This window comes from Triticum urartu, chromosome 3A (assembly GCF_056163025.1).
Source record: "Triticum urartu cultivar PI428250 chromosome 3A, HENAU_Tu73, whole genome shotgun sequence".
NCBI lineage: Eukaryota > Viridiplantae > Streptophyta > Magnoliopsida > Poales > Poaceae > Triticum > Triticum urartu.
In genome coordinates, this window is record NC_141875.1 from 649,175,049 (window position 1) to 649,247,137 (window position 72,089).

Below are 72,089 nucleotides of genomic sequence, written 5' to 3' on the forward strand. Positions count from 1 at the left end.
AGAGGCAATAATAAATTGGTTATTATCGTATTTCCTTGTTCATGATAATCATTTATTATCCATGCTAGAATTGTATTGATAGGAAACTCAGATACATGCGTGGATACATAGACAACAACATGTACCTAGTAAGCCTCTACCTGACTAGCTCATTGATCAAAGATGGCTATGGTTTCCTAGCCATGGACATGAGTTATCATTTGATAATGGGATCACATCATCAGGAGAATGATGTGATGGACAAGACCCAAACTATAAACATAGCATATGATCATATCAAGTTTATTGCTATCGTTTTCTACATGTCAAGTATATTTTCCTATGACCATGAGATCATGAAACTCACTGACACCGGAGGAGTACCCTGTGTGTACCAAATGTCGCAACATAACTGGGTGACTATAAAGGTGCTCTACAGGTATCTCCGAGGGTGTCTGTTGAGTTGGCATGGATCAAGACTGGGATTTGTCACTCCGTATGATGGAGAGGTATCTCAGGGCCCACTCGGTAATACAACATCACAAGAAGCTTGCAAGCAATGTGACTAATGGTTTAGCCATGGGATCTTGTATTACAGAACGAGTAAAGAGACTTGCCGGTAAGGAGATTGAACTAGGTATGGAGATACTGACGATCGAATCTCGGGCAAGTAACATACCGATAGACAAAGGGAACTGCAGACGGGATTAGCTGAATCCTTGACATCGAGGTTCAACTGATAAGATCTTCGTGGAATATGTAGAAACCAATATGAGCATCCAGGTCCGCTATTAGTTATTGATCATAGAGGTGTCTCGGTCATGTCTGCATAGTTCTCAAACATGCAGGGTCTACACACTTAACGTTTGGTGACAATATAAGTATAATTGAGTCATTATGGTGGTTACCGAAGGTTGTTCGGAGTCCCGGATGAGATTCTGGACGTGACGAGGAACTCCGGAATGGTCCGGAGGTGAAGATTAATATATTGGACGAAGGGTATTGGAGTCTGGAAGTGTTCCGGGGGTACCGGGTGATGACCAGCGTCACCGGAAGGGGCTTCGAGGGGCCCCTACAAGTATTGGGGGACCCCATGGGCCAAGGGGAGGGGGCAAACCAGCCCACTAAGGGGCTGAGCGCCCCTCTCACCCCATCTCACGTAACCAGGAGTGTTGGGGCGCCCCCTAGGGCTTCCCACCTCCCGGCTTGGGGGGCAAGTCACCCTAGGGGAGATCCCATCTGCCCTGGCCGCCAACCCCTAGGGGAAACCCTAGGGGCGCCACCCCCTCCTCCCTTCCCCTATATATAGAGAGGTAGAGAGAGGGCAGCCACACCCGTTGAGCACATCTCCACGCCACGACACTGCCTCTCCTCTCCCTCGTAGTCCTCTTCCTCTCTGTAGCTGACGGTGTCCTGGACTAGGGGGTACTCACCACATCGTCTCCCGATCTGTTATATTGGGCTGAGGACCCCCATGGCCGTATACTCATGGGCCAGTTCGGACAACTGCCGCATACATGGAAGATTCCATAAGACTTGGTGATCAAGACAAGGACTCCTCCCCACCGGCGTATTCGGCTAGAACTCTTGTTATCCTAGGTCTCGGGTGCATTATATAAACCGAGGCCGGGCTAGTCGATAGATCATATACAACAATAATACCATAGGCTAGCTTCTAGGGTTCTAGCCTCTACGATCTCGTGGTAGATCAACTCTTGTAATACTCATATCATCAATATCAATCAAGCAGGACGTAGGGTATTACCTCCATCAAGAGGGCCCGAACTTGGGTAAACATCATGTCCCCTGCCTCCTGTTACAATCGATCCTAGACACACAATTCGGGATCCCCTACCCGAGATCCGCCGGTTTTGACACCGACATTGGTGCTTTCATTGAGAGTTCCGCTGTGTGATCGGCAAAAGGATCAATGGCTCGCCCGCAGGTTAACTACGACGCCGGCATCTTCATCGCCGGCTCGACTGGTCACCTTGGCTCGACCGAGGACCATGCTCCATCTCCGATCGTCATGTTCGGACGGGGGCCTTCTTCAACATCAACTCCGATCTCTATCATGATCATAGAGGAGTCATCCATGGAGCTCGAGGGCTCAACGTCAACACTGCCCTCGGGCGGCCGTGCTGTTTTTATGGACAGCGAACTCGTATTCACTGTCACCACCTCCTTGAGCGTCGGTTTGACGATTGCTTCGGTGGAATAGTGTGTAATTACGTCTAAAACAGCCATGAAAAATTTCGTCGAGTTCCGATGGAGGAATTTCCGACAATCTACAATATACCGGAGCCATGTCAAATCCGGACGGGAATCTGGACGAGTTTAGGGCGTGGTCTCCAGATCCCAGCTCGGAGGTCCTTTGGAAGATCCAACCGTTCATCTACTGAGGAATTCCCATGTCTACCACCCTTCCAAATTTCAGCTCGATCTGACGGTTCAAACTCAGGGAACCTTCCGACGAGTGGACCAATTTTCGGAACCGTTTTCTGCGCGAATACGGATCCGACCCGAATTCATGTTTCTTTATGAACGTGATATTGGACAACCTTTTTAGAGGAATTCTCTTCTCGGGTATTGTGCGTTGTTTTTAAACACGTGCCCGTAAATTTTTAAGCCTCCTCTGAGGTCATCTTCATCATCATGTTGGTGTCAAACCAGTCCGGCAATATTGCTCCAAGCCTGCCGACCTGCGCTAGACACATCGTCACTTTGTTGAGCCGAGCTCAACTTCTTTGGATCATCATCTCGGAAAGCCGAACAAGAGTCCGGCATCATGAAGGATAAATCATCACCAACATCGCCTCCCCATGGATTACACGGAGCGGGCATACCGGCATCGCCGCACGGTCACTTCATCAAGCCGGCATTGACCATGTCACGACCTGCATCGGCTAGGCCGCACTATTGCTTCTTCAAGCTGGTGTCCATCACGCCGACCTATTTCGACTCATCGGCTGACATCGAGGCTTCGACATCTCGGCTGGACCGGGGGCTTTGCCATCTCTTCATCAACCTACTCCAGAGACTTCGGCGTCACTAGCCGACCAGCTCCGTCACGTTAGCTGGACCGAGGGCTTTGCCTCGGCGAACCAACCTTTGCCAGCATCACCATACCATCGCTTTATCGTCCATCAGGTAATGGGTGTGCTGATCGAGTCCCAATTTTCGGAATCACCTTTCTTCGGATTGCTACAACAAATAAACCAGGTGCTATTAATCCTAGTATTTTTTGCTTGTTCGGGTTCATTTCCCCAAGGAATTATTACTCTGGTTTGTTCATCATATGTACACAGGTCTGTCAAATGATGGCCGCATTAACGATCGTCGCATGGTGGTTCGGCCAGTTTCCGTACATGGTTCGGCGAACGCCGCATCCGGAACTCGGACCGACCTATGAATTCAGGCTTTGCCACGCCTTTACCGCATCACGCCGACGCCCTGCATCGACATTGACTTCGGCGCCAGGCCATATTTCTTTTATTACTCACTTTGCATAAATTATTCATTATGCAACGATTTTTTTTAAAATTATTATTATTACTATTATCTCCGGTTTGCACTATTTTTTGTGCACAGGAAAATGATCCGGGTTGGGCAGTATCGTCAACTCGGCATACTTACATACCACGTCACCTCGGCTGGACGGGGGGCTTCGTCAACACTTCATTACCCCATGCCGGGGACTTCGGCATCACTCTGCCGGCCTGCATTGACCGTGCTATGTCATCACTTTGGAGTGCCGAGCTCTTTGCTCCGCCACCTCGGGACCGTCTTGGGGGATGGAACCTTGTCCCGCATCAAGCTCGGACCGCGTCGTCAATACCGAACACATTAACCAGCTAAGTTGCCTTCATGCTCCAAATTTTAAATTTTTAACTTGTGTTCGGTTCGACCAAGTATTATCCCTTTTTGGAAAAAAAATTGCTTGTAAAAAATTTCCTTGTCCAAACTTTGTTTGTGACGCAAAAATTCAAATACCCCATTTACTTGGGGGCTTCCTTTATGAAGCTTTTCCTCTTGCATATGATTATACTTGTACGACTTTGTTCCTTGTTCGTGTATTATGCCACAATATGCACCATATTGACTTAAGCGATTTGCAAGCTGGGCTGCCTCGCTCCTGTGCTTACCCCTACGTTCCCGTTTGTTCGGCTAGGGAGTAAAGGGAGCACCTCTGCGATTGTCACGACCGGTTCATCCGAGCTCTGACCTCAGACTGGCTGAAGCCGAAAGCTAGCGCTCTTATTGTTTTCAAGCATGGTCGACACACAATGGAACTCATGAGCACAAAAAATCTATTGCACAAGTCTCATAGTAATAATGAGCACCGAAGAAAGGTATCGGTGGGGTACTATTTTCTTTGAAGATGCTTCTTACACTTCGTTAGTAATATAGCATAATTCCCTGAGAGAGCTTTGTCTGTTACAGCCTTATGGCCTAATTGCCTGGTCATCAAAAACACCATCGATACTCTCGACAGGTGGAGTACATGACACTTTTCGGCCCTTGGCCAAAGAGGGAGAAGCCGACGGTCGGTTAAGACGCGTTTAAAGTTCGGGTGAACACAGATATGATATAAGTACTTCGGTATATACAATCATTATACATAAAATTCTTTTACCCAAGTCACTTGGGAGCTCTTAAAATCTATAGGAGTTATTTTATAGTAAATGTGTTTTCTCCCTAGTCATTGCAAAAAAAATTCTATCACTCCTTTTTCGACGCGAGTGTGTGGTCAATAGCCAGATAACCCATTTTCTCTCTAGTGACTGCTCGAGTTTAGTTCGCTAAACTGGTCTAACGAGCAGCACTCCGCCTTCTGGATAGGAGGCTGCAGCCGTAGGCTGACCCGCTTGAAGTCTTGAGATCGGATGTGTCATATTAATGCACGACAGAAGCACAAAAGTAAGACCAATTTTCGGATTGGCACCGAACACTTGATCTTGTTCGGACGTCAAGTTTTTACTGACGTTTTTTGGTTTCCAAGCTTATGGAACTTTTAAAATATTTGTGTGTTTTCAGCACAAGTCTCACAGTGCAACGCCGGACACCTTTTGAGATTTGGCAAAAACATTCTCGGACATTGCTAAATATGCATCGGTTTCGAATTGTGTCTTCGGTCAATAGTTGGGTTGCCCGGCTCCTGCGCTTGCCTCCTACGTTCCGCTTTGTTCAGCTAGGTGTGCAAAGGGAGAACCACTGCGACTGTACTTCCAGCTCACATGGTTAAGCACCATAGTGGAGAAAGCCGAAAACTGACTGTCACAATAAGCGTAAACTGGTCAGCGATCCGATGACTGTGTTAAATGACGGGCCATTCATAACATTGGCCGAAGTGTTTACGGCTTGACCTCGACTGTCGCCGAACACTACCGGGGGCTAGTAACTGGCCTCCCAAATAAAATCCTCAATATTTTGCTCTTACATTAGAGCTGAGGTTTCATGATCATGCTTAGCATGACAACTCAAAGAAAGGAACCGATAGAGGGACTATTTTCTTTGGAAGACATTTATTATGTTAAACAGTAGTATAACATATCTCTCTGCGTACCTTTGTTTATAAAACCGTATAGCCAGATAGCCTTGCTTGTCATAAATCTTTGCCCTCATAGAGGCTTTATAAAGTAGGATAAACACTCCTCGGCTACTAGCCGAGGAGGTGGAAGCCGATGGTCGGTCAACAAAGTTTTGTACAATGCGGATACGAGCATTAATGATGTAAAGTACTTGGATACATAGAGTCATTACACATAATTTGTGATTTTACTATGGATATCGATCCTTAATTCGGCCACCCATGCCCGCATTAAGGCTCGGGGCTACTGGGCTTCGGGCTTATCATTTGCTAATATTAAAAGGGCGTATCGATCCCCTGATCTGGTGTTGCCACCCGACCAGTGTCTCGGGGGCTACTACATTGGCAATCCAGTGGAGAAAATCTAAGTGCAATATAGTTTTCGAGGAGATTATGATCCTCAGGTTGGTCGGCCGCACCCAACCTGAGTCTCGAGGACTCTGCACAAAGCTTTTTGTGTAACGAAGTATTCTGCCGAGCTAGGAGTTGATCCTCAGACCGATTTTGCAAATCAACCTGAGTCTCAGCGGCTACTGGGATCAGTAGTCTTACATCATCCTTCAAGTGCATCTCGGGTTTTAAACCGATACACACGTTGAAGGTTACTGGCTATATATCTCGGCAGAGAATAAATTGCACCAATCAAAAATATTGACAAAAAATTGGCCCACAGTCGGGGTGGTGCACCACCTCGGAAGCAGTCTGGCATAAAGCTCGGGCGCTAGTGGCTGGCTCCATAGAGGGCATTTCCAGCATTAAGCTCGGCTAAACTCCTTTAACTTTTTTGGACGAAGATGATCTATGACATCTTGGATATAGTCCGGCATTGGAGCTTGGACACAGTCCGACGTTGGAGCTCGGATACATTTCAGCGTTGGAGCTCGGAAGCAGTCCGGCATTGGTGCTCGGCTGCAAAAGATACCTCGAATGCAGTCCGGTGTTAGACGTCAGACGCAAGAGGACACTGCCTCCCGGGAACAACTTCAAACCCGAGGTGTGGCATAAAAATAACAAGGCATTGATAAATACCGAAAACTTAAAGGGGCTCATCGGATACCCGACATGTAAACTCGTCGAATGCATTTCGGCAAACCTCAAGATCGAAGATGAGAAGATTTGTTGAACTAGTTTTCAAGACCGACAACCGAAGATGAAGAACAGTTCGGAAGAATCGAGGAGCGTCCCTAACTTGAAGATCGGTTCATGGGGCTACTGACGGTGTCCTGGACTAGGGGGTACTCACCACGTCGTCTCCTGATCTGTTAGATTGGGACGAGGACCCCCATGGCCGTATACTCATGGCCAGTTCGGACAGCTGCCGCATACATGGAAGATTCCACAAGACTTGGTGATCAAGACAAGGACTCCTCCCCACCGGCGTATTCGGCTAGAACTCTTGTTATCCTAGGTCTCGGGTGCATTATATAAACCGAGGCCGAGCTAGTCGATAGATCATATACAACAATCATACCATAGGCTAGCTTCTAGGGTTTTAGCCTCTACGATCTCGTGGTAGATCAACTCTTGTAATACTTATATCATCAATATCAATCAAGCAGGACGTAGGGTATTACCTCCATCAAGAGGGCCCAAACCTGGGTAAACATCATGTCCCCTGCCTCCTATTACCATCGATCCTAGACACACAGTTCGGGATCCCCTACCCGAGATCCTCCGGTTTTGACACCGACAGTAGCGCTTAGCGAAGCTCTGCTGAGATTCCACCGCCACCACGCTGATAACCCACAAGTATAGGGGATCGCAACATTTTTCGAGGGTAGAGTATTCAACCCAAATTTATAGATTCAACACAAGGGGAGCCAAAGAATATTTGAAGGTATTAATAGCTGAGTTGTCAATTCAACCACACCTGGAGATTAATTATCTGCAGCAAAGTGACCAGTAGCAAAGTAGTTTGATAGTTTTGATAGTAGTGACAGTAGCAATGGTAACAGTAACCATGATAGCAGTATTTTGTAGCAAGTGTAACAGTGATGATAGCAGTAGCTTAGAAGAAACAATATAAGATAAATTCGTAGGCATTGGACACTAGCTCGAGTTCATCGATATAATGTAGGCATGTATTCCGTAAATAGTCATACATGCTTTGTTAAAAGAACTTGCATGACATCTTTTGTCCTACCCTCCCGTGGCAGCGGGGTCCATATTGGAAACTAAGGGATATTAAGGCCTCCTTTTAATAGAGAACCGGGAAAAAGCATCACTACTGCAGGTTGCTGCTAACGCAACACTACGATCAGAGACCCTTCGACGAGATTGTGTGCGATGCCATAATCCCAAACGATGGTGTAAAATAACCGTCAAAAAAGGTGCAAAACATTTGCGATGGAGGATGCATCAAACATGGTTTAGATTTTAGTTGCGTGTGCGATGCAGGGCATACGGTTCAGCTCAATTAACTGTTTGCGGTGAGGAGGAACAAAAGAAACGGGCAGCCAGATGAAGGTGTGTGCAATATACATCATACAGTTCACTTGGATGAACTGTTTGTGATTAGGCAACACAAAAGAAACGGGCAGACATATGAAGGTGTGTGCGATATACAGCATGCGGTTCACTCGGATGAACTATTTGCGTTGAGACAAGAGAACAAAAACGGTTCAATATAACAATATGTGTGTGATACGCGGCAAACATGTCTGTAATCAGAAATGTGTGCGAAGACCGATAATAACACAGACGATTACTTCTAATAAGACGTATGTGATATGCTCTGTCTACACAACATCTATTGGCCATTGGGGGATAGGCGGTCATTCGCATACGCCATAAGGATGCGAAGAGGCATTCTATCAGCAAGGACTAGCTGTTCCACTAGTAGCTCATGTAAGAGAACTCTCAAGTTAAGTGTGCTCAGGCTGGAGCACCCATTAGATGGGTGACTGGATGGGAAGTTGTGTTGATGTTAAATTAACTGATAGGATGGGTCATGTCTGTCAAATTAAATGACTGATACGACCCATCCCATGAGTTAATTTAACCTCGAGGTCCTTGTTATTTATTTATTTTTGTTTTTAACACATGTTAAAGAAGGTCTACCGCATTACTTTTTTACAATGTGCGATACATGGCACATAGTTGATCCATCCCACCTGTTTGTGATGGAATAGGCCGTGTGTGCTGTGGGCAAACGCTTGCTAGTATTCAACCATTTGCGATTGATGAATTCATCACCGACGGGTTCCCTAGTGTGGTCCGTGTTCATCTGATCATCATCTACTTCTTGTGCTAACTTGATGTTCCTTCTATGCTAAGTTTCCACTAATTGATGGCGTTTTATGAACACGCCACTGTTTCCCGCCATTTCCTCACATGTTTCCCGCCACCCAACAATATTGCGCATAGGCGGCGCGCGACGCACGGAGCCGACAAGTGCAGCCTGTAGCACATCCACCTTTTCCAAGCATGCCAACCCACCAAAGCGCCGCCTCTGCCATTAACCTCGTTGACGAGGAAAACAAGAAGGCGCCATGGCCTGTTGAGGCCGAGGCACTCCCCGACAACGTGATGGACGACGCCCTGATGTGATAACCCACAAGTATAGGGGATCGCAACAGTTTTCGAGAGTAGAGAATTCAATGGAATTTATTGATTCAACACAAGGGGAGCCAAAGAATATTCTCAAGTATTAGCAATTGAGTTGTCAATACAACCACACCTGGATAACTTAGTATCTGCAGCAAAGTATTTAGTAGCAAAGTAATATGATAGTAGTGGTAACGGTAACAAAAGTAACAGAAGCAAAAGTAATATTTTTGGTGTTTTTGTAGTGATTGTAACAGTAGCAACGGAAAAGTAAATAAGCGAAGAACAATGTAGGAAAAGCTCGTACGCATTGGATCGGTGATGGAGAATTATGCCAGATGCGGTTCATCATGTAACAGTCATAACATAGGGTGACACAGAACTAGCTCCAATTCATCAATGTAATGTAGGCATGTATTCCGAATATAGTCATACGTGCTTATGGAAAAGAACTTGCATGACATCTTTTGTCGTACCCTCCCATGGCAGCGGGGTCCTAATGGAAACTAAGGGATATTAAGGCCTCCTTTTAATAGAGTACTGGAACAAAGCATTAGCACATAGTGGATACATGAACTCCTCAAACTATGGTCATCACCGGGAGTGGTCCCGATTATTGTCACTTCGGGGTTGCCGGATCATAACACATAGTAGGTGACTATAGACTTGCAAGATAGGATCAAGAACTCACATATATTCATGAAAACATAATAGGTTTAGATTTGAAATCATGGCACTCGGGCCCTAGTGACAAGCATTAAGCATAGCAAAGTCATAGCAACATCAATCTCAGAACATAGTGGATACTAGGGATCAAACCCTAACAAAACTGACTCGATTACATGATAGATCTCATCCAACCCATCACCGTCCAGCAAGCCTACGATGGAATTACTCATGCACGGCGGTGAGCATCATGAAATTGGTGATGGAGGATGGTTGATGATGACGATGGCGACGAACCCCCCTCTCCGGAGCCCCGAACGGACTCCAGATCAGCCCTCCCGAGAGGTTTTAGGGCTTGGCGGCGGCTCCGTATCGTAAAACGCGATGAATTCTTCTCTCTGATTTTTTTCTCCTCGAAAGCAAATATATAGAGTTGGAGTTGAGGTCGGTGGAGGGTCAGGGTGCCCACAAGGTAGGGGATGCGCCCTAGGGGGGAGGGCGCGCCCCCACCCTCATGGACAGGGTGTGGGCCCCCTGACATGCATTTTTCTTCCATTATTTTTCTTATTTTCCAAATAGACGTTCCGTGGAGTTTCAGGTCATTTCGAGAACTTTTGTTTCTACACATAAATAACACCATGGAAAGTCTGCTGAAAATGGCGTTAGTCCGGGTTAGTTCCATTCAAATCATGCAAGTTAGAGTCCAAAACAAGGGCAAAAGTGTTTGGAAAAGTAGATAGGACGGAGACGTATCAAGTCCCCCAAGCTTAAACCTTTGCTTGTCCTTAAGCAATTCAGTTGACAAACTGAAAGTGATAAAGAAAAAACTTTTACAAACTCTGTTTGCTCTTGTTGTTGTAAATATGTAAAGCCAGCATTCAAGTTTTCAGCAAAGATTATGACTAAGCACATTCACAATAACTCTCAGGTCTCATGTTTACTCATATCAATGGCATAATCAACTAGCGAGCCATAATAATAAATTTCGGATGACAACACTTTCTCAAAACAATCATAATATGATATAACAAGATGGTATCTCGCTAGCCCTTTCTGAGACCGCAAAACATAAATGCAGAGCACCTTTAAAGATCAAGGACTGACTAAACATTGCAATTCATGGTAAAAGAGATCCAATCATAGTCATACCCTATATAAATTAATAGTAATGAATGCAAATGACAGCTGCGCTCTCCAGCTAGTGCTTTTTAATAAGAGGGTGATGACTCAACATAAAAGTAAATAGATAGGCCCTTCGCAGAGGGAAGCAGGGATTTGTAGAGGTGCCAGAGCTTGGTTTTGAAATATAGATAAATAATATTTTAAGCGGCATACTTTCATTGTCAACATAACAACCAAGAGATGGCGATATATTCCATGCTACACACATTATAGGCGGTTCCCAAATAGAATGGTAAAGTTTATAATCCCCCTCCACCAACAAGCATCAATCCATGACTTGCTCGAAACAGCGAGTGTCTCCAACTAGCAACAGTCCCAGGGGGAGTTTTGTTTGCAATTATTTTGATTTGATTTGCATAAAGCATGGGACTAGGAATCCCGAAGACTAGCCATTTTCTCGTGAGTGAGGAGTGGAGTCCACTGCTCTTGAGAATAACCCGCCTAACATGGAAGATAAGGGCAGCCCTAGTTGATACATGAGCTATTCGAGCATACAAAATAGAATGTTTATTTGAAGGTTTAGAGTTTGGCACATACAAATTTAATTGGAACGGCAGGTAAATACCACATATAGGAAGGTATGGTGGACTCATATGGAATAACTTTGGGGTTTAAGGGATTGGATGCACAAGCAGTATTCCCGCTTAGTACAAGTGAAGGCTAGCAAAAGACTGGGAAGCGACCAACTAGAGAGCGACAACAGTCATGAACATGCATTAAAATTAATAAAGATTGAGTACAAGCATGAGTAGGATATAATCCACCATGAACATAAATATAGTGAAGGCTATGTTGATTTGTTTCAACTACATGTGTGAACATGTGCCAAGTCGAGTCACTTAATTCATTCAAAGGAGGATACCACCCCATTATACCACATCACAACCATTTTAATAGCATCTTGGCACGCAAGGTAAACCATTACAACTCATAGCTAATCAGGCATGGCACGAGCCACTATGATCTCTAATTGTCATTGCAAACATGTTTATTCATAATAAGCTGAATCAGGAACGATGAACTCATCATATTTACAAAAACAAGAGAGGTCGAGTTCATACCAGCTTGTCTCATCTCAGTCAGTCCATCATATATCGTCATAATTGCCTTTCACTTGCATGACCGAATGAAGTGAATAATAATAAGAGTGCACGTGCATTGGGCTAAGCTGGAATCTGCGAGCATTCAATAAACAGGAGAAGACAAGGCAATATGGGCTCTTGGTTAAATCAACAATAATGCATATAAGAGCTACTTCAACAATTTAATCATGGTCTTCTCCTATCGACCCTAATACGTCTCCAATGTATCTATAATTTTTGATTGCTCCATGCTATATTATCTACTGTTTTGGATGTTTATGGGCTTTATTATACACTTTTATATCATTTTTGGGACTAACCTATTAACCAAGAGCCCACTGCCAGTTTCTGTTTTTACCTTGTTTTTGGGTTTCGAAGAAAAGGAAATCAAATGGAGTCCAGTTAACCTGAAACTTCACGGAACTCATTTTTGGAAGGAAAGAAGCCCAGAAGACTTGGAGTGCACGTTAGGGGACCTTCGAGGAGGCCACGAGGTAGGGGGCGCGCCCACCCCCCTAGGGCGCGCCCTCCACCCTCGTGGGCCCCTCGTGGCCCCCCTGACGTATTTCTTCCGCGTATATATCTCCATATACCCAAAAACTTCTAGAGAGCACAATAGATCGGGAGTTCCGCCGCCAGAAGCCTTCGTAGCCACCGAAAGCCAATCTAGACTCGTTCCGGCACCCTGCCGGAGGGGGAATCCCTCTCCGGTGGCCATCTTCATCATCCCGGTGCTCTCCATGATGAGGAGGGAGTAGTTCTCCCTCGGGGATGAGGGTATGTACCAGTAGCTATGTGTTTGATCTCTCTCTCTCTAGTGTTCTTGAGGTGGTACGATCTTGATGTATCGCGAGCTTTGCTATTATATTTGGTTCCTATGATGTTTCTTCCCCCCTCTCTACTCTTTTGTAATGGATTGAGTTTCCCCTTTGAAGTTATCTTATCGGATTGAGTCTTTAAAGATTTGAGAACACTTGATGTATGTCTTGCCGTGCGTATCTGTGGTGACAATGGGATACCACGTGATTAACTTGATGTATGTTTTGGTGATCAACTTGCGGGTTCCGCCCATGAACCTATGCATAGGTGTTGGCACACGTTTTCGTCGTGATTCTCCGGTAGAAACTTTGGGGCACTCTTTGAGGTTCTATGTGTTGGTTGAATAGATGAATCTGAGATTGTGTGATGCATATCGTATAATCATACCCACGGATACTTGAGGTGACATTGGAGTATCTAGGTGACATTAGGGTTTTGGTTGATTTGTGTCTTAAGGTGTTATTCTAGTACGAACTCTAGGGATGTTTGTGACACTTATAGGAATAGCCCAACAGATTGATTGGAAAGAATAACTTTGAGGTGGTTTCATACCCTACCATAATCTCTTCGTTCGTTCTCCGCTATTAGTGACTTTGGAGTGACTCTTTGTTGCATGTTGAGGGATAGTTATGTGATCCAATTATGTTATTATTATTGAGAGGACTTGCACTAGTGAAAGTATGAACCCTAGGCCTTGTTTCCTATCATTGCAATACTGTTTATGCTCACTTTTATCATTAGTTACCTTGCTGTTTTTATAATTTCAGATTACAAATACCTTTATCTACTATCCATATACCACTTGTATCACCATCTCTTCGCTGAACTAGTGCACCTATACAATTTACCATTGTATTGGGTGTGTTGGGGACACAAGAGATTCTTTGTTATTTGGTTGCAGTGTTGCTTGAGAGAGACCATCTTCATCCTACGCTTCCTATGGATTTATAAACCTTAGGTCATCCACTTGAGGGAAATTTGCTACTGTCCTACAAACCTCTGCACTTGGAGGCCCAACAACGTCTACAAGAAGAAGGTTGTGTAGTAGACATCAAGCTCTTTTCTGGCGCCGTTGCCGGGGAGGTGAGTGCTTGAAGGTATATCTTTAGATCTTGCAATCGAGTCTTTTAGTTTCTTGTTTTATCACTAGTTTAGTTTATAAAAGTAAACTACAAAAAAATGGAATTGAGTTTATCTCATACGCTTCATCTTTTTAATATCTTTCGTGACTATGATGGAAAGGAAAATTGTGCCAAAGTGTTAGAAGAAGAATGCATTAAAATGTTTGGCACTAAATCTTTGAATGATGAGCATGATTGCAATGTTGTTAGTATGAACCCCTTGAATATCTATGGTACTAATGATGATTGCACTAGTTATGATGAAAATGTCTCCTATAAACATGTCAATTTTTGTGGAGTGCATTGGGTTTGCAAGTACACACCAAATAGGGAACATAGATATTGCAAGAGGCATAAGTACTTAGAAACTAAGTTGTTGCAAGAAAGGCTAGATGATTGTGCTGAAGATTTAAATTTTCTTGGCCGTACTTGTATACTTTGCAATGAACAAGGTCATTTAGCTATCCGATGCAAATTGTTTCACGATCTAAGCGTGTCCAAAAATTTTGATGACTTGATTTCCCTTGAACATTATAATGAACTTAGTTTGCTTATGAGATACTAAGAAATGAAACGTATAACTAAACATCTTCCAGAATTTGCCCGTTATAAACTTCTTGGTTTTGATCTAGAGGAAATTTATATGTATTGTGCGGTGAATTGCATTGAAAATCCTTATATTGCCAATTACATAAAGAAAAGAAAACAAATAGAAGATGAACAGAATACTAATGAAAGGGAAGAGACTTCCTAATACCCTCCTATTATTTCTTATGATGAATCAGGTAACGAGGAGGAGCCTCCTATTCAACTAATCTCATTAATAAGGAGCTCCAAAAAGAGGATTGAACCCACACATGATGTGGTGAAGAAGAAGAAAAGAAAAAGAAAGAGAGGTAAAACGATATATCTCCCAAATAATGCTTCTCCTATTACTATTGTGCCTCATGAAAATATAATTGTGAGATATAATGATACTTCTTATGATCTTGAAAATCTTTTTTGCACTTGCTTGGAAGAATATGATAATTGCTATACTATTGGTGCTATCCATACTATTAATGATGAGAGTTATTATGCTTATGATATGAAAAGGCCCAAGCTTGGGGATGCTATGTTTGATGAATATGATGTTTTTGACAGTATATTTGCTGCAATTAATGTTTGTCCCAAGCTTGGGGATGCTACGTTTAATGAAGATGCATGATATTTTTAGTCTCCCAAGTTTTGATATGCAAATTTATAATGATGATAGCATGCCTCCTGCTTATGATAATTATTGTGATGATACATATGCTATAAAAAGTAGTGATTATTATATTTATAAAAATTGTCACGATTATGATTATCCTTTTTCTGAACATTACTCTTTTAATGTGGAAACAATTTATAGTATTCAAGTCTCTTATGACACTCCCACTATTTCGAATGAGAAGAATTTTGCTTTTGTGGAGAGTAATAAAATTGTATGCTTGTAGATCATGAAAAGAATGATTTAGGTTCTGGTTATATCGTTGAATTCATTCATGATGCTACTGAAAATTATTATGAGGGAGGAATACATGCTTGTAGGAATTGCAATAATATCAAGTTTCCTCTCTATGTGCTTAAAATCTTGAAGTTATGCTTGTTTTGCTTTCCTATGCAAGTTGATTCTTGTTCCGACAAGTTGTTTGCTCACAAAATCCCTATGCATAGGAAGTGTTTTAGAATTAAATGTGCTAGTCATATTCTTCATGATGCTCTCTTTATGTTTTAATTCTTATCTTTTATGTGGGCATCATTGAAATCATCATGCCTAGCTAGGGGCGTTAAACGATAGCGCTTGTTGGGAGGCAATCCAATTTTATTTTTTCCTCGCCTTTTGCTCCTGTGTAGTAATAAGTAATTCATCTAGCCTCTGTTTGGTTGTGTTTTTTATGTCTTAATTAGTGTTTGTGCCAAGTAGAACCGTTGGGAAGACTTGGGGAAAGTCTTTGCGATCATGCTGTAAAAAACAGAAACTTTAGCACTCACGAGAACTGCTGCCATTTTTATTTGGAGAGTGATATTTAGTTAATTCTTTTTGAATATGATTAATAGATAAATTCCTCAGGTCCACCATTTTATTTGATAATTTTATGAGTTCGATAAGTATACGTTTGATCCACATTACTACAGACTGTTCTGTTTTTGACAGATTCTTTTTTTCGTGTGTTGTTTGCTTATTTTATTGAATCTATGGCTAGTAAAAGAGTTTATAAACCATAGAGAAGTTGTATACATTAGGTTTAACACCAATATAAATGAAGAATTAGTTCATTACAGTACCTTGAAGTGGTGTTTTGTTTTCTTTCACTAACGGAGCTTACGAGTTTTCTGTTAAGTTTTGTGTTGTGAAGTTTTCAAGTTTTGGGTAAAGATTCGATGGATTATGGAATAAGGAGTGGAAAGAGGCAAAGCTTGGGGATTCCCAAGGCACCCCAAGGTAAGATTCAAGGACAAACAAGATCCTAAGATTGGGGATGCCCCGGATGGCATCCTCTCTTTCGTCTTCGTTCATCGGTAACTTTACTTGGAGCTATATTTTTATTCGCCACATGATATGTGTTTTGCTTGGAGTGTCATTTTATTTCATTATGTTTTTCTACTGTTTGAATAAAATACCAAGATCTTAAAATCTTAAATTTTAGAGAGTCTTCACATATTTGCATAATTATTCGACTACTCATTGATCTTCACTTATATCTTTCGGAGTAGTTTGTCGTTTGCTCTAGTGCTTCCCTTATATCTTTTTAGAGCACAGTGGTGGTATTATAGAAATAGATGAACTCTCATGCTTCACTTATATCATTTTGAGAGTTTTAAATAGCATGGTAATTTTCTTAAATAATCCTAATATGCTAGGCATCCAAGAATAGTAATAACTTTCATATAGAGTATTGAATACTAAGAGAAGTTTGATGCTTGATGATTGTTTTGAGATATGGAGATGGTGATATTAGAGTCATGCTAGTTGAGTAGTTGTGAATTTGAGAAATACTTGTGTTGAAGTTTGTGATTCACATAGCATGCACATATGGTGAACCGTTATGTGATGAAGTCGGAGCATGATTTATTTATTGATTGTCCTCCTTATGAGTGGTGTTCGGGGACGAGCGATGGTCTTTTCCTACCAACCTATCCCCCTAGGAGCATGCGTGTAGTACTTTGTTTCGATAACTAATAAATTTTTGCAATAAGTATGTGAGTTCTTTATGACTAATGTTGAGTCCATGGATTATCCGCACTCTCACCCTTCCACCATTGCAAGCCTCTCTAGTACCGCGCAACTTTCACCGGTACCATAAACCCACCATATACCTTCCTCAAAACAGCCACCATACCTACCTATTATGGCATTTCCATAGCCATTCTGAGATATATTGCCATGCAACTTTCCGCCGTTCCGTTTATTATGACACGCATCATCATTGTCATATTGCTTTGCATGATCATGTAGCTGACATTGTATTTGTGGCAAAGCCACCGTTCATAATTCTGTCATACACGTCACTCATGAGTCATTGCACATCCCGGCACACCGTCGGAGGCATTCATATAGAGTCATATTTTGTTCTAAGAATCGAGTTGTAATTCTTGAGTTGTAAGTAAAAAGAAGTGTGATGATCATCATTATTAGAGCATTGTCCTAGTGAGGAAAGGATGATGGAGACCATGATTCCCCCAAAAGTTGGGATGAGACTCCAGATGAAAATAAATAAATAAAAGAGGCCAAAGAAGCCCAAATAAAAAAGAGAAAAGAGGCCATAAAAAATGAGAAGGCCCAAATAAAAAAAATAAAAAAAATGAGAGAAAAATAGAGAAGGGACAATGCTACTATCCTTTTACCACACCTGTGCTTCAAAGTAGCACCATGATCTTTATGATAGAGAGTCTCCTATGTTGTCACTTTCATATACTAGTGGGAATCTTTCATTATAGAACTTGGCTTGTATATTCCAATGATGGGCTTCCTCAAAATGCCCTAGGTCTTCGTGAGCAAGCAAGTTGGATGCACACCCACTTAGATTCTTTTTGATCTTTTATACACTTATAGCTCTAGTGCATCCGTTGCATGGCAATCCCTACTCACTCACATTGATATCTATTGATGGGCATCTCCATAGCCCGTTGATACGCCTAGTTGATGTGAGACTATCTTCTCCTTTTTGTCTTCTCCACAACCACCATTCTATTCCACCTATAGTGCTATGTCCATGGCTCACGCTCATGTATTGCGTGAAGATTGAAAAAGTTTGAGAACATCAAAAGTATGAAACAATTGCTTGGCTTGTCACCGGGGTTGTGCATGATTTAAATATTTTGGGTGGTGAAGATGGAGCATAGCCAGACTATATAATTTTGTAGGGATAGCTTTCTCTGGCCATGTTATTTTGAGAAGAAATGATTGCTTAGTTAGTATGCTTGAAATATTATTGTTTTTATGTCAATATTAAACTTTTGTCTAGAATCTTATGGATCTGAATATTCATGCCACAATTAAGAAGAATTACATTGAAATTATGCCAAGTAGCACTTCGCATCAAAAGTTCTATTTTTATCATTTACCAACTCGAGGACGAGCAGGAATTAAGCTTGGGGATGCTGATACGTCTCCAACGTATCTATAATTTTTGATTGCTCCATGCTATATTATCTACTGTTTTGGATGTTTATGGGCTTTATTATTGGGACTAACCTATTAACCCAGAGCCCAGTGCCAGTTTCTGTTTTTACCTTGTTTTAGGGTTTCGAAGAAAAGGAAAATCAAATGGAGTCCAATTGACCTGAAACTTCACGGAACTCATTTTTGGAAGGAAAGAAGCCCAGAAGACTTGGAGTGCACGTCAGGGGACCTTCGAGGAGGCCACGAGGTAGGGGGGTGCGCCCTCCACCCTCGTGGGCCCCTCATGGCCCCCCTGACGTATTTCTTCCGCCTATATATCTCCATATAGCCAAAAACTTCCAGAGAGCACAATAGATAGGGAGTTTCACCGCCAGAAGCCTCTGTAGCCACCGAAAGCCAATCTAGACCCATTTCGGCACCCTGCCGGAGGGGGAATCCCTCTCCGGTGGCCATCTTCATCATCCCGGTGCTCTCCATGACGAGGAGGGAGTAGTTCTCCCGCGGGGCTGAGGGTATGTACCAGTAGCTATGTGTTTGATCTCTCTCTCTCTTCCTCTCTCTCGTGTTCTTGAGGTGGTACGATCTTGATGTATCGCTTGCTTTGCTATTATATTTGGTTCCTATGATGTTTCTTCCCCCCTCCACTCTTTTGTAATGGATTGAATTTCCCCTTTGAAGTTATCTTATCAGATTGAGTCTTTAAAGATTTGAGAACACTTGATGTATGTCTTGCCGTGCGTATCTGTGGTGACAATGGGATACCACGTGATTCACTAGATGTATGTTTTGGTGATCAACTTGCGGGTTCCACCCATGAAACTATGCATAGGGGTTGGCACACGTTTTCGTCGTGATTCTCCGGTAGAAATGTAGCGACCCGACCTCAGAGGGCCAAGTCTCTGTGCTTCAGTGTCATCCCTGGATCGGTAGTGCTGACACACACAGTACTCGAAGGATTTATAACAGAGTAGCAATCACACACTCATTACATCGAAAAGTCTCAAGAGAGAACTTATTACAATAATATGGCTTAAGGTCATCTAATACGATAACAACGGAAGGCTTGGAAGATAAAGTGAGTCCATTAACTCCAACGGCATAGCTGAGCTGCACGGCAACGACCTAACGAACCTTACTCCTCGTCTAAAAAGTCTGCAACATAATACGTTGCAGCCCGAAAATGGGTCAGCACATGGAATATGCTGGCAAAATAACACAGTAGAGCAAGAACTGAATAATGCTATCACTACATGCATATTTGGCTGGTGGAAAGCTCTATGGTTATAGTTTTTGCGAGAAGCCAATCTTTCCCTACAACAAAGGAATAGATTTTAATTTAACTATCATGGTAGTTGAACAACATTGAGAAGGTTCCTCCAACTCAATCCCAATTAAAGTGATTAACATCCCAACAATATTAATTAAGAATGATGAGATACATGTGATAACCCAAATACTAGATACTCAAGAACTGTCCATAACCGGGGACATGACTAATCATGATTAGATTATACACTCTGCCGAGGTTTGTGCACTTTTCCCCACAAGACTTGATCGCCTCCGTTGGACTTCTCGCAATATAGGGTGTTTGAGAAACGGATGACCGAGACACAGTTGAGGGAGTCCTGGATTAGGGGGTGTCCGGATGGCCGGACTATACCTTCAGCCGGACTCATGGACTATGGAGATACAAGATTGAACACTTCGTCCCATGTCCGGAAGGGACTTTCCTTGGCGTGGAAGGCAAGCTTGGTGATACGGATATATAGATCTCCTACCATTGTAACCGACTTTGTGTAACCCTAACCCTCTCCGGTGTCTATATAAACCGGAGGGTTTTAGTCCGTAGGACAACATACAGAACAACAATCATACCATAGGCTAGCTTCTAGGGTTTAGCCTCTCCGATCTCGTGGTAGATCTACTCTTGTACTACCCATATCATCAATATTAATTAAGTAGGATGTAGGGTTTTACCTCCATCAAGAGGGCCCGAACCCGGGTAAAACTTCGTGTCACTTGCCTCCTGTTACCATCCGGCCTAGACGCACAGTTCGGGACCCCCTACCCGAGATCCGCCGGTTTTGACACCGACATTGGTGCTTTCATTGGGAGTTCCTCTGTGTCGTCGCCGTCAGGCTTGATGGCTCCTACGATCATCAATAGCAATGCAGTCCAGGGTGAGACCTTCCTCCCCGGACAGATCTTCCTCTTCGGCAGCTTCGCACTGCGGGCCAATTCACATGGCCATATGGAGCAGATCGAAAGCTATGCCCCTGGCCGTCAAGTCAGATTTGGAAGTTTAAACTACACGGCTGGCATCCGCGGGGACTTGATCTTCGACGGATTCGAGCCACTGCCGAGCGCGCCGCACTATCACGACGAGCATGATCTAGCTCTGCCGCCGAACAGTGCCCTGGAGGCCGCACCCGCATCGGCTTCGACCCTTAATTCGGAGCCAACTACGCCGATCGAGGATGGGCGGTTGGACGCCGCCTTGGGGGCTGCGATCCCAACGGCGATCGAGCCGAACACCAGCCCCGCACTCCGCGAGACTCGTGACTCCAAGGAGCCGGACTCCTCTCCGGACACCGAACCTTCCGCGCCCCTGCCGATCGAATCCGATTGGGCGCCGATCATGGAGTTTACTACCGCGGGCATCTTTCAGCACTCGCCTTTCGGCGATATTTTGAAGACACTAAAGTCTCTCTCTTTATCAGGAGAGCCCTGGCCGGACTACAGTCAGCAAGGTTGGGATGCGGACGTTGAAGAAATTCAAAGCCCACCCACCACCCACTTTGTAGCCACTATCAATGATTTAACCGACATGCTCGACTTCAACTCCGAAGACATCGACGGTATGGATGCCGATGAAGGAGACGATGAAGAACCAGCGCCTATCGGGCCCTGGAAAGCCACCTCGTCGTACGACATATACGTGGTGGACACCCCAAAAGAAGGAGATGGCGATGGAACAGCGGAGGATGACCCCTCCAAGAAACAGCCTAAGCGCCGGCGTCAGCGGCGCTGCTCAAAATCCCGCCAAAGCAAATACGGTGATTCCAGCACGGGAGATAATAATACTCCGGAGAGTGCCTAATAAAACCCCCTCTAGCAAGATTCAGCATAGGAGGATGGAGAAACCAGCCCTCATGAGAGAGTGGTAGACAGAGAGGTCGAGGATGATAACTATATGCCTCCCTCCGAAGACGAGACCAGCCTCGACGACGACGAATTCGTCGTGCCAGAGGATCCCGTCGAGCAAGAGCGTTTTCAACGCAGGCTTATGGCCACGGCAAGAGGCCTCAAGAAAAAACAGAAACATCTTAGAGCTGATCAAGATTTGCTAGTTGACAGATTGACTGAAGTCCTTGCGGCCAAAGAGCATAAACTCGAACGCCCCTCCAAGAGCTACCCAAAGCGTAGGTTGCTACCCCGATTAGAGGAGGAAGCACTTAAACCTACATCACCAGCACTCGATACGGCCGACCGGCCACCTTGTGGTCGCGACAGAGAGGCCTCTCGGCCCTCTACTCAAGCCGCACCCCGTACCAAGGCACGGGAAAATGCGCCTGACCTGCGAGATATGTTGGAGGACAAGGCAAGGCAAACAAGATCGATCTACGGATCGCGTGGGCGCCCCATGACTCGAGACGGTAACCGTCACGCCGGACACAAATCCGGCAGGGCCGAACACAGTAGACAAAGCTCATCAGAGCTACGTCGTGATATAGCCCAGTACAGAGGCGCCGCACACCCACTATGCTTCACAGACGAAGTAATGGATCATCAAATCCCCGAGGGTTTCAAACCCGTAAACATCGAATCATATGATGGCACAACAGATCCTGCGGTATGGATCGAGGATTATCTCCTTCATATCCACATGGCCCGCGGCGATGATCTCCACGCCATCAAATACCTCCCACTCAAGCTTAAAGGACCAGCTCGGCATTGGCTTAACAGCTTGCCAACATGATCAATCAATTGTTGGGAGGACCTGGAAGCCGCATTCCTCGACAATTTCCAGGGCACTTATGTCCGACCACCAGACGCCGATGACCTAAGTCACGTAATTCAGCAGCCAGAGGAATCGGCCAGGCAATTCTAGACACGGCTCCTAACAAAGAAAAATCAAATAGTCGACTGTCCGGACGTAGAGGCCCTAGCAGCCTTCAAGCACAATATCCATGACGAGTGGCTTGCCCGGCACCTTGGAAAGGAAAAGCCGAAATCTATGGCAGCACTCACGACACTCATGACCCGCTTTTGCGCGGTAGAAGACAGCTGGCTTGCTCGTAGCAACAATATGACCAAGAACCCTAGTAATTCGGATACCAGGGACAGTAGTGGCAGGTCGCGTCGCAACAAGAAGAAGCGTCACATTAACGGCGACAATGCTGAGGATACGGCAGTTAATGCCAGATTCAGAGGCTATAAATCCAGTCAGTGGAAAAAGCCATTCAAAAGAAATCCTAGGGGCCCGTCCAGTTTGGACCGAATACTTGACCGCTTGTGCCAGATACATGGCACCCCCGAAAAGCCAGCCAATCACACCAACAGGGATTTTTGGGTGTTCAAGCAGGATGGCAAGTTAAATGCCGAAAATACCGACAAGGGGCTGCATAGCGATGACTACGAAGGGCTCCGGCCGCCACAAAATAGTGGACAGAAGGGTTTTCCCCCACAAGTACGGACGGTGAACATGATATACGCAACCCACATCCCCAAGAGGGAGCGGAAGCGCGCGTTAAGGGACGTATACGCGGTAGAGCCAGTCACCCCAAAGTTCAACCCATGGTCCTCCTGCCCGATCACCTTTGATCGAAGGGACCATCCCACTAGCACCCGTCATGGCGGATTCGCCGCATTGGTTCTAGACCCAATTATTGACGGATTTCATCTCACTAGAGTCCTTATGGACGGCGGCAGCAGCCTGAACCTGCTTTACCAGGATACAGTGCGGAAAATGGGCATAGATCCCTCGAGGATTAAGCCCACCAAAACGACCTTTAAAGGCGTAATACCAAGTGTAGAGGCCAACTGTACAGGTTCAGTCACACTTGAAGTGGTCTTCGGATCTCCGGACAATTTCCGAAGCGAGGAGTTGATCTTCGACATAGTCCCATTCCGCAGTGGCTATCACGCACTGCTCGGGCGAACCGCATTCGCCAAGTTCAATGCGGTACCGCATTACGCATACCTTAAGCTCAAGATGCCAGGTCCTCGAGGAGTAATTACAGTCAATGGAAACACCGAACACTCCCTCCGAACGGAGGAGCACACGGCGGCCCTTGCAGCAGAAGTACAAAGCAGCCTCTCCAGGAAGTTCTCTAGTCCGGCCATTAAACGTCCGGACACCGTCAAGCGCGCCTGGAGTAACCTACAACAAGACCGCCTGTCACGTTCCAAGCAGGCGTAGTAATGCGGCCCCAACCCCAGCCCTCGCAAAAATGCGACGCCAGTGCTTCGCGTACATAACTATGCTCTAGAAATACCATGGGTACAGGGGGAGGGGCACCATCACGGCACGCCCAAAACACGGCTTAAACAGCACCAGGGGCTGCCAATTTTTAAATTTTCTCTTACTTTCAGGACTCCATTCTTCGGAAGGCCTGTTCGGCAGTTCAATTGTCGCACAAACGATGCAAGAACCAGGGAAGCAGACAAGCCATGCCACATTACGGAACTCCCAGGTGGTCTCTATCACGAGCAGTATACCTGTTTTGCATACCATTCCGCAGCCTGCCCATGGAACGAACATGTTAAATAGTCCAACCTTTTGCTTCTCGCATTATTTGTATCGTTCTTCTTTGATCGCAGCCCGTTTTTAATAAACAATGCATAGCTTCTGTCTATTTTTGCATTACTTTTTTTTTACAAATATATGTTCCTTAACGACATGTTGCACCCGTACACTTTGGTATGGCCAAAATACGCCAGGGGCTTTAGTACCCCTCAAAATGGTGTGACAAGTCCGAACACTTTAACAAGTGCGGCACCCCAAACTTATAGCATTATATGCATCGGCTCCGAATCGTGTCTTGGGTCAATAGTTGGGTTTGCCCGGCTCCTATGTTTTGGTGCCTTACGTTCCGTTATATCGGCTAAGGTAGCACTAGGAGAACTACTGCGATTGTGCCCCAGTTGAGCTGGGTCGAGCACCTCAGTAGAGAAAGCTAAAACTGACTGTCATGATGAAGCGAGAGCTGGTCGCTGTTCGAGAGGTTTTTCGAGTCCCTAAAGACTTATGCCGCTTAGAGCGAGGAGTCGGCTCTGTCCGGCCAAGGCGTGGATAGCACCCCGAACTCGGTCTTCCGAATACCGGGGGCTTCGCCGAAATTTAAAATTATAGAATTCTATGGCTAAGTGAGAGTGTTCACGCATTATAGTCCGATTGCCTTGTTAGTTGTGCTGAGCGCCTCCCTCGAAGGACCCAAACATGGGAAAAAGAGCGCTCAGGTTTATCCCCGAACACCCCAGCACTAGCGGCATGGGGGCAGAAGTCGATGACTCGCCATCTCTCAGAATTGATAAACAGCCGCATAGAAGGTAATATTTTAAATTCCAACAGCATTGCTTAGTGCATATGAACAAGTTTTCAGCGCACAGGACAAAACGAGCGAGTTTTACTCAAAAATTACATCCCTGGAACATTCATCCGCCACAGGGCAGGCACCCTTCAGAACATCCTTATAATAATTCTCGGGGCTTGCGATGCTCTTTCCCCGGCGGTGGCCCATCCTTCACAAGCTTCTCAGCATCCAGCTTGCCCCAGTGCACCTTAGCACGGGCAAGGGCCCTACAGACACCTTCAATGCAGACGGAGCGCTTGATGACTTCGAGCCTTGGACAGGCCCCCACCAGCCGCCGCACTAGCCCGAAATAGCTCCCAGGCAGAGCCTCTCCAGGCCACAGCCAAACTATGAGGCCTTTCATGGCCTGTTCGGCCGCCTTGTGGAGCTCGACCAGTTGCTTCAGCTGGTCGCTCAGGGGCACGGGGTGTCCGGCCTCAGCATACTGGGACCAGAACACCTTCTCTGTCCGGCCTCGATAGAATGCGGCGGCATCGGACACGCTACGGGGAAGATCTGCGAATGCCCTTGGAGAGCTCCGGATTCGGGTAAGTAACAAGTAACTCACGTTTACGTGTTTGCTTTGCATAAAGAATGCCTTACCTGCCGCTATCTTTTTCACTGCATCCAACTCCTGGAGGGCCTTCTGGGATTCGGCCTTGGCATTTTCAATAGCCATCGCGAGCTCGGACGCTCGTGTCTTTGAGTCAAGCTCCAAACTCTCATGTTTCTTCATGAGAGCCTGGAGCTCTTGCCGCACCTTGCCAACCTGGGCCTCATACTTCTCCCGCTCGGTGCACTCTATGGCCGCCCTCTTCTCGGCCTCGACCAGCGCTTGCTTAAGGGTTGTCACCTCAGACGTGGCCCCTACAATAGCCACGATAATCCTGTCATTTTGTGCAATTGCCCTTTTTTATATATACTTAAACAAGGTATTTCTTACCTTCATTGTCCTCGAGCTGCTTCTTGGCACGCCCGAGCTCTTGCTCGGACTGCTCGAGGTTCTGCTTTAGCGTGTCCACTTCCGCAGCCAGTGCGGCGGATGCCAGCAGAGAAGCCTGCATACGCATATTGACTCCTTTTTGTTAGACTCCTGCGAATTTTACTTGATCCTCTATTCGGCTTTTCTTCCCGAACGCCAAACAAAGCATCAGGGGCTACTGTTTATGAGGTAATATTATTAACACATTCTTTACTTACCTCAAAGACTGCTAAAAGGCTAGTACAAGCTTCAGTCAGTCCGCTCTTGGCGGACTGAACCTTCTGGACCACCGCACTCATAATGGTGCGGTGCTCCTCGTCGAAGGAGGCGCCTTTGAGCACCTCCAATAGATTTTCCAGCGCCTCCGGTTGGACGGGGTCACCGGCACGATGGGCTTGCTCCTCTTGGAAGGAGGTCCCCCACCGGACTCTGGAACCTTTGAAGGTTCCGGAGCAGTGTTCGGCCTAGAGCTGGACTTGGAGCCTTGGGGGGGTTTATCCCCATTACTCCTGGAGTCCAGGAGGTCGCCTTGCGGTGCCTCCAGGACCACCTCCTCCTGGCTTGGAACCTGTTGGGACAACACTTCGGCGTCGTCCGTAGGGCGGGGGGAGGAGGCCGTCGGAAGAGAATTCACATCCGACGAGTCCAGTGAACCGCTCGACGTCGCGTCGAGCCAGTCTTTGGGTGGGCTGCATAATCATATTCGACATAAGGGAAAGCTATGCAATAAAGGAATACTATGAAGTACTCTGGTATCCGGATGCTTACGATTTCGCCAGGGGCTTGGCCCTGAGCGGCCACTCCTCTCCGCCGTCGTCGGCGTTGGTGGAGTAGTCCGGAGGAAGGGTTTTCCCCTTCTTGGACCCTTCGGCCTCCCTAGTGAGGGCGGCCTTCCTTTTCTTCTCTCCTCCCGTTGGGGGGAGAGGTCTCTTCTTCCTCCTCCTCGTCTTCACGGGAGGAATGCGCCTTGGAGTCGTCGGATGATGAACCCGACACCTCCTGGCGCCGGGCACTCTTTTGAGTCCCCGTGTCCTTCTTCTCCGACACCACAAGGGGTGCCGGAACCAGCAGCTTCGCCAAGAAGGCATCGGTTGGGTCTTCGGGCAAAGGAGCCGGACAGTCGATCTGTCCGGACTTCGCCTGCCAAACCTGTCAAAGGTAAGGGAGCTTAGATCCCGCATAGAGTTAAACTATGAAAAACTAATACCCTGTAAAAGGTACAAACAACTTACCGCGCTAGCGTGACGCTGCGCGCTGAATCCACGATCCTCGGTAGCGGATGCGGGAGCCTCGGCGCCCTTGAAAACTACCTTCCAAGCATCTTCATACGTCGTGTGGAAGAGCCTGCTCAGAGTTCGATGCTGCGCCGGGTTGAACTCCCACAGATTGAAGGCTCGTTGTTGACACGGGAGGATCCAGCAGATGAGCATAACCTGGACTACATTGACAAGCTTGAGTTGCTTGTCCACCAGGGTTTGGATGCATGTTTGCAGTCCAGTCACCTCTCCTTTGCTGCCCCACGACAGGCCCGTCTCTTTCCAGGATGTGAGCCGCGTTGGGGGTCCGGACCGGAACTCGGGGGCTGCGACCCACTCAGGGCTGCGGGGCTCGGTGATGTAAAACCACCCCGATTGCCACCCCTTCAGGGTCTCCACATAGGAGCCCTCGAGCCATAAGACGTTGGGCATCTTGCCCACCATGCCGCCTCTGCACTCCGCCTGGTTGTCGTGCACCACCTTCGGCTTGACATTGAAAGTCTTGAGCCATAGGCCGAAATGGGGGCGGATGCAGAGGAAAGCCTCACACACGATGATAAACACCGAGATGTTGAGGATGAAGTTTGGGGCCAGATCATGGAAATCCAGGCCATAGTAGAACATGAGTCCCCGGACGAATGTGTGGATAGGAAAGCCCAGTCCGCGGAGGAAGTGGGGAAGGAACACTACCCTCTCATGGGGCCTTGGTGTGGGGAGGAGCTGCCCCTCTTCGGGAAGCCGATATGCGATATCGTTAGACAAGTATCCGGCCTTCCTTAGTTTTTTGATGTGTCCCTCCGTGACGGAGGAGACCATCCACTTGCCTCCCGCTTCGGACATGGCTGGAGAAGGTTGAGGTGGGGAGTGCGGACTTGGGCGCTGGAGCTCGAGTGCGCTAAAATGGATAGGCAAAGGAGGAAGAAGGCATAGGTGAAAAGGTGGATCCTTATCCCCTTATATGGGTGGACGCAACTACGTGTCCCCACCAGCCTGGTAAAACTTGCTTATCTCCAAGTGCCGTAATCAATGGTGCGGTTGGGTTACCACGCCCGTATTGATGAGAATCCCGAAATAAAGGGACATGATCTCTGCTTTAACAAGACGTGCCAAGGAAATCGCCTCGCATGACGTGCTGAGGTGGGATAATAAAACGATTCGGATAAAGGCTTGGCCGTAGTGTGTCACACTATGGAATACGTCAGCAGATTAGATTTGTGTAAATATTATTCTCTCTATGGCAATATGTGGAAACTTATTTTGTAGAGCCGGACACTATCTTTGTGTTCAAAATATTCTATGAAGTACTTGGAGGAGGAACCCGCCTTGCAATGTCGAAGACAATCTGCGCGCCGGACTCTTCGTCATTGAAGCCTGGTTCAGGGGCTACTAAGGGAGTCCTGGATTAGGGGGTGCCAGGATGGCCGGACTATACCTTCAGCCGGACTCCTGGACTATGAAGATACAAGATTGAAGACTTCGTCCCGTGTCCGGAAGGGACTTTCCTTGGCGTGGAAGGCAAGCTTGGTGATACGGATATATAGATCTCCTACCATTGTAACTGACTTTGTGTAACCCTAACCCTCTCCGGTGTCTATATAAACCGGAGGGTTTTAGTCCATAGGACAACATACAGAAAAACAATCATACCATAGGCTAGCTTCTAGGGTTTGGCCTCTCCGATCTCGTGGTAGATCTACTCTTGTACTACCCACATCATCAATATTAATCAAGCAGGACGTAGGGTTTTACCTCCATCAAGAGGGCCCGAACCTGGGTAAAACTTCGTGTCCCTTGCCTCCTGTTACCATCCGGCCTAGACGCATAGTTCGGGACCCCCTACCCGAGATCCGCCGATTTTGACACCGACAACAGACTTTCAGAAACATTAACTCTCTACTCCGAACAGACCATACCAAACCTACATCCCACTACCTGCTGATCTGCCTCTTCAAGAGCTTCACATAACTTACTCAACTATGCTAGAGCCCATAATAGCCTGTGGCTGCACACGGAAGTTTCTAGCTTGAATCATCTCAGTTCCCTTTGAGCCTCGGTGGCGGTCCATAGGAAGATCACACGGGTACTCCAGGATTTCCAAAAAAATACAGACAACACTGGGTACTCCAGGTGCCTCAATCCACCCAGATGTTAATTTAAGTTGCCACCTTAAGTTGAACCATTAATTAACAAACTCACATTTGTCATGGATTTCACTCAAACCCAAAGCACGTGTACGAGCATAGCATACCATAGCAATATAAGCAACGCGTAGAAGTAACTCCCAAGGGTTTGAATGGAACAGGGTAATAGGTTCTACCTCATCAACTACTTCCCAACCCACATGTCAATGACATCCTAATCATGCAATGTTTGAGGATTGGAACTAATGCATAAAAACTGGGTGATGAAAGGGATATGATGAAAGTGTTACTTGCCTTGCTGACGGTCTGCGAAACCTAGGGACTCGTAGTAGCACGCTTCGCACTCCGGGTGTTCTATCGCAAACAAACAATAACATACATAAGCAACAAGCAAAGATGCACAAGCAAAACTCAAATAAAAGAGGTTGACCAGAAGGTTCAACTTAAGAACTCCGGTTCGCAAAAAGAATCAAATCAAACGGAGCAACGAAACTCAAACGGCGAAAGAAAGAAGCTTCTTTTACTAATCTGAACCTAGGTCAAAATTTTACAGTAGCAAAACTTATTTAAGTTGGTTAAATGGAAAGAGGGTCTCGAGACGAAGATCTAGGCGCTTGAATCGCCTGATTCCGACTAACGAGCAAAAAGATAAACAGAAACTAAGATCGGATCAGAAATCGCGATCAGAAAACTCGCGGAATAAATCCGATAAAAGAAAACTGACGAACAGACTAACGAACAAGCGTTCGTTAGCTGTAACTAACGGGCGCACTACAAGAAATATGTCAACTTATGACCTTCTGTCAGTGACCCTCGAAGAATTGGTCATAAATTTATGACCATTTTAGACCAATTGGTCAAAAGCTGTTCAGGGGGCTCCAAACCCTAAACCATTGCGACCATTTTGGTCAGAAAGGTCGTAATTTCCTTACACGAAATGGTCACAAAGCAAACAGTGCTAGTCCGCTGCCTTATTTCTAGTTGTTAATGACCAATATAGATTGTCATAGCCTTGTAGATTGTGGTGGGTTGTGATGACTAGGCGCCATCTCATCAGTTTTGCCTATGTTTCATGTCCATGTGGCAGTTTTTGCCCTAGGTTGTGAAGCAACCTATATTTCTATCATTTCCAAAATTCCCAAACAATCTCATAAATTCTTTGGGGCATATCTTCATTAAATATGTAAAAATCCTTCCTTGCCTAGTTCAAAACTAATTCAACAATATTCATTTTCCTATTCTGTTCACAACAACACTTTATGAAGAAAGTGCTATTTATATATTCTTGATTGCCCTCGGAATTTTTGGGCACTCTTTCCTATCCAAATCATTACCGCATGACAAAATTCAGCTCCATTTGCCTAGCAAATCTTCTTCGGCAAATTTCCAAAGTTTTTGTCCACCTAGAAGCATTGTGAAGGAAGTACCTTTTTTATATCTCTAAATGACATGAAATTTATACAGTTCCTTCATATGCCCAAATTATCACCCTCCTCCAAATTGCAGCTCAGTAAAATCATCTATGTGAGCCGAAGTTCAATTTATATTTTATGGCCAAATTGGCACGTTGCAAAGTAAGTGTTATATAGACCCCTCCTATTACCCTCAAACTTTTCGGGCACTCTTCCATACCCAAATCATTGCCACATGATAATATTCAGCTCAATTTTCCTAGTAAATCTTTCTCGAGAAATTTCCAAAGTTTCTACCTCAAGAGAAGCTTTGTGAAGTAAGTACTAGCTAGGCTTACCCAAATGATCTAAAAATTTACCAGCGCATGACCATACCTAAGTAACTTACCTGCACCAATTTTGAGCTCATTTCATTCATCCAATCTCCCTCACTAGTTTTCCCAAGTTTCTGTCCATAGAAGAGCATTGTGAAGGAAGTACTACTTTGGCATGTCCAAATGGTATCAATTTTCTGCAATGTTTTCCTATGCCCAAATAACCATCCTCCACAAAATTTCAGCTCACTCCATTCATTATTTTGAGCCCAGCTTCAACATTCATATTTTTGTCCAGTGTGGTACTTTGCAAAGCAAGTACCACCTAGGATCCTCCTTTTGAGCTCAAAATTTGTGAAGAAATTCTCCTTAGTAGATGATCATCCTCAGCCAAAACTCACACCCATTGGCCATGTACATTTCCCGTACCGCTAATCAAACACTTGGCTGCGAATTCATGTTTGAGCATCGATCGGTCTCCTCGTGAGAATCTTATATTGTAAATTTCTTCCTAGCACCAACCTGGGGAGTGCCCAACCCACTAGACATGCCTAGGCCGCCCATAACATATGGCAACATTACAGTCACGCGGTGACCACGCGACGGGCATGCGAGTTTACGCCCTCTAGAGTTGGGGCCCTCAGCCACCGCCCAAACCTCGACGTATCGCCACCAAACCATGTATTTATGATTAAATAGGTCCTTATGTAACTAGAAATGATTTTTGGAAAAAATAAATAGCAAACTATGAGGCAGCTGCAGTTCAAATTTGACCCGCTTCCACCTGAATCGGCGGAAATTTGTCTTTTTCACGAGAGGTGGATCAAAATTTTTTACACCCAACCATTTTGTCAATTGTGCATTAAATATGGCCTAGTATTTTATAAAAATGATTTGGTCCAATTTTGCAACAATTATTTGGTAGTTCCTTCACAGAAAAACCTCCTTTCGGGCACTCGAAAAATGGAAAATGGTTTTTTCTTTCAACGAAAATGAAAACTTCCTTAGACAACATTGTTTGCCATTCCAATATGCACTATTGTGCACAATATGAGATCATTTGAACAAACTATGCCATGAATGTGGCCATAAGATTGATCATTTGGCTTGAAAGCCATTGATCTCCACACATGATAGCTCGTTTCTGAGAACACTTTTTTATAATAATTGCCGTATTACAAGTTTGTTATTTTCCTAGGAACTTGGCCACATATGATGACACAATGCGAAGGTTTCCTAATTTTTTTGATTTGTTTTTGAATTTTTTATGCCCGTTTCAAAATGCGGTCAAAACGGCGGGAATGACCGTTCCTAGCTAGTGGTTGAATCTTGGAAATTTTTTGGTGTTTCTCTGATTAAATAGTTACTTATGTACCTAGAAATGATTTTTGGAAAAAATAAATAGCAAACTATGAGGCAGCTGCAGTTCAAATTTGACCCGCTTCCACCTGAATCGGCGGAAATTTGTCTTTTTCACGAGAGGTGGATCAAAACTTTTTACACCCAACCATTTTGTCAATTATGCATTAAATATGGCCTAGTATTTTATAAAAATGATTTGTTCCAATTTTGCAACAATTATTTTGGAGGTCCTTCACAAAAAAACCTCCTTTCGGGCACTCGAAAAATGGAAAATGGTTTTTTTGTCCAAAGAAAATGAAAACTTCCTTAGGCAACATCGTTTGCCATTCCAATATGCACCCTTGTGCACAATATGGGATCATTTGAACAAACTATGCCATGAATGTGGCCATAAGATTGATCATTTGGCTTGAAAGCCATTGATCTCCACACGTGATAGCTCGTTTCTGAGAACACTTTTTTAAAATAATTGCCGTATTACAAGTTTGTTATTTTTCCTAGGAACTTGGCCACATATGATGACACAATGCGAAGGTTTCCCAATTTTTTGATTTTTTTTGAATTTTTTATGCCCGTTTCAAAATGCGGTCAAAACGGCGGGAATGACCGTTCCTAGCTAGTGGTTGAATCTTGGAAATTTTTTGGTGTTTCTATGATTAAATAGATACTTATGTACCTAGAAATGATTTTTGGAAAAAAATAAATAGCAAACTATGAGGCAGTTGCAGTTCAAATTTGACCCGCTTCCAGCTGAATCGGCAGAAATTTGTCTTTTTCACCAAAGGTGGATCCAAGCTTGTGATACCCAACTATTTGGTCAATTGTGCATTAAATATGGCCTAGTATTTTATAAAATTCATTTGGTCCAAAGTTGCAACAATTATTTGGTAGGTCCTTCACAAAAAAAATTCATTTTGGGCACTCTGAAAATGGAAAATGATTTTTTCGTCCAAAATAAATGAAAACTTCCTTAGGCAACATCGTATTACAAGTTTATTATTTTTCCTGAAAACTTGGTCACATATAATGACACAATGCGAAGTTTTCCCAATTTTTTGATTTTTTTTTAATTTTTTATGCCCGTTTCAAAATGCGGTCAAAACGGCGGGCTTGACCGTTCCTAGGTAGTGGTTGAATCTTGGAATTTTTTTGGTATTTCTCTGATTAAATAGATACTTATGTACCTACAAATGATTTTTGGAAAAAATAAATAGCAAACTACGAGGTAGCTACAGTTCAAATTTGACCCGCTTCCTGCTGAATCAGCGGGAATTTGTCTTTTTCACCAGAGGTGGATCAAAACTTTTTACACCCGACCATTTGGTCAATTGTGCATTATATATGGCCTAGTATTTTATAAAATTGATTAGGTACAATTTTGCAACAAATATATGGTAGGCCCTTCACAAAAAACTCATTCTGGGCAATCGAAAAAATGGAAAACTGATTTTTTGTCCAAAGAAAATAAAAGATTGCTTAGGCAAAATTGTTTGCCATTCCAAGATGCACCCTTGTGCACGATATGAGGTCATTTGAGTAGACTATGCCAAGAATGTGACCATAAGATTGACTATTTAAGTAGACTTTTTAAAAGTAATTATCATGTTAGAAGTTTGTTTTTTCCTAGACACTAGATCACACAATGCGGATGGAATCTTACAAAACTTAAATGGCCAAAAAAGGCTAGAACGATTGGAAATGCATACAAGTTGGTTATCATCATCCATAAAATGTGGTGTAACTTGAGTGAAAATTTTAGTGGTTCCATTTTGCAAAATATTATTGGTAGTTGCTTCATAAACCCCTTTGTTTTTAGCACTTAAAGACTATATTTTAAATTACAGCCATAGTCTTCAACCAATCAGGACGTCTCTCCCGGATCACCCTACTGTAGGCGATCTGAACCGTCCGATCGTCCCTGATCTAACGGCAGACTTGACCCCCCACCATCTCACCTAACTAGACCTAACACAACCCGCACCCACAGCCGCCGCCCTCTCCCTCCCTCAGATCTCGATCCGATCCAGATCGACGCCGACACCCCTCTCTAACCCTAGCTTCCCATCGCCGGCGACGACGCCCTCCCTCCCTCGTCTTCTCCTCCTTCCCTCCTCACGGCCGCCTCCACCACGCCACAAACCCCAGCGATGGCCTCATGTAGATACCATCCTCCCCCGGTCCCGTCCCCAGCCCCGCCCGGATCCACCGTGCTTGTCCACAACTGCCGCCCCCACCCCGCCGTCGATCTCGCCCACGGCGGCCGCCACCACCCCGCCGTCATCCTCGCCCATGGCGGCCGCACCACCCCGCCGTCGACCTCTCCTCGATCATTCCCAGATCCACCCAGGGGCTGGACCTGGAGCTCATCTCCTCCATGGCATCGGCTTCCAGATCCGCCCATGGGTTGGACCTGGTGCTCCATCTCCATGGCGAGTTGGCTGCATCCCCACGTCTGCTTCCGCTCGGTCGACGATGCCATCCGCGCATGCTTCTGCTGCTCGTATAGGTAAGGCAATATGTCGATTTGCTGTTCTCCCCTCGGCTTCCCTTACTCTACCTTACGTGCTGTGTCTTCCCTCCTCACGCAGGTGCACGCACCACCAGCGCTCCCGGATCGAGCAGGTGACGCATTGGCCCTCCCAGATCCACGACGAGTTGCATCTTGCTCGTCCTCGCGGCTATCGGCCACGTCCTCGAAAAGGGTCACATCTGGTTGTGGCCAAGTGAGGCCCCGGATCTGCACTCACTAGGAGGGTGCGGCGACACCGAGAGGATTCTCACGCATCCGTCTTCCACCTTCTTCGTCCAGTTCCAGGTACTGACATTCCCCCCTCCCTGCACACATCCTCCACCTTCTCTTGCTTTCTCTGATCCTCCCATTCCGCTTTTGGTTGGGGCGTTCCTATACTGATCCATATGCATGCGTTAATTTGTAGTTGTGTACGCGACGTGGAGCCTCATCTTCGAGCTGCTTGACCTCAAGGGCGAGGTGGACGACGACACTCTGGTTCTTGTGTGATGTTGCCAACAGCAAGATGTGACGGATAACTTGGTAATCATTAATCCAGTAGTGAATAGTTGATTAGTCAAGCCACTGCTAATCATCTGGTGGCCTTGGACTTGTGATTGTAGATCGTCTGGTGGAGATGCTAATCATCTGGTGGCCTTGGACGTGGAGCCTCCTCTGTTTGTTATTTATTAGGTTTGTACTGGTAGCTTGTTAGTTTTCCCTCGTGTGCTTGAAAACATGCAAGCAGAGAGATAGAGAGGGATTCCTTGATGTAGCATGCCAGTAGCTACTTTGTCTCAGCTTTTACCTATCTTTATCCGTATCTCAGTTAGATGCACTACTGCTAGTTCAGTTGATGCCAATAATATCTTACTCATTTTTGTAGATCATCCTCATCCCAAGCAAAATAATAGGTTGACTGAGGCAGTCTTTTTCCGCTGCAACAGCCATGCACAGCTGGTTCTGCCTGGTGGATGCAGTTTCAGTTCCTCCAATTTCCACGTGCTGGCGTTCCAATGTCAAGTACTCCCTCCGTCCCAAAATAAGTGACTCAACTTTGTACTAGCTTTAGTACAAAGTTAGTACAAAGTTGAGTCACTTATTTTCGGACGGAGGGAGTATAATTCTTGAACTACATAAGCTAAACTCTGTTAGTTCCATTATCAACTTGTATATGCAGTCTAAGCCTTCTAAAATGATTGCCTTTACTGTCCATGTCTTGATGTGATTTGTTCTTAAAACGGTTTGCTAGATAGATCCAAACTGTGGTTTTGTGTACAATAGTTTTGCATTGTATGAGCTAAATTCTGTTGTCCATTAGCATGTTTCACTTGTCATTTATGTGGAAGTTTGATGGCAATATTGTAAGTTGGGTATGCAATGGTACCTGGAAGGCTGCACCGCTTATCCAGCTTGTTGTTAGAATTGTTTCAGTCATTAATTTTTCCTTAACTCAGCTCGTTTAAGATCTATGCTAGTATGTGACCTGCGTATAGATATGAGTTACATCCCAGCCATTTTAACTATGATTGGTTGTATTACTTCAGATTTGACGGTGAAAGTGCATTTGTTAACTGTATTCTAATGCTCTCATATGTAAGGAATGCATGGGTTAACTCATCCTTATTGGTAGATCCTCTCTTTTAATTAATAATGTATGCATGCCTTGAATGTTCTGTGTTCTTTACTATACTGTTCTGGCCTCGGGCAATTAAACATTGTATCTGTTTTTATTGTGATATGCAACTCTTAAAAAAAAAGAAACTGTATTATGGAATTACTCATTTGCATGGAATTTCTATGTATTCTAGTAGTTTATTTTTGATACTGTATTGCTGTATTCCCGATCTGCGTTGGAGCCGATGCTCGATTTGTTCCTGTTTCTGTTTCAGTACCAGTACAATGTAATGATTTCGTGCTTTCATGAAGTATTTTGCGCTGTTTTTATCTGTCGAGCAATTTAGAAGACTTGTAGAGCATTTAACTAGACAGTTGAATTTGCATGTGCAACTATGCTTGCTTAGAGCTTCCATTGACTGGTTATATTATTTCTATGGCCTGTGTTGTTCTTAGTTGTGCTACAGTATGTGTTTCATGTTGTTTGCACTTGTTAGCCAAATCATTGCACACGCAGTGTTAATGCGATGTTGCGGGTTTGTGACCTAGGATTTCAGCCGAATTCCTGTTTGTACAATGTATCTGCTACATGTTGTTTTCATCTTGATAGCTAGCAGCCTAGCACCATGACCGTTGATTGTGAAATCTCTATATGCTGTAAAATTAATTGGGTCAGTCTCGAACTTGTTGTGAATTGTAAGATGCTTTAAGTAAATGTTTTTTTGCCTTATCGCGTGTAGGCGGTCAGGCGAGACAACAAGTAGAGGTTCAGTCTGTTGGAGGAGTATGGCGAGCTGCTGATTCGGGCTAACCAGGGGCACACTATGGTAGTATGTTTTCTGCCTGAACTCCCCTACACTAATGTATTCTGTTTTTACAAGTAAGATTTAAGATGTGTTTATACTCTTCATGATCATCTGCCATGTAGTAATCATTATTTTTTGTAACTTCTAAAAGCATTGTGCTAGCTGAATTTGTGTTATCATTCTGAAGAACTTGTCCTTTTTATTGAATGGTCTCTTCATAATATATTGGCTCCAGTTTTCTGATTCTTCTCTCCTAATTCATGTAACAGGGCGACCGTATTAGCTCAGTCCTGACTATGGCAGGAGCAGGTGCATTTGCCTGTTTGTAATGCTATCGAAGGAGCTCCATCCTGAAGAATATAGTGCTTGTAGAGCTTGTAAATTAGTTACTCCACTTGTAGAGTTATTTGTAGAGCAGGAGCACCATTGTATTGCGTGTTATTTGTAGAGCAGGAGCTCCATACAGAATCTGGCTCTATACTGAATCTGGTTGTTGTTATTTGAAGTATTATATGTGTATTTTGTCAGTGCCAATTTAAATATTGGTTATTTATTTACTGTCAAAATGAAATGAGGAATATGGCCCTGACAAGTCGGACCCACTTGCTAGAACCTGACAACTTGGACCCACTTATGAGAACATGATAACTGGGATCCATTTGACTAGTGGACCCATGATACATATAAAAAACATGAGAGGCCCAACAAAGAAATGGCCCAGAAAAATACATGATCAAAAAGAAAATATGCTATTAAAAGGGCCACGCAAAGAAATTAATAAGGCTGAATTGTTGGGCCAGACCCATGTAGCTAATAAAAGCATAGGAAAAAAATACAGTAAAAAGGCCGAATTGTTGGGCTAGGCCCATGTAGAAAACAGAATTGGACCGGGCTGAATCTTGTGCCACATCAGCTTGCCACGCTGGATGCCTACGTGGAATGGGGAGGTTGCTAGTGACCAAAACAGAACAATAGGCTTATTTTGGTCATAAACGTTTGCGACCATTCCAGAAGAAAGGTCGCTATAGTCAGTTTACGACGCCCAGCTTTTGACCTTATGCTTTTGGTCACAAAAAGGTCATAAATGGAAATTTGTGACCATTCAGTGACCAATAGTGGTGGTCATAAGTTGACATATTTCTTGTAGTGGCGAAAACTGTTCGTTACAACGAACGTACGAACGAACGCCCGCTAACTAGAAGTACCGAGAAAAACCGGCGATCCGAAAAAAACGAATCTAGGGTTTTCTAAAAAAACCGAACGGTTCTTTAGAAAAACCGGCGGCTCGGATCCGGCGGCTACCTCCGGCGAGGCGAGGTGGCGGGGTGGCGGCGGCGCGGGGCGCGGCAAGCGGCGGCGGCGATGACTTAGCGAGGGCGGCGGGGTGGTGGTGGTTTGGGGCGGCGGGGGTGGCGTCTATATAAAGGGCGGGGCGGGGCGGCTTGCTTGGAGGAGGGGCAAGCGGCGGCGGCGGAGTCCAGCTCGGACTCCTAGTCCGAGCGGTGGCGGGGCGGCGTGCGCGCGGGGAGGCGGCGGCGGCTGCGGGCCGGCCTGGCTCGGCTGGGCCTTAGGCCTAGTCAGGCGCAGGAACTTTTTTTAATAATTCCGCCGACAGAAATAAAATCCTAGAAAAATAAATAAAAATCTAAAAATGCCAAAATAAATTTTCATCGTCGAAATAAAATATTTAGAACGAGATGAACATTTTCTTGGCCCTAAAATGCAACTTTGCAAATGTGCAATTTTTCTAATGCAAACAAAAATTGCAATAAAATCCAAATAAAACAAATATTTGATTTTAATATTTTTCCTCCTATATTTCAATTATCTTAGAGAAGTCATATTATCTCCTCTCATATATTTTAATATGAAATATTTTTAGAGAGAAAAATAATTAAAACCAAAATCCTCGTTTCAGATTTGATAAAAATCAAATAGGAAAACCAGGGAAATCTCCAACTCTCTCCAATGGTCCTTGAGTTGCTTAGGATTTCGAGGATCGCAAGACGAAATGCAAATAAAATATGATATGCATGGATGACTATGTATAACATTCCAAATTGAAAATTTGGGATGTTACAAGAAACTTTGGGGCACTCTTTGAGGTTTTATGTGTTGGTTGAATAGATGAATCTGAGATTCTGTGATGCATATCGTATAATCATACCCACGGATACTTGAGGTGACATTGGAGTATCTAGGTGACATTAGGGTTTTGGTTGATTTGTGTCTTAAGGTGTTATTCTAGTACAAACTCTAGGGCTGTTTGTGACACTTATAGGAATAGCCAACGAATTGATTGGAAAGAATAACTTTGAGGTGGTTTCGTACCCTACCATAATTAATCTCTTCGTTCGTTCTCCGCTATTAGTGACTTTGGAATGACTCTTTGTTGCATGCTGAGGGATAGTTATGTGATCCAATTATGTTATTATTGTTGAGAGGACATGCACTAGTGAAAGTATGAACACCGGGCCTTGCTTCCTATCATTGCAATACTATTTACGCTCACTTTTATCATTAGTTACCTTGCTATTTTTATAATTTCAGATTACAAATACCTTTATCTACTATCCATATACCACTTGTATCACCATCTCTTCTCCGAACTAGTGCACCTATACAATTTACCATTGTATTGGGTGTGTTGGGGACACAAGAGACTCTTTGTTATTTGGTTGCAGGGTTGCTTGAGAGAGACCATCTTCATCCTACGCCTCCTACGGATTGATAAACCTTAGGTCATCCACTTGAGGGGAATTTGCTACTGTCCTACAAACCTCTGCACTTGGAGGCCCAACAACGTCTACAAGAAGAAGGCTGTGTAGTAGACATCAGACCCCCAAAGAAAAGAAAAGAAATAAAACTATTTACACGGGAAGGCTCCCAACAAGCAAAAGAAGAACGGGAAATATTTTTGGGTTTTCTTTTAATTATTACGACTACAACAAGAAAAGTAAACTAACTAAAAATTGCTCTATTTTCTTGTTTTTTCTTAAGGTTTATCAAACACACAAGAAGAAAGCAAGAAAAAGGAAAAAATAAACTAGCATGGATATTACAGTGAAAGAGTATGAGCACCGACATCTAGCAATGAGTGTGTGTGAACATAAACGGAATGTCGGTGAGAAATACGTACTCCCCCAAGCTTAGGCTTTTGGCCTAAGTTGGTTCATTGCCAAGGATGTCCTGGCAGATACCAGTAGGTGTAGCAGGGGTCGTACTGAGATGTAGTGGTTATCGCCTCCTGAGCTACAGCGTGGCAGTGAGCTGCCTCCGCCCTCCTCTAGTACTCATCTGCCTCCTCTCTGGTTATAAAATGTCTTCCTTTTGCCTGATAATCAAAGAAGGCAGGAGCAGGGAGAGTAATACGGACATCATGACGTCTGTCAAAGATTAAGCGATATAGGAGAGGTGATTCATTCCTCTCGACAAACTGATGGTAGATCATAGAATTATAGTCTAAATAAGTAGGAGGCAACTCAATGTCATCCTCACGAACACCCACACCAAGAAAATCAGCTAAGCGGGTTGCATAAATTCCACCAAAGAAATCTCCATTAAATATATTATGATGCAACCTACGTGCAACAATGGCTCCCAGATTATAAGATTTGTCTCCTAACACAGCACTCCTAAGAATACTGAGGTCAGGTACACACATATGACATGCTTCATCTTTACCATTTATGCACCTACCTATGAAGAGAGCAAAATAATGTATAGCAGGAAAATGAATGCTCCCTATGGTAGCTTGCGCTATATCTCTAGATTCCCCCACGGTTATACCAGCAAGAAAGTTTCTAAATTTAGATTTACGGGGTTCACTAACACTACCCAATTGTGGAAGTTTGCAAACAGAAGTAAAATCCTCTAAGTCCATGGTATAAGATTTTTCATAAAGATCAAACAGGACAGTTGGAGAATTACGTGAAGATGAAAATTCAAACCTCCTGACAAATGTACTAGTGAGATAGTGGTACTGGCGGCATTTGTCTGCCTCAAAGCCCACAAGATCAGCGTTACGCAAATATGCGTTAAATTTTCCTTGATTCCCGCTCGATTCATAAAATTTTCGGAAGGCCATTCACAGGGCCGCACTGGAGCGTCCCTTGGTGGCTCCTCGTCAGCATCATGCATTGCAAGCCTGGGTCCTTGCTTCCTTGAAGAACCACCTTGGAACATTTTCCTAAGCATATTTCTTCCTCTGAAAAATTTCTGAATTTTTTTAGTAACTTCAAATAAAAGTGAACCAAGCTCAACACCATTGATAGCAACTAATCCTACAAGTTCCTAGAGACTATATCATGCATTAGAACTACTTGGAACCATATAAATTTGACATGCAGGCTCAAGAACATGGTCACCTAGGCAGCACAAATTTGCAATGAATAAAGCACTAGAACCAAAACTAATTGGACCAATGGAGGAGTCACATACCAAGGAACAATCTCCCCAAGCAGTTTTGTGAGAGGTGCTTTGAGCAAGGAGATCGAAAATCACAGCAAAATGAGCTAGAACTCGTGCTTGAGCTGGATATTGGTGTTTGTGGGAGGAAGAAGGAGTCTGTGGGTGCAGGAATAAGTGGAGGAGGGCCACCGTGGGCCCACGAGGTAGGGGGGCGCGCCCTGGGGGTTAGGCCACGACCTCCACCCTTGTGGCCAGGTGCTTGCCCCTCCTGCTGTGTTCTCAGTGCCAGATATTCTCAAATATTCTAGAAAAAATCATATTCCATTTTCAGGGCATTTGGAGAACTTTTATTTTCGGGATATTTTTATATTGCACAGGTAAATCAGAAAACAGACAGAAAAATACTAGTTTTACTTTATTTCAACTAAATAACAGAAAGTAGAAGGAGGATACAGAAGGTTGTGCCTTATAGTTTCATCCATCTCATGCTCATCAAAAGGAATCCACTAACAAGGTTGATCAGGTCTTGTTAACAAACTCATTCCGAATAACATGGAACCAGAGAAATTCGAATAACACTATGTTACCTCAACGATGATATGCACATCTCCAATAATAAGAATATCATATTTCTTCTTGATAGTTGGAAGAGGAAATTCAAAACCACCAAATATAATCGATGGAATTTTTCCAATAGAGTTGATACTATGAACTTAAGGTTGTTTCCTCGGAAAGTGTATCATATGCTCATTACCATTAACATGAAAAGTGACATCGCCTTTGTTGCAATCAATAACAGCCCCTGCAGTATTCAAAAAAGGTCTTCCTAGAATAATAGACATACTATCGTCCTCGGTAATATCAAGAATAACAAAGGCCGTTAAAATAGTAACGTTTGCAACCACAACAGGCACATCCTCACAAATAGTGACAGGTATAGCAGTTGATTTATCAGCCATTTGCAAAGATATTTCAGTAGGTGTCAACTTATTCAAATCAAGTCTACGATATAAATAGAGAGGCATAACACTAACACCGGTTACAAGATCACATAAAGCAGTTTTAACATAGTTTCTTTTAAGGGAGCATGGTATAGTGGGTACTCATGGATCTCCAAGTTTCTTTGGTATTCCACCCTTAAAAGTATAATTAGCAAGCATGGTGGAAATCTCAGCTTGCAGTATGTTTCTTTTATTAGTAACAATGTCTTTCATATACTTAGCATAAGGATTCATTTTGAGCATATTAGTTAATCGCATATGCAAAAAGATAGGTCTAATCATTTCAGCAAAGCGCTGAAAATCCTCATCATCCTTTTTCTTGGATGGTTTGGGAGGAAAAGGCATGGGTTTCTGAACCCATGGTTCTCTTTCTTTACCATGTTTCCTAGCAACAAAGTCTCTCTTATCATAACGTTGATTCTTTGATTGTGGGTTATCAAGATCAATAGCAGGTTCAATTTCTACATCATTGTCATTACTAGGTTGAGTATCATCATGAACTTCATCATTAACATTTTCACTAGGTTCATGTTCATTACTAGATTGTGTTTCAGCATCAGAAATAGAGATATCATTTGGATTCTCAGGTGGTTCAGCAATAGGTTCACTAGAAGCATGCAAAGGCCTATCAATTTTCTTTTTCTTCTTTTTAGAAGGACTAGGTGCATCAATATTATTTCTCTGAGAATCTTTCTCAAGTCTCTTAGGGTGACCTTCAGGATACAAAGGTTCCTGAGTCATCTTACCAGTTCTAGTAGCCACTCTAACAGCATAATCATTTTTCTTACTATTCATTTCATTGAGCAAATCATTTTGAGCTTTAAGTACTTGTTCTACTTGAGTGGTAACCATTGAAGCATGTTTACTAATGAGTTTAAGTTCATCTCTAACATTAGCCATCTAATTACCCAAGTGTTCAAGCGTATCAGAATTGTATTTCAATTGTCTACCAAAATAAGCATTGAAATTTTCTTGTTTTACAATAAAATTATCAAACTCTTCTAAGCATTGTCTAGCAGACATATAGTGAGGAATATCACCTTCATCAAATATATAGAGAGAATTTACCTTTACTACCTGTGTTGGGTTATCAAGACCATGAGTTTTTTCAATAGGTAATGGATTAGGATCACATGTTTCTTCAACAGGCGGTAGATTAAGACCATGTATTTCTTCAACATGAGGTAAATTCCTAACATCTTTGATACATCTCCGTCATATCTATAATTTTTGATTGTTCCATTCCAATATTATTCAACTTTCATATACTTTTTGGCATCTTTTTATACTATTTTTGGGACTAACATATTTATCCAGTGCCCAGTGCCAGTTCCTATCTATTGCATGTTTTTGGTTTCGCAGAATATCCATATCAAACGGAGTCCAAACGGGATAAAAACGGACGGAGCTTATTTTTGGAAAATATGGAAAATTCAGAAGGAAAATCAACGCGAAACAGTGCCCGAGGTGGTCACGAGCTAGGGGGGCGCCCCCCCCCCCTTAGGGCGCGCCCCTACCCTCGTGAGCCCCCTGTAAGGCAGTTGACGCTCTTCTTTTGCCGCAAGAAAGCTAATATTCGGAAAAAAAAATCACGGCGAAGGTTTCAGGCATACCGGAGTTACGGATCTCCATATATATACGAAACGGTGGAACAGAGCCAGAAGAGAACGCAGAACCAGAGAGAGACAGAGGGATAGATCCAATCTCGGAGGGGCTCTCGCCCCTCCCACGCCATGGGAGCCAAGGACCAGAGGGGAAACCCTTCTCCCATCTAGGGAGGAGGTCAAGGAAGAAGAAGAAGAAGGGGGCTCTCTCCCCCTCGCTTCCGGTGGCGCCGGAGTGCCACCGGGGGCCATCATCATCACCACCATCTTCACTAACAACTTCACCACCATCAACCAACTCTTCCCCCCTCTATGCAGCGGTGCAACCTCTCTCTTACCCTTCGTAATCTCTACTTAAACATGGTGCTCAACGCTATATATTATTTCCCAATGATGTATGGCTATCCTGTGATGTTTGAGTAGATATGTTTTGTCCTAATGGCTATTTGATGATCGTGATTGGTTTGAGTTGTATGTTTTATTATTGGTGCTGTCCTATGGTGCTCTCCGTGTCGCGCAAGCGTGAGGGATTCCCGCTGTAGGGTTTGCAATATGCTTATGATTTGCTTATGGTGGGTGGCGTGAGTGATAGAAGCACAGACCCGAGTAAGTAGGTTGTTTGCGTATGGGATAAAGGGGACTTGATGCTTTAATGCTATGGTTTGGTTTTACCTTAATGAATCTTTAGTATTTGCGGATGCTTCCTAGAGTTCCAATCATAAGTGCATATGATCCAAGTAGAGAAAGTATGTTAGCTTATGCCTCTCCCTCATATAAAATTGCAATAATGATTACCGGTCTAGTTATCGGTTGCCTAGGGACAAATAACTTTCTCGTAACAACAAACTCTCTACTAAACCTAACTTAGTTGTGTCTTTATCTAAACAGCCCCTACTTTTTATTTACTTGCTCTTTATTATCTTGCATACCTATCCAACAACACATACAAAGTACATTTAGTTTCATACTTGTTCTAGGTAAAGCGAACATCAAGCGTGCGTAGAGTTGTATCGGTGGTCGATAGAACTTGAGGGTATATTTGTTCTACCTTTAGCTCCACGTTGGGTTCGACACTCTTACTTATCGAAAGAGGCTACAATTGACCCCCTATACTTGTGGGTTATCAAGACATTTTTCTGGCGCCGTTGCCGGGGAGCAATAGCGTGGGGTGAATATTTTCGTGTGTGCTTGTTTGCTTTATCACTAAGTAATTTTTATTTGCTGTTATGAGTTGTTCTTTATCTTTAGTTATGGATATGGAACACGAAATACCAAAAAAATTAGGTGTACTTGCTACTCATGGAGATGGGGAACCTCCTAAAACCCTCGATGCTGGTTAGGTGAAAGATATTATGTACTACTTTAATAATCCTGAGAAAACCCCATTCAATTATGTAATGGGAGTAACGTTGGATCAACGTGAATACTTTAGGGATTATCGCTTGACCCCAAAATGGAAACTATTACATGGGATCAAATTCATATATTGAAGTGGTATGCTAGAGAACTATGAGCTCATTGGATGAAAAAGATGAGCAGGAGAGCGAAGAACAAAAGGAGGAAGAGCGGATTGATCACCCGTGCCCACCTTCTAATGAGAGTAACTCTTCAACTCATACATTGTTTAATTCCCCTTCGTGCTTATCGAAGGATGATTGCTATGATGACTATTATGATCCCTTGGACTCTTTTGAAATATCCCTTTTTGATGATGCTTGCTATGCTTGTGGCCAAGATGCCAATATGAATTATGCTTATGGAGATGAACTTGCTATAGTTCCTTATGTTAAACATGAAATTGTTGCTATTGCACCCACGCATGATAGTCCTATTATCTTTTTGAATTCTCCCGACTACACTATATCGGAGAAGTTTGCACTTATTAAGGATTATATTGATGGGTTGCCTTTTACCGTTGCACATGATGATTTTGATGAATATAATATGCATGTGCTTGCCGCTCCTACTTGCAATTATTATGTGAGAGGAACTATATCTCCACCTCTCTATGTTTCCAATATGATAAAATTGCAAGAAACTGTTTATACTATGCATTGGCCTTTACTTTGTGTGCATGAATTGTTCTTTTATGACATGCCGATGCATAGGAAGAGAGTTAGACTTCGTCATTACATGACATATATTGCTTTGTGCTCACTACTAAATTACAAATCATTGCTAATTAAAATTGGCTTTGATATACCTTGGGATCCGGGTGGATTCACTACTTGAGCACTATATGCCTAGCTTAATGGCTTTAAAGAAAGCACTGCCAGGGAGACAACCCGGAAGTTTTAGAGAGTCATTTATTTCTGTTGAGTTCTTTCATATAGTTTGGAAACAACAAATATAAAGAGGGGAACCCAAAACTTTTTCAAAATGGAAAGCGAAAGTGAGAAAGACAAGCATTGTTGTTGTGGGAGCTAGCCTTGAACTTTGTTCATGCTCACGGCAACTTTGTGAATCTTGATTACAAAAAATTTTCAACAAAAATAATTATCCCCTTGTACAATTCCATTGTATTATAAAAATAATGTGCCAAGGTTTGCCTTTAGGATGTTTACATATGCTTGATGGTTTGTACGGTGCATGACAGAAACTTTAGCTGTAGTGCGTGATTTTACATTTTTAGCTGGAACGTCAAATGGTTTTGATTCTTTTTGCACTGTCTGATGAAGCTATGTACCTAGGGTAGGGTCATGCACCCGTCCAACTTACCCTCCCCAAGGACATCTCTACAAAGAATCAGAAACAGTCGAAGAGAAACCTTCAACCACTTGACCGTGGAGATGCACTCACTTGACCACCTTGAAGACACTCGACCACCAGGAGATGAGGAACCCTCCACTCTGCAGCGGTCAGGACTTAAACCATAGCATAATGAGCATTTATGATGCTTTACTGTAGACGTTACTAGTAACACCTTTCCTTTATGAACATTGAATCTTGTGTAACAGAGGGGAGCTGGGGTCCTGGCGCACTCTATATAAGCCACCCCCTTCCTCTAGGACAAGGGTTCGCATGTTTTTGTAAACTTACACACACATATAATCCAGTCGACCGCCTCAGGGCACCGAGACATAGGGCTATTACTTCCTCCGAGAAGGGCCTGAACTCGTAAAACTCGTGTGTACAACTCCTTCATAGCTAGGATCTTGCCTCCTCATACTTACCCCCCATTCTACTGTCAGTCTTAGATCCACGACAGTTGGCGCCCACTGTGGGGCAGGTGTCTTAGCGACTTATTGGAGAAGTTGCAATTTTTCCGATCCCCATCATCATGATTCCAGGTGAAGGTTTGGTTGAGGGCCGCGAGATCCATCTCGGCGCGCTCGTGTTTGTCACCGATGACTCTGCTTGGCTTCAGGAGGCACCACTCGATGTTGACGCGCTCCCCGCCCGCGGGGCAACGCACTTTCACGCGTGCATCCGCGGCGTCCTCCTGCGGCAATCGTCGACGCAGTACCAGTCGACTCCAATGGCTTTCCCCCTCCCTGTGACCCGCCGGAGCAAGCGCACCGACCGGTCGAGGCTTCAATGGTGGGTGAAGCATGCGGTGGCCCGCCAGTCCGCCACCCCTCAAGTCACGGCGATCGAGTCCGACGAGTCTCTCTATGGCCTGTTCAATCTGTCGACTGGCTCCGTAGAGACTACATCCGAGTGCGGCAGCAACGACTCGGCAGCGGAAGTCCTGGTGGTCAATGGACCACGCAGCCCTCCTGGCTTTGATCGTGAAGACGGAGGTGACGGGAACGGCGGTCCGTCGCGCGTTCACGAGGAGTACCGCCCCGAGCCTCTCTCCTCGCAACAGAGAGAAGAACTTCATCGCCGAAACATGGATGCCCTGCATACTCCTTTAGTTGGAGATACACCCGAGGCCCAGGCCTTGGAGCAGGCTCGCCTGGCCAATCTGGCTGAGCGCACTCGGCTGGAGACCTCCAGCGCGCACTAGATGAACGCGCTCGTCAACGTGCTCTTGAGGCCAGCCGACGCCAACCTTTTCCACCTCCGGCTCAGGTATACCGAACACCGATCCAAAAGCTAGCAGCTGCTGCCCGGATAGCAGAGTCGATTCAACCTTCCCAGTCAGAAGCTGGTCGAGGTCTGGCGCAGATTAGGGCCTTGCTCCGGGCAGCAGGAGAGCAGAATACGGCCGTGTCCCAGTCGCGGGATAGGATCCATAGCAGATATGGGGTCGTAGATACGGTCCAGTCGGCCCATAGCCTGAGATTGCCCCCGAGGCGTGAGGGACATGGAGAGCGGTGGGATCACTATAGAAACCAGGAGCAGTATGATCGTCGAGACGATCGCGATGGTCGCCGTCGAGTGCCCACGCCTCCTCCAAGGAGTGGGTCATACGTGCTGCGGCCACATGAAGACAGGCGCCCTAACAGCGTCGGAAGAGGTATTCTATTCGACCCCAGGGAGCCAGGCTTTGTTGCGAGATCTATTCTCGTGCAGGGCTTGGTCGACAGAAACAGAGCTCACCGAGATGGCCATGATAGAGGCCCGCAAACCGGCAACAGGGTGCATGTCTCTGGCCCAGAGTGCTTCAGCAGAGCTATCAGAGCTGTAGTGATTCCCCCCAACTTCAGGTTGGCGACTGGAGTCAGTAAGTTCAACGAAGAGTCCAAGCCTGACACCTGGCTCGAATACTACCGAGTGGCTGTCCAGATTGGTGGCGGCAATGATGAGGTGGCCATGAAACACCTTCCTGTGTTGTTGGAGGGCTCGGCTAGAGCGTGGCTGAATAAGTTGGCACCTGGCAGCATCTATACTTGGGAAGATCTCGCCCGAGTGTTTGTCAGAACGTTTGAGGGTACTTGCAAACGGCCAGCAGGTTTGACAGAATTACAGTGTTGTGTCCAGAAACCGAATGAAACTTTGAGAGATTATATCCAGAGGTGGATCACCCTAGCCCACATGGTGGAAGATGTGTCTGATCATCAGGCAATTTGTGCTTTCAAGGAAGGCGTCAGGTACCGGGAGTTGAATCTGAAATTCGGTCGGACAGGAAACATGACTCTGACTCGGATGATGGAAATTGTCACCAAGTATGCCAATGGTGAAGAGGAAGAGTGACTGCGGAGCGGCAAGCACAAAGCAGTCGCCCACAAAGCCGGAGGAGGAAACTCCAGTCGGAAACAAAAACGCAAGGCCGAACCAACTGCTCTGGGTGAGGCCTTGGCTGTGGTTCAAGGAAAGTTCAAGGGGAAGCCCAAAGGGCCGTGGAACCCCAAGAAAGTAAAAGATCAAGATGGAAATGACGTGTTGGATCTGCCGTGCCATATCCACACCAAAAAAGACGAAGAAGGTAATTTCATTTACCCAAAGCATACCACTCGACAGTGTCGGCTCCTGATCCAGCAGTTCCGAGAGAAACAGCCCAAGGAAAAAGAGAAGGAGGCAGACAAGGCTGAGAGTGAAGGAGAAGATGATGATGGTTATCCTCACGTGAATTCCACTCTGATGATTTTTGCTGATGTTGAAAATAAGAGTCGATTGAAAGTCATCAACAGAGAAGTGAACATGGTCGCTCCGGTGACACCCAGTTACTTGAAATGGTCGCAGACTGCCATTACGTTCGACCAGTCTGATCATCCAGCGCACATCGCTACCCCTGGGAGGCAAGCGCTGGTGGTCGACCCGGTGGTCGAAGGCACTCGACTGACAAAGGTCCTTATGGACGGTGGCAGTGGCCTGAACATTCTGTATGCAGAAATGTTGAAAGGAATGGACATTTCGATGTACAGACTCAGTGAAAGCCATATGAGTTTCCATGGGGTCATCCCAGGCAAGAAGGCTGCGTCTCTCGGTCAGATTGCACTCGACATGGTTTTCGGTGATGCCAAAAATTACCGCAAAGAAAAGTTCACGTTTGAAGTCATGGATTTTCAGAGTGCGTATCATGCAATTCTCGGCAGGTCAGCTTATGCACGATTCATGGCTCGACCTTGTTACGTGTACCTCAAACTGAAGATGCCTGGTCCCAGAGGAGTGATCACTATCTCCGGTAATCGGAAAAAGGCGGAAGAGTGTTTCCAGAAGGGCTCAAAGATCGCCGATGCCCAGATTGCCGTGGTAGAATTGCAAGAATACCAGAAAAATGCAGACCCGACTGACTTGTTGCGAGCCAAGAAGCCAACCACGGATTCAACATTCCAATCGTCTGGCGAAACGAAGTCTGTTCACATTCACCCGACGGACCCCAATGCAGCTCCGACCCACATTTCGACCACACTCGACTCCAAATAGGAAGAAGCGCTCATCCAGTTCCTCCATGAGAACTGGGACATCTTTGCATGGAAGCCTTCTGGCATGCCAGGTGTTCCCAGGGGACTGGCTGAGCATCGTTTGCAAGTCGACCTGAAAGTGAAACCAGTCAAAGAGCATCTTCGACGGTCCGCCGTCCAAAAAAGAAAAGCAATCGGTGAAGAGGTGGCTCGGCTTTTGGCAGCTGAGTTTATCCAAGAGATTTACCACTCCGAGTTGTTAGCCAATGTTGTCATGGTCCCAAAGAAAGATGACTCACTCCGCATGTGCATAGATTTCAAGCATATCAATCGGGCCTGCCCGAAAGATCACTTCCCTCTCCCTCGCATCGTTCAGATAGTCGATTCGACTGCTTGGTGCGAGCGTTTGTCCTTTTTGGATGCCTACTCCAGGTACCACCAGATCCGTCTGTACGGACCCGACAAAATAAACACAGCTTTTATCACCCCGTTTGGGTGCTTCTGTTATGTCACAATGCCATTCGGCTTGAAGAATGCCGGAGCCACATTTATGCGGATGATTCAGAAGTGCCTGCTCACTCAGATCAGTCGGAATGTGGAAGCATACATGGATGACATTGTGGTCAAGTCACGTAAAGGTTCTGACCTGCTGATCGACCTCGCTGAAACCTTTGCCAACCTTCGAAGGTATGATATCAAGCTCAATCCATCAAAGTGCACGTTTGGAGTTCCAGGCGGCAAGTTACTCGGTTTTCCTATTTCCGAACGAGGAATCGATGCTAACCTAGAGAAAGTAGGGGCTCTACTCCGAATGAAACACCCTGTGCGTGTGCATGATGTCCAGAAGCTCATGGGTTGCTTGGCCGCCCTAAGTCGATTCATTTCTTGCCTCGGTGAAAAGGCGCTGCCTCTTTACCGACTGATGAAGAAATCAGATAAGTTCGAGTGGACTCCAGAAGCTGATACATCATTTGCAGAGCTAAAAGCCCTGCTTTCCACCCAGCCGGTGCTTGCTGCTCCAGTTAGCAAAGAGCCTCTACTGCTTTATATAGCAGCCACTGGACAAGTTGTCAGTATAGTACTTACGGTCGAGCGGGAAGAAGAAGGAAAAACGTACAAAGTCCAACGCCTAGTTTATTATATCTCTGAAGTCTTGACCCCGTCAAAGCAGAGATATCCTCACTATCAGAAGCTTGTCTATGGAATTTGCATGACCACGAAGAAGGTTGCACACTACTTCTCAGATCACTCTGTTACAGTCGTTAGCGACGCTCCATTGTCAGAGATTCTGCACAACAGAGATGCAACTGGTCGAGTGGCAAAATGGGCGATTGAACTCCTTCCCTTGGATATCAAGTTTGAGGCAAAGAAAGCTATCAAGTACCAAGCAATAGCAGATTTCCTCGCCGAGTGGATCGAACAGCAACTGCCGACTCAAGTTCACTCTGAGCACTGGACCATGTTCTTTGACGGATCCAAGATGTTGAACGGTTCTGGTGCTGGAGTAGTTCTGGTATCCCCCCCCCCCCCCCGAGGAGACAAGCTCAGATATGTCCTCCAGATTCACTTTGTTTCCTCCAACAATGAAGCAGAATATGAAGCACTCCTGTATGGTTTGCGCATGGCCATCTCACTCGGCGTCCGTCGCCTCATGGTCTGTGGCGACTCAGATTTGGTAGTTAATCAAGTGATGAAGGAGTGGGACGTCAGAAGTCCAGCCATGACTGGTTACTGCAACGCGGTGAGAAAGCTTGAGAAGAAGTTCGAGGGGTTAGAACTCCACCACGTCCCCCGATTGAAAAATCAAGGAGCCGATGAATTGGCAAAGATAGGTTCCAAGAGAGAAGCCATTCCCAGCAATGTGTTCTTGGAGCATATTCACATGCTGATAGTTCAGGAAGACCGTTTCACTGAAGAGCCCCCGCAACCCAAGAGCGCCACGGATCCGACTGAAGTCGAGGTCCCAGCTATGGTCGACCTAATCATGGAGGTTCTGGCCATTACTCCCGACAGGACGGTGCCCTACATTGCGTACATCCTCAGGAAAGAGCTCCCAGAGGATGAAGAAGAAGCTTGACAGATCGTCCGCCGATCCAAAGCTTTTACTGTGATAAGAGGCCAGCTGTTCAGGGAAAGCGTGACTGGAGTCGGTCAGAAGTGCATAACACCAGAAGAAGGTCGAATGATCCTCAATGACATCCACTCGGGGACCTGTGGCCACCATGCGTCCTCTCGGGCCATCGTGGCTAAAGCATACCGAGCTGGATTCTATTGGCCACGAGCAAATGAGATGGCGAAAGATATAGTCGACAGATGTGAAGGCTCTCAATTTTACTCCGATATGTCTCACAAGCCAGCATCAGCCCTGAAGACCATCCCCCTCGTCTGGACCTTCGCTGTTTGGGGACTGGATATGGTTGGACCGCTGAGGACCGGCAAAAGCAGCTTCACTCACATGCTCGTTGCAGTCGACAAGTTTACCAAATGGATCGAAGCCAAACCTATCAAGAACCTTGATGCTAGTACCGCTGTCAGTTTTATCAGGGAATTGACATTTAGATATGGAGTCCCACACAGCATCATCACGGACAATGGGTCGAACTTCGATTCCGATGAGTTCAGAGCTTTCTGCGCCTCTCAGGGCACTCGAGTCGACTATGCTTCTGTCGCTCACCCGCAGTCGAACGGACAAGCAGAAAGAGCCAATGGCCTAATTCTCAAAGGACTGAAACCCTGACTGATGCATGATCTCAAACACGCGATAGGTGCTTGGGTTGATGAACTTTCATCAGTTCTGTGGGGCTTAAGAACAACTCCTAATCGGTCGACTGGAAGAACTCCTTTCTTCTTAGTCTATGGAGCCGAAGTTGTTCTACCAAGTGACTTGCTCCACAATGCACCCCGAGTTGAACTCTTCTCTGAAGCGGAAGCAGAGCAGGCCCGGCAAGATTCAGTCGATCTCCTAGAGGAGGAAAGAGAGATGGCCTTGATCCGTTCGATCGTTTATCAGCAAGACTTGCGTCGATTCCATGCCAGGAATATGAGGGGTCGGGACTTTCAAGAAGGATACTTGGTTCTTCGAGTGGATCAACAGAAACCACACAAGCTCGCTCCAACTTGGGAAGGCCCCTTCATCGTCACCAAAGTTCTCCACAATGGAGCATACCATCTTTATAGTATCAAGCATCAAAAAGACGAGCCACGGGCTTGGAACGCGGAGCTGCTCCGCCCCTTTTATACTTAAACACTCGCTCGAATAAAATGTAATAACCAACACCTTCTGTAATTCGTTTATCAAAGACAAGAGCTTACGGTTCTCTCATTCGATTATCTTGTTCTTATTTGCTTTTCAAATCCCCCAGTGGGTGGGCTTAGTCGCGAATCCGTTCTGCCTAAGTTCGAAAAAATCCTACCGAGTGGAGAGCAACTCTCCCACTCGGGGGCTTAGCTGCAGTCGAGCACTCGCCTAAGTTCTCTCACTAAGAGACTTAACGGCACTCGAGCACTCTCCTAAGTTTGAAAAAATCCCACCGAGTGGAGAGCAATCCTCCCACTCGGGGGCTTAGCTGCAGTCGAGCACTCGCCTAAGTTCTCTCACTAAGAGACTTAACAGCAGTCGAGCACTCGCCTAAGTTTGAAAAAATCCTACCGAGTGGAGAGCAATCCTCCCACTCGGGGGCTTAGCTGCTGTCAAGCACTCGCCTAAGTTCTCTCACTAAGAGACTTACCAGCAGTCGAGCACTCGCCTAAGTTTGAAAAAATCCCATCGAGTGGAGAGCAACCCTCCCACTCGGGGGCTTAGCTGCAGTCGAGCACTCGCCTAAGTTCTCTCACTAAGAGACTTAACGGCAGTCGAGCACTCGCCTAAGTTTGAAAAAATCCCACCGAGTGGAGAGCAATCCTCCCACTCGGGGGCTTAGCTGCAGTCGAGAACTCGCCTAAGTTCTCTCACTAAGAGGCTTAACGGCAATCCAGCACTCGCCTAAGTTTGAAAAAATCCTACCGAGTGGCGAGCAATCCTCCCACTCTGGGGCTTAGCTGCAGTCGAGCACTCGCCTAAGTTCTCTCACTCAGAGACTTAACGGCAGTCCAGCACTCGCCTAAGTTTGGAAAAATCCTACCGAGTGGAGAGCAATCCTCCCACTCGGGGGCTTAGCTGTAGTCGTGCACTCACCTAAGTTCTCTCACTAAGAGACTTAACGGCAGTCCTACACCCACCTAAGTTTGAGACCCATCCCTATCCGCAAGGACGACGAGGTGCAGGTCGACTGCAACCTTCTCCTTCGGAGCTGCGGCACAAATACAACGCTCGCTCCATCCCTATCCGCAAGGACGACGAGGTGCAGGTCGACTGGAACCTTCTCCTTCGGAGCTGAGGCACAAATACAACGTCCGCTCCATCCCCATCCGCAAGGACGAGGAGGTGGAGGTCGACTGCAACCTTCTTCTTCGGAGCTGCGGCACTAATACAACATCCGTTCCATCCCTATCCGCAAGGGCGACGAGGTGCAGTGAGCAAAGTCCATCCGGAGGCAAACACAAGCACATTCGGAGATAAACCAAATTCAAATAGATCCTAAAAGGTTCCAAGCAGCGAATCAAAAGTACTTAGGCACCAAGCCCGAAGGAGTTTAACGGTTACATAAACCACTCGGCATTCTGAGGCAAATTTAAAGCGTAGCCAAGCTTCATAAGATTGTTCACTCGGCCGGAGGAGGGCTAGCAGGCTCCACGAATGAGTCCAGATCGATCCCATCAGCGATCCGAGTGGCGGCAGCAATGAAAGTCTCCATGAAGGACTGGAAGTCGTGCTTTTTGGTGTTAGCAACTTTGATCGCAGCCAGCTTGTCTTCATGAGACTCCTTGCAATGGACTCGCACCAAGGACAGCGCCACATCAGCACCACACCAGGTGGAGGATTTCTTCCATTCTTGCACTCGGTTAGGGATCTCGTTCACATGAGTCATCAGAGATTCCAGATCATTCTGAAGCGTCGCCCCCGGCCAAAGCGTCGAGTCGATTCAAGAGACAACCTCCTTCATGCGTGCGAGGTAGCTTGTGGCGCTGGCGATACGGGACTCCAGTCGGAGCACGTTCATCGCAGTTTCGTCGCAGACTGGGGAAGCGATAGGGTCCAGACCCGTTTCGACCCTTCCAGTTTCTTCGTTGAAGTCTTGGCAGAGTTCTGCAGCCAAAAGTCAGTCCATCAACTGAGCAAGACCCAATTGCAAGCATCAACACAGTCGGATTAAAAGAAATACCTTCCAGTACGATATAAAGCTTCTTGGCGAGGGTCCTCAGATAAGCTTCTGTGTCATTCCTCTTGCGGATCGCAGACTCCAACTTTTCATTCAGGACGAACTTATCCTTCTTCAGGCTGGTCACTTCGCGGTTAGCTTCATTAAGACAAGATCTCAGTCTATTCACCTCTCCTTCAAGCGTTCCGACTGAAGCAAGCTTCTTGTCTGCGAGAGCGGTTTTGTCTTGGGCTGCTTTTTGCGCGGCGGCGAGGTCCGAGTCCTTCTTGTCCAGAGCCAACTTCATTTTCTCTGCAAAGAAGTAATCGAATCAAAGAAGAGATCAAAGAGATATATTGAAATTCAATCGGCAATCAGTTACCTTCCATACCAGCGGCCTCGTCTTGAGCTTTTTTCAGATTTTGCTGAGCCAATTCCAAGTCTAAGTTGAGTTGCCTCTACTTCTCTTCGAGTTCGGCAAACTTGGAGATAAGAGTACAAGACTTCTGTAGGAGGCAAGAGACAGATCAATCGATAGGTTCGAAGGCAGTTCATTTCCGAGTGAATAAAACCTAAAGAAGTGGCCAACAAGCTGTTCAGACCCCAGTCGACGGCCAGCAATCGACCGCGGTCTCGGGGACTACACCCAGTGGGTGCACTTGGCGTGCCCCACCGGTTCTGATTACTCGACCGGACCGTCGGAGTCGAGTGCAAAAAAAAGAAGAGAGAAAGAACAATTGAGCCGTCAAGAAAGAAGAACTCAGACCATAGTCAACTGCCAGCAGTCGACCGCGGTCTCGGGGACTACACCCAGTGGGTGCACTTAGCGTGCCCCCACCAGTTCTGGTCCCACTCGCCCAGACCGAGTGGAAGAGCGAAACTACCAAAAACGACAGCGACACCCAGTGGGTTCTCTAATTCAACGCAAACAACAGGAGATTGTGCAGAAGAAGATTTTTCGAGAACAAAAATAGTCGGAAAGTCTACTCACCTGGACATTGGCCCAAAGGGCGGCACTAGCGTCGTAGGCAGCCTGACTGCTCTCGTGCACTATCTTCACCCGCTCCATCATCATATCAGCCTGTCGGATGGCTTCCGCAGCCGCTTCCGACTGGTTGTCTGGGACGGGGTAGCTGGTGAAAAAGTGTGCAGACGACCTAGGTGCGGCTGCTTGAAGCTCCGTGGTGTGGAGTTGGATAGTTGAAGGAACCACAGGCGCGGTCGACCGCGTGGGATGCCCACTCGGCAAGGGTGCAGCGAACGTCACAGTGGCCCTGCCCTCGTCCTCAGCTTGACGGACGGGAGGCGTTGCAGTTGGTTCTTGCCGAGCCACCCTGCCAGCTGTTACCTTATTGCTCTTCCTAGGCTTAGGAGCCACATCTTCGTCATCGTCCGGAAGATCAATGATGTTGGGTGGAGCTGCAAGACAGAACATTCGACCCCAAGTGAACCGCTCGACCCTAAAAGGATCAAGAATCGAAATCGCAACAGTTCATCCCTGGGTTAGAGGTTACTGCATCCTCCATTTCCTCGTCCCGGTACTGGTATGAAGAGGTCCCTGACGTAGTAGCACTGCAAAGGCCCACATTCAATCGGTTACACCCAGTTAATCGAATCCACATGAAGGACAAGTCAGATGGTTACCCGGAGATAGTAGGAACGGTCACTTTGATCCTCGGCAAAGCTTTTGGCAGCTTGGAGGAGATGGCTTTCGGCACTTTCGGTGCTGGGGGCGGCGCGACCTTAGATTGCTTTGGAGCCTTCTCAGTCGGCGTCGGGGAAGACGTCCTGGGACGCTTCGAGGACTCCCCGATTGGCGCAGCCACCAAGTCCGGAGCGCTTGCCGGGTCATGAGTGTGCTTGGACCTCCTCTCCCTGCGAGGAGGCGAGTCGACTTCTATGGGGACCCTGACTCATAAGTCGAGATCACCGAATGCACGTGTACAGTGATCCTAGAGATCAATGCTCACTGAACACACAGAAACTGGATAACTAGAGTCTTACATCCATACATACCGTTTTACACAAGTAGGACCATTATGGTGAAGTCTTGAGTGTATCATCGCAGCGGAAATCTTCGTCGATAACTTGGACCCATGCCATCTGCCTTAACCCTACAGGCATTCTGACTAGGAAGCGTCCTATCTCGCATGTTCATCACCAAAGTATTCTTCATCATATCCTGTTCTTTCATGCCTGGCCAATAAAATAACCAGTGGCAAGCCAATGAGTACTTTGAATGTACTCGCAAGCAACCCAAGGGTGATAATAGAATAAATATGCAAGGCACTACTGCTCATTCGGCATTTTGGCGGAAAGCTAGTTTTTCTCATGCAAGTATGATCAACATTTATCAAGGATATGAATGCGCCTGCAACAAGTATCAGGAGGTTATCGACATGAACGTCGAGATAGAGTTATGAACATCTCATGCTCGCTCATCGTGACTTCCTCACGAATCACGTGAATAGATTTACCAAACCGTGTTGTTTGTCAGAAACATATGGACGTAGTCTAAGCAGCACCACCCAACTGTCCTTGACCGTGGACACGGCTATTCGAATAGTTTTACACTCTGCAGAGGTTGCACACTTTACCCACAAGATCCGGGGAACTTCCGTGTCATCCACGACCCGCGGTACCTCAAGCACCCGGGGTAAGCACCCGATCACTATCTTTCCCTAGACGACACTAACAAGGAGTCCACTCGTTGTTCCGTATCCACACGATGTACATCATACGAGACTTACTCGAGATCGTAACATCCGAGAGGGGACACAAGGGTGTATCCGGTGCTATGTTAAAACGGTCATGGCCGCCCTACCTGGCACGACCCCGTCCCGAGAGAGCGCACCAACAACTCTCCCGTCACTAGCAATGCGGGCTCCAAGCTAGTATCGGCCTAGGTAATCAATAATGCCCTTTCCCATACAAGGGTAGAGTGGTTGCGCATGTAAGGTTGGGACAGTCGACAAATCTTAAATCTAATCCGTCTCTGTAAACAACACTTATATCGAGCCTCGGTACACTACTTCTCGACCAAGTAGTGACCTAGTTCATCATCATCTCCCAGGGGCATTAGTGGCACCCACTGGGGTTGTTTGCAAGTATGTCAAACCACACTTGTTTCTTTCCATGCATAATCCTGATCCACTTTGCGTAGCAACTACTTTAGCATCCTATCTACTTCCACTGGCATAACCCTCATAGAAAGGTAGGGTCATGCATCATGCAAGTGTCAATGAGAAAAGCAACGGAGGCACCACCTCAAGTGGCCACCGTTTTATCATGACTTCGATGCAAGCAATAAAAGTGCTATATGACATGCATAAAAAGGGTTTCATAGACATGGTCAAAGGGCTGCTTACCTGGTTCATCAGAGTCTTGAGATCTTCTGGTCCTTCTCCAAGTACTCCGTCTACTTCGGCAACTAACGTCGGAAACAATCACAATAAGCAACACAACAAGGCAAGAATAAATGTGCTCTAAAAATATGAAGTTGACTTTTATTGAATACCACTGGTCATATGAGGAATGACCAAAGTGATTTCATTGGAAGTGGATCAATGGATATTTCTAAACATTTTGATATGATGGAATCAAGGGGTTTATGGAATTGCAAGAAGTGTACAGAAACATATTTTTGAAAAATGAGCAAAGGCACCCATTTAACAAGGGATGATTTTAGAAGCATCTAGGAATTGGTTTCACTGGATTTGGAGTTGAAATGATTTTCCTATGAATTTGCAAAGTTGACAAATATGAAGAAATAGACCATTATTTGAGGTGATACAGAAAGTATTAGTAAAAATGTTCAAAAACTAAGTTTTGAACTTATAGACACCTAGGATTTTGAATCATGGAATTTGGATCAAAAATGGGCTCTCTGTGATTTTCTAAAGTTTACCAAAGGAATGGAAAAATAGGATTTGCTAATTATTTGTGAAAGAAATTTTTCTGTAAAAATGTGCAAGTAGCACCATGTGATAGGGAATGAATTTAGAAACTACTAGACATTTGAATCATCAAATTTGGAGATAATTTGAATTGTTTATGGACTTTACAAGTTTACAGAAAAAAGAAAAAGAAAAGGGAAAGGGTTTTACCCTTATCCTATGCACAGGGCCGGAAATAGGAGTGGGCCGGCCCAGCGGCTCGGCTGCACGCACGTAGGGGCCATGTCGGAGGCGTACTCGCGCCAGGGCGTTTTCGCTGCAGGGAGGTGCGCACAAGAGAAGCCGCCTCCACTTATGCGCGGGCCCGGCTGCCCGGTGGCTTACAGGTGGGCCCCGCCTGTCGGGTTCATCCCCAACCTCCCGCTCGATAGAGCAGAGGCAGGGGCGGTGTCGACGGAGGCTTGCCAGCGCTGTAGGGTATCTCTGGCGATGCTCCGCCCACCGGCGTGCTTAGGGGACCCAGAGGCGTCCAACCGTGGGTGGCACGGTCGCCCAGGGGCACCGGGTCGAGCAGGGCGTCGACCGCGGCGGACGAGGCTGACGATGGTGATGGAACTCCACGGAACAGCCACGGGGAGGAGGGGGAGAAGCACGGGAGGGGCTCGCGGTGATGGTGGTGGTGCTCTAGTGCGGTCCAGAGGGAAGGAGGAGGAGAGGTGGGCGCGAATTTAGGCGGAGTCCGGCTGCTCGGCTCCGGCCATGGGGAGCGATGTAGGGCTCGAGGAGTGGAGTGGGTTGGCCCAGGGAGTGCGCGGGAGGTAGAGAGAGCCAAAGGAGTAGAGAGGGGGCTCGGGGGCGGCCTCAAATAGGAGGGGGCAAGGTGCACAGCGGGGCCGTGCGCCGGCGAGGTTGTAGCCATCGCTGGAGGCCACGGGAGTGCTTGGCTTCGTGTCGGGGGTCTTCCTGGGCGTGGTCTACGGCCAGGGGAAGGGAGAGAAGGAGTGGGGGAGCGTCAGGGCAGCGCGCGTGTGAGCATGCCCATTGGAGCTCTCGGGCGGCCATGGTGCGCGTGCGAGCAGGGGCAGGAGAGAGAAAAGAAGAAGGGGGCCGACACCGTGCCGTGTATTGGACGTCGAGGCGACCTCGGGGGACACGAGGGGGAGGCCCTAAGTGGTCCGGTGGCTCGGGCAGAGAGCGGCTACAGTGCTAGGGCGCACTGTAGCGCGCTCGAGAGCGCATCTTTGGCCGGCATGGCCATTGTTTTGGCAAAGTGGGCACGGCCACTAATGTCTGGTAGTGCTAGGGGGTAGTAAAGAAGTGTGGAGAGGCATTGGATGCCTTGGAGAGCCAGTAGGAGAGGAGAGAGGTTGTGGGAGAGAGAGAAAATGGTTGTCCAGAGAGAGGAAGTGGGGTTTTATCCCCCCAATAATTGATATGAGGGCTTGCCCTTATTACTGGAGGTATAATGGGGCTAGGATCAGCTGTGGTACAAAGTTCAGCCCATGGAGATTAGTGGAAGAGGTCAAAATGGAATTTTTGGTAAGGTTGCAGAAGGTGTTTGATGTTTGTTTGGGTAAGCAAATGAACTCCATTTGGCATGATACTTAATAGGACAAAATGGACAATAGAAATAGGGTGTTTCATAAAGTTTGAGCTCATTTGGGCAAATTTTCCAATGTAACTTTGGTAAACCCTAGAAATCAGCAGAAATGGCTTTACCAAGATTTAGTCATGCAAATCTATTCTCCTTGATGCACCACTTGGTGTAGTGTCATAGTTTGAGGATTTTAACATGTCCACAAAAATTCAGATCAAAAGGACACACTTTGCAATGTAGAGTTGTTCAAATTTGGTTCTGGACAGAAAGGGTTTTGGGGTAATTTGATCAAGATAACATTCTCGCCAACTTGTGCCATTTGGTCTAGATGCATTATTACACCATTTGAGTATGTGCACCAAGTTTGAGATCATTTGGACATGTTTGACAGTGCAAAAATGTTCAAACTTGAAAAAGGACAGAAGTGGTTTTCAGAGGGTTTCATGGGGTAATACTATTCTCCATGACATGGTACTTGGCAAGATCATCAAAAATGTCATGTAGAAATATTTCCTGTAGAAATATTTCCTGTAGAAATATTTCAATTCCTTGAAATGGGCAGAAATGGTTTTGGGAGGTTTTGTCCAAAATTTTGATCATAACCATATGTTGAAACTCATATATATGGAAAATATACGTCCATTGAGTGTCCCTAATTTTTCTCAAATATTTTCAAAGCTTCAAAATGATTTTAACCTATTAAAGACCATTTCTGGCCTTAAGAAAAAGCCTTTAAATAAAGTAGGAAAATAACTTTTAAAATTATATTTTTGTGGTTTCTGGGTATCCTATATCTAGTAGGAGTCAAACATATTTTTGGAAAGATTTTTACTGCCCTTAATTAAGTACTTGCAGTGCAAACCTCAATTCAGGGGTTTTTGGAAAACTAATTTTTGAAAATAATTTTTGGCCAAATTATTTTTGTAAGAAATTATTTTTATGTCCTATACACATGGCATGATCATTGGGAAAGGTTTTTGGATCAAGGAGAAGGAGTATAAGAGTTGGATAATTTATTTGATTTTTAGAGCACTAGCAAACAACAGTCAAACATTCAATCAAAGCAAAGACAAAATACTCAAAAGTTTTTGTCAAACCACATTTTATCATGATTTATTAGCTTAAGTGTTGTGGCATGAAAATCAGGGTGTGACAACTTCTTCCCCATCACTCGATTCCTCGCTCTCCTCTTCCTCCTCGGCTTCCGAATGCTCCTCGCCGCTCTCGCCCCCGCTTCCTTCTTCCTCAGCGCCTGGGTCCTACACTCCATTGGGCATCGAGTACATTTCAATGAGGGCCTGAAAGGATAACAATCAAAGGAAATTCAGTCGACCACAAACGGGACATCACATGGTGAATCAGAAAGATACTTGATAAAACAGAAATATACCTGCTCCGGCTAGTGCGAGTTGTCGAATGGAATCACCCTCCTGGACCCCCGAGGGTTGTCTTTGTTGCCACTGATTCCCCTCAACCAGTTCTCCAAGATATCCTCGCTGACCTCCTCCGGGTGGATCCGAGTGGTATCCTCGAGCCCAGAGTACATCCACATCGGATGATCGCGCGCCTGAAGAGGTTGGATGCGTCGACCGAGAAAGACCTCCAGCAGATCCATCCCGGTCACTCCATCGCGGACAAGCTGGATGACCCGTTCAACCAGCACCTTGACCTGCGCCTTCTCTTCTGGAACTACATTCAGGGGAGCAGGCTTCTCCACTCGAGCCAAGGAGAAAGGAGGAAGTCCAGTCGACTGGCCAGGGGTTGGCTGATCCTTGCAGTAGAACCAAGTCGACTGCCAGCACCGGACTGAGTCAGGAAGGATCATGGCTGGGAAAGTACTCTTGCTCCTCATCTGGATCCCCAGACCACCGCACATCTGGATCACCCGCGTCCTCTCGTCACTCGACTTGGCCTTTTTGACCGACTGGGAACGGCAAGTTAAGATGTGTTTGAAAAGCCCAGTGCGGTCGACAACCCAAGAAGTTTTCGCACATGGACACGAAAGCGGCCAGATAGATTATGGTGTTTGGAGTGAAATGGTGGAGCTGAGCCCCAAAGAAGTTCAAAAAACCCCGGAAGAAAGCGTGGGGAGGCAGTGAGAATCCGTGATCTATGTGGGTTGCGAGGAGGACACACTCACCCTCTCTAGGCTGCGTCTCGGTTTCGTCCCCCGGGAGCCGAGCCGATTTGTGAGGGATCAATCCCCCCTCCACCAGGTCGTCGAGGTCGTCCTGCGTGATTGCCGAGCGGATCCAGTCGCCCTGGATCTAGCACGCCGGCAGGGTGGACCTCGACGAGGATCCGCCCCGGCTGGTCCGCTTGCCCTTCGCCCTCGCGGTCGCTTTCTTTGCGCGTTCTAGCGCCGCCGTCTTCTCCTTCCCCAAGGTGACGGGTCGAGCTCGAACAGAGGCCTGGCGACGAAGCAGAAGCGAGAGTGGCGGAGAGATCGGGGGAAAGAGAAGAGAAAATGGGAACACGCGGAGCAGAGGCCTGGCCCGGGACCTTTTATAAGGCCTTTCACCGAGTGGCTGACTGGTGGACCCAAGCGATCTTAACAAATCCCGCAACAGTCGCGCGCGCAGTACGTGGCGAAAAAGGTGGCACAGGGATCAAGGAGACTTTCCTAATCCGTCCCGAATACTTCAGTTCCCCCTGTCTGGCGCACTTTCCAAAATTTGAATTCCGCGACATCCACGGAGAGCAGAACAACCTGTCAGACTGAAGACAAAAACCCTCTACATCATCATTCGGAATTTTATCATGAAGGTTCACTCGACAACAACCAAGAATGGACCAAGGCGATTGAGAAAGGAGTCGTTGTCACCTCAACTCATTGTTCCAGACAAGGCATATTCATAGCACAAAGAGTGGGTCGGAAGTGTTCTCAACCCCTTCCTCACTCAAACCCTGATCCATTCGGGGGCTAATGATGAAGCTATGTACCTAGGGTAGGGTCATGGACCTATCCAACTTACCCTCCCCAAGGACATCTCTACAAAGAATCAGAAACAGTCGAAGAGAAACCATCACCACCCGACCATGGAGATGCACTCACTAGACCACCTTGAAGACACTCGACCACCAGGAGATTAGGAACCCTCCACTCTGCAACGGTTAGGACTTAAACCATAGCATAATGAGCATTTATGACGCTTTACTGTAGACGTTACCAGTAACGCCTTTCCTTTATGAACATTGAATCATGTGTAACAGAGGGGAGCTGGGGTCCTGGCGCACTCTATATAAGCCACCCCCTTCCTCTGGGACAAGGGTTCGCATCTTTTTGTAAACTCACACACACATATAATCCAGTCGACCACCTTAGGGCACCGAGACGTAGGGCTGTTACTTCCTCCGAGAAGGGCCTGAACTCGTAAAACTCGCGTGTACAACTCCTTCATAGCTAGGATCTTGCCTCCTCATACTTACCCCCCATTCTACTGTCAGTCTTAGATCCACGACACTGTCTTCCTATACAAATTGTTTATTTTCCTAATTTTGGTAGAATCTTTCAAGTATCAGAAGTATGGTGAATGTGCAAATTGTTACAGACTGTTCTGTTTTAGAAAGATTCTATTTTTGATGCATAGTTTGCTTGTTTTGATGAAACTATCAATTTATATCAGTGGATTAAGACATGGAAAAGCTATATTACAGTAGACACAATGCAAAAACAAAATATGAATTGGTTTGCAACAGTACTTAGAGTAGTGATTTTCTTTATTATACTAACGGATCTTACCGAGTTTTCTGTTGAAGTTTTGTGTGGATGAAGTGTTCGATGATTCAGAAGGTCTCGATGTGAGAAGAAGGAAGAGAGGCAAGAGCTCAAGCTTGGGGATGCCCGGGGAACCCCAAGTAAATATTCAAGGAGACTCAAGCATCTAAGCTTGGGGATGCTGGGGAGGCATCCCCTCTTTCTTTAACAAATATCGGTATGTTCTCGGATTCGTTTCGTTCATGCGATATGTGCAAGTCTAGGAGCGTCCTTTGCATTTAGGTTTTTATTTTTCTTTTTATGCACCATGCTGGTATGAGATAGTCCTTGTTTGATTTATAGAATGCTCTTTGCACTTCACTTATATCTTTTGAGTATGGCTTTATAGAATGCTTCATGTGCTTCACTTATATCATTTGAAGTTTGGATTGCCTGTTTCTCTTCACTTAGACAACCGCCATTTGTAGAATGCTCTTTTGCTTCACTTATACTTGTTAGAGCATGGGCATATCTTTTGTAGAAAGAATTAAACTCTCTAGCTTCACTTATATCTATTTAGAGAGATGACAGGAACTGGTCATTCACATGGTTAGTCATAAAATCCTACATAAACTTGTAGATCGCTGAATATGATATGTTTGATTCCTTGCAATAGTTTTGCGATATAAAGATGGTGATATTAGAGTCACTCTAGTCGAGTAACTGTGAAATTGAGAAATATTTGTGTTGAGGTTTGTGATTCCCGTAGCATGCACGTATGGTGAACCGTTATGTAACGAAGTCGGAGCATGATTTATTGATTGATTGTCTTCCTTATGAGTGGCGGTCGAGGACGAGCAATAGTCTTTTCCTACCAATCTATCCCCCTAGGAGAATGCACGTAGTACTTTGTTTCAATGACTAATAGATTTTTGCAATAAGTATGTGAGTTCTTTATGACTAATGTTGAGTCCATGGATTATACGCACTCTCACCCTTCCACCATTGCTAGCCTCTCTAGTACGCGCAACTTTCGCCGGTACCATAAACCCACCATATACCTTCCTCAAAACAGCCACCATACCTACCTATAATGGCATTTCCATAGCCATTCCGAGATATATTGCCATGCAACTTCCATTATCATCATATACATGACTTGAGCATTCATTGTCATATTGCTTTGCATGATCGTAAGATAGCTAGCATGATGTTTTCATGGCTTTTCCGTTTTTTGATGTCATTGCTACGCTAGATCCTTGCACATCCCGGTACACCACCGGAGGCATTCATATAGAGTCATATCTTTGTTCTAGATATCGAGTTGTAATGTTGAGTTGTAAGTAAATAAAAGTGTGATGATCATCATTATTAGAGCATTGGCCTAGTGAGGAAAGGATGATGGAGACTATGATTCCCCCATAATTCGGGATGAGACTCCGGACTTTACAAAAAAAAGAGGCCAAAGAAGCCCAAATAAAAAAAGGAGGTCAAAGAAGCCCACCAAATTTTTTTTTAAAATTAAAAAATAATTAAAAAACAAAAAAATGAGAGAAAAAGACAGAAGGAGCAGTGCTTCTATCCTTTTTCCACACTTGTGCTTCAAAGTAGCACCATGTTCTTCATATAGAGAGTCTCTTGAGTTATCACTTTCATATACTAGTGGGAATTTTCATTATAGAACTTGGCTTGTATATTCCGATGATGGGCTTCCTCAAATGCTCGAGGTCTTCATGAGCAGGCAAGTTGGATGCACACGCCGTAAGTTTCAGTTGGAGCTTTCATACACTTATAGCTCTAGTGCATCCGTTGCATGGCAATCCTACTCACTCACATTGATATCTATTTATGGGCATCTCCATAGCCCGTTGATACGCCTAGTTGATGTGAGACTATCTTCTCCTTTTTGTCTTCTCCACCATCATATTCTATTCCACCTATAGTGCTATGTCCATGGCTCACGCTCATGTATTGCGTGAAAGTTGAAAAGGTTTGAGAATGTCAAAAGTATGAAACAATTGCTTGGCTTGTCATCGGGGTTGTGCATGATGTGATTATTTTGTGTGGTGAAGATGGAGCATAGCCAGACTATATGATTCTGTAGGGATAACTTTCTTTGGCCTTGTATTTTGAAAATACATGATTGCTTTATTAGTAGGCTTGAAGTATTATTGTTTTTATGTCAAATGATAGACTATTGCTTTGAATCACTCGTGTCTTAATATTCATGCCATGATTAGATATGTGATCGAGATTATGCTAGGTAGCATTCCACATCAAAAATTATCTTTTTTATCATTTACCTACTCAAGGACGAGCAGGAATTAAGCTTGGGGATGATGATACGTCTCCGTCGTATCTATAATTTTTTATTGTTCCATGCCAATATTATTCAACTTTCATATACTTTTTGGCAACCTTTTATACTATTTTTGAGACTAACATATTGATCCAGTGCATAGTGCCAGTTCCTGTCTATTGCATGTTTTTGGTTTCGCAGAATATCCATATCAAACGGAGTCCAAAAGGGATAAAAACGGACAGAGCTTATTTTTGGAAAATATGGAAAATCCGGAAGGAAAATCAACGTGAACCAGTGCCCGAGGTGGTCACGAGGCAGGGGGCGCCCCCCCTTAGGGCGCGCCCCCTACCCTTGTGAGCCCACCGTAAGGCGGTTGACGCTCTTCTTTTGCCGCAAGAAAGCTAATATTCGGAAAAAAAATCATGGCGAAAGTTTCAGGACAATCGGAGTTACGGATCTCCATATATATACGAAACGGTGAAACAGAGCCAGAAGAGAACGCAGAACCAGAGAGAGAGACAGAGAGATAGATCCAATCTCGGAGGGGCTCTCGCCCCTCCCATGCCATGGGAGCCAAGGACCGGAGGGGAAACCCTTCTCCCATCTAGGGAGGAGGTCAAGGAAGAAGAAGAAGAATGGGGGCTCTCTCCCCCTCGCTTCCGGTGGCACCGGAGTGCCACCGGGGGCCATCATCATCACCGCCATCTTCACCACCATCATCACCAACTCTTCCCCCCTCTATGCAGCGGTGTAACCTCTCTCTTACCCGCTGTAATCTCTACTTCAACATGGTGCTCAATGCTATATATTATTTCCCAATGATGTATGGCTATCCTATGATGTTTGAGTAGATCTGTTTTGTCCTAATGGCTATTTGATGATCGTGATTGGTTTGAGTTGTATGTTTTATTATTAGTGCTATCCTATGGTGCTCTCCGTGTCGTGCAAGTGTGAGGGATTTCCGCTGTAGGGTTTGCAATATGCTTATGATTTTCTTATGGTGGGTGGCGTGAGTGACAGAAGCATAGACCCGAGTAAGTAGGTTGTTTGCGTATGGGATAAAGGGGACTTGATGCTTTAATGCTATGGTTGGGTTTTACCTTAATGAATCTTTAGTAGTTGCGGATGCTTGCTAGAGTTCCAAACATAAGTGCATATGATCCAAGTCCAGAAAGTATGTTAGCTTATGCCTCTCCCTCATATAAAATTGCAATAATGATTACCGGTCTAGTTATCGATTGCCTAGGGACAAATAACTTTCTCGTAACAACAAACTCTCTAGTAAACCTAACTTAGTTGTGTCTTTATCTAAACAGCCCCTATTTTTTATTTACTTGCTCTTTATTATCTTTCATACCAATCCAACAACACCTACAAAGTACTTCTAGTTTCATACTTGTTCTAGGTAAAGCGAACATCAAGCGTGCGTAGAGTTGTATAAGTGGTCGATAGAACTTGAGGGAATATTTGTTCTGCCTTTAGCTCCTCGTTGGGTTCGACACTATTACTTATTGAAAGAGGCTACAATTGATCCCCTATACTTGTGGGTTACAATCTTCAGCTTTAATACCCTTTTCTTTCATAGATTTCTTTGCCTCTTGCATATCTTCAGGACTGAGAAATAGAACACCTCTCTTCTTCGGAGTTGGTTTAGGAATAGGTTCAGGAATTGGCTCAGGAGCTGACTCAGGAAGTGTCTAATTATTTTCATTTATTAACATATTATTCAATAGAATTTCAGCTTCATCCGGTGTTCTTTTCCTGAAAACAGAACCAGCACAACTATCCAGGTAATCTCTGGAAGCATCGGTTAGTCCATTATAAAAGATATCAAGTATTTCATTTTTCTTAAGAGGATGATTAGGCAAAGCATTAAGTAACTTGAGAAGCCTCCCCCAAGCTTGTGGGAGACTCTCTTCTTCAATTTGCACAAAGTTATATATTTCCCTTAAAGCAGCTTGTTTCTTATGAGCAGGGAAATATTTAGCATAGAAGTAATAAATCATGTCCTCGGGACTACGCACACAACCAGGATCAAGAGAATTAAACCATATCTTAGCATCACCCTTTAATGAGAACAGAAATATTTTAAGGATATAAAAGTAGCGAGATCTCTCATCATTAGTGAACAGGGTGGCTATATCATTTAATTTAGTAAGATGTGCCACAACAGTTTCAGCTTCATAGCCATGAAAAGGATCAGATTCAACCAAAGTAATTATATCAGGATCAATAGAGAATTCATAATCCTTATCGGTAACAAAGATAGGTGAAGTAGCAAATGCAGGGTCAGGTTTCATTCTATCATTAAGATATTGCAGATTCCATTTAGCTAATAATCTCTTGAGCTCATATCTATATTTGCAAGATAAAATAGCTAAAGAAGCTTCTTTATCAAAAACATAACCCTCGGGAATAACAGGAAAATCTTCATCATCACTTTCATCAATATAATCAGTTTCAATAATTTCTTTCTCTCTAGCCCTAGCAATTTGTTCATCAAGAAATTCACTAAGGGGCATAGTAGTATCAAGCATAGAAGTAGTTTCATCATAAGTATCATGCATAGCAAAAGTGGCATCATCAATAACATACGACATATGAGAACGAATAGCAAAAGGAGGTTTAGGTGTCGCAAGCTTACTCAAAACAGAAGGTGTATCAAGTGCAGAGCTAGATGGCAGTTCCTTACATCCCCTCGTAGTTGAGGGATAAATTGTTGTCTTAGCGTCTTTCAGGTTCTTCATAGTGACCAGAAGATATAAATCCCAGATGACTCCAAGAATAGAGCTATGCTCCCCGGCAACGGCGCCAGAAAATAGTCTTGATAACCCACAAGTATAGGGGATCGCAACAATTTTCGAGGGTAGAGTATTCAACCCAAATTTATTGATTCGACACAAGGGGAGCCAAAGAATATTCTCAAGTATTAGTAGTTGAGTTGTCAAATCAACCACACCTGGATAACTTAGTATCTGCAGCAAAGTATTTAGTACCAAAGTAATATGATAGTAGTGGTAACGGTAACAAATGTAACAGAAGCAAAAGCAATATTTTTGGTGTTTTGTAGTGATTGTAACAGTAGCAACGGAAAAGTAAATAAGTGAAGAACAATATAGGAAAAGCTCATAGGCATTGGATCGGTGATGGAGAATTATGCCGGATGCGGTTCATCATGTAACAGTCATAACATAGGGTGACACAAAACTAGCTCCAATTCATCAATGTAATGTAGGCATGTATTCCCAATATAGTCATACATGCTTATGGAAAAGAACTTGCATGACATCTTTTGTCCTACCCTCCCGTGGTAGCGGGGTCCTAATGGAAACTAAGGGATATTAAGGCCTCCTTTTAATAGAGTACTGGAACAAAGCATTAGCACATAGTGAATACATGAACTCCTCAAACTATGGTCATCACCAGGAGTGGTCCCGATTATTGTCACTTCAGGGTTGCCGGATCATAACGCATAGTAGGTGACTATAGACTTGCAAGATAGGATCAAGAACTCACATATATTCATGAAACATAATAGGTTCAGATCTGAAATCATGGCACTTGGGCCCTAGTGACAAGCATTAAGCATAGCAAAGTCATAGCAACATCAATCTCAGAACATAGTGGATACTAGGGATCAAACCGTAACAAAACTAACTCGATTACATGATAGATCTCATCCAACCCATCACCGTCCAGCAAGCCTACGATGGAATTACTCATGCACGGCGGTGAGCATCATGAAATTGGTGATGGAGGATGGTTGATGATGACGATGGCGACGAACCCCCCTCTCTGGAGCCCCGAACGGATTCCAGATCAGCCCTCCCGAGAGGTTTTAGGGCTTGGCGGCGGCTCCGTATCGTAAAACGCGATGAATTCTTCTCTCTGATTTTTTTCTCCTCGAAAGCAAATATATAGAGTTGGAGTTGAGGTCGGTGGAGGGTCAGGGGGCCCGTGAGGTAGGGGGGGCGCGCCCTAGGTGGGAGGGCGCGCCCCCACCCTCGTGGACAGGGTGTGGCCCCCCTGACATGGATTTTTCTTCCAGTATTTTTCTTATTTTCCAAATAGACGTTCCGTGGAGTTTCAGGTCATTCCGAGAACTTTTGTTTCTGCACATAAATAACACCGTGGAAAGTCTGCTGAAAACAGCGTCAGTCCGGGTTAGTTCCATTCAAATCATGCAAGTTAGAGTCCAAAACAAGGGCAAAAGTATTTGGAAAAGTAGATACGACGGAGACGTATCATGATGCGCATCATTGCCAGGGTTGAGCAGACCATTGGCGTATGGCGCTTGAGCGCCACGAATCAAGATAGGCACGTCAGCACCGACAGGCTGCAGCTCGCCACATAACATGATCGATGGCGTGCCGCAGAGCAAGCTAGGCGCATCTCTGCCGATAGGCTGTGCCTCGCCGCACGGTGAGACCGTTAGAGCACCACATAGCGCGAGGTGCAGCGCGCCGCACAGCAAGAGCGGATCCATCGGTGCTTGCTTGCTGTCG